At 42.4% G+C, this 70150-nt stretch overlaps 6 protein-coding genes across 7 annotated transcripts; 2 read left to right on the forward strand and 4 right to left on the reverse strand.

The window, feature by feature from the left end:
- The first annotated feature begins 5866 nt into the window (after positions 1-5866).
- Positions 5867-14227, forward strand: LOC4333571 (DNA-directed RNA polymerase II subunit RPB2). Its single transcript, XM_015776175.3, has 25 exons — positions 5867-6325; positions 7884-8105; positions 8177-8467; positions 8674-8871; positions 8999-9063; positions 9146-9232; positions 9346-9466; positions 9558-9602; positions 9679-9816; positions 9929-10001; positions 10081-10157; positions 10240-10347; positions 10466-10582; positions 10882-11037; positions 11138-11239; positions 11394-11519; positions 11595-11672; positions 11748-11843; positions 11950-12065; positions 12139-12208; positions 12288-12341; positions 12420-12563; positions 12655-12954; positions 13138-13560; positions 13674-14227. The coding sequence occupies exons 1-25, from the start codon at positions 5978-5980 to the stop codon at positions 13785-13787; spliced, it is 3669 nt and encodes a 1222-aa protein (XP_015631661.1). The 5' UTR covers positions 5867-5977; the 3' UTR covers positions 13788-14227.
- Positions 14228-14588: 361 nt separating this feature from the next.
- On the reverse strand, positions 14589-23861 carry LOC107277011 (serine/threonine-protein phosphatase BSL2 homolog). Its single transcript, XM_015776333.3, has 21 exons — positions 22928-23861; positions 21961-22021; positions 21719-21797; positions 21463-21542; positions 21289-21383; positions 21083-21182; positions 20673-20742; positions 19694-19795; positions 19528-19609; positions 18839-19018; positions 18257-18530; positions 17902-18142; positions 17560-17730; positions 17157-17395; positions 16585-16669; positions 16392-16490; positions 16108-16307; positions 15942-16017; positions 15716-15851; positions 15497-15636; positions 14589-15402 (listed from the first exon to the last, which is right to left on the reverse strand). Exons 1-21 carry the CDS (start codon positions 23340-23342, stop codon positions 15316-15318), a joined length of 3012 nt encoding a protein of 1003 aa, XP_015631819.1. The 5' UTR covers positions 23343-23861; the 3' UTR covers positions 14589-15315.
- Positions 23862-33689: 9828 nt separating this feature from the next.
- LOC4333573 (uncharacterized) lies at positions 33690-34571 on the forward strand. Its single transcript, XM_015772442.2, has one exon. It carries the CDS (start codon positions 33775-33777, stop codon positions 34363-34365), a length of 591 nt encoding a protein of 196 aa, XP_015627928.1. The 5' UTR covers positions 33690-33774; the 3' UTR covers positions 34366-34571.
- A 336-nt stretch (positions 34572-34907) lies between these two features.
- LOC4333574 (GTPase LSG1-2) lies at positions 34908-39136 on the reverse strand. Its single transcript, XM_015772441.3, has 8 exons — positions 38745-39136; positions 38545-38634; positions 38370-38456; positions 37924-38017; positions 37550-37606; positions 36839-36918; positions 35623-36740; positions 34908-35193 (listed from the first exon to the last, which is right to left on the reverse strand). Exons 1-8 carry the CDS (start codon positions 39029-39031, stop codon positions 35135-35137), a joined length of 1872 nt encoding a protein of 623 aa, XP_015627927.1. The 5' UTR covers positions 39032-39136; the 3' UTR covers positions 34908-35134.
- Positions 39137-41328: 2192 nt separating this feature from the next.
- Positions 41329-46667, reverse strand: LOC4333575 (nuclear transcription factor Y subunit A-10). Of its 2 annotated transcripts, none has more exons than XM_015772628.3 (6): positions 46549-46667; positions 45649-46091; positions 43809-43927; positions 43571-43639; positions 43029-43172; positions 41329-42317 (listed from the first exon to the last, which is right to left on the reverse strand). In XM_015772628.3, exons 2-6 carry the CDS (start codon positions 45935-45937, stop codon positions 41874-41876), a joined length of 1065 nt encoding a protein of 354 aa, XP_015628114.1. In that variant the 5' UTR covers positions 45938-46091; positions 46549-46667; the 3' UTR covers positions 41329-41873. The 2 variants fall into 2 exon arrangements, with proteins under 2 accessions (XP_015628114.1, XP_025880121.1); XM_026024336.2 differs by having other exon boundaries at positions 41329-42347.
- Positions 46668-65332: 18665 nt separating this feature from the next.
- LOC4333576 (uncharacterized) lies at positions 65333-69160 on the reverse strand. Its single transcript, XM_015776574.3, has 3 exons — positions 68753-69160; positions 66031-66138; positions 65333-65933 (listed from the first exon to the last, which is right to left on the reverse strand). The coding sequence occupies exons 1-3, from the start codon at positions 69071-69073 to the stop codon at positions 65625-65627; spliced, it is 738 nt and encodes a 245-aa protein (XP_015632060.1). The 5' UTR covers positions 69074-69160; the 3' UTR covers positions 65333-65624.
- Between the last annotated feature and the right edge of the window lie 990 nt (positions 69161-70150).

A 70150-nucleotide genomic window follows, 5' to 3' on the forward strand; every position in this document is an offset into this window, starting at 1 on the left:
CTTCACGACACTTGGAGCAATACTTACCATTACTCTTGACAAAACGAGTGGCACTGTGAGAAGGTTTCTTACCCTTCTTTGGAATGAATCCAAGTCCCTCCTTGTTAAGGATGCACCGTTGCTCACTCAAAATCTTGTCAAGAGTGTTCTTACCCTTGAAGCATCTCTCCAAACTCTTGTTGAGCTTAGCCACTTGCTCCTTAAGCTCATTGTTCTCAACAACAAGTGAGGCATCACAAATAGAAACACAAGAGCTAGAGCTAGAGCTAGGGCTAGGCATATCCATAAGATCATCACAAGAGGTAGAAATGTTAGATGATGCAACATGAGCAATATGGCAAGTAGCACTATCATCAAGCAAATCACAAGATATGCCAACATCAATGTGAGCTCCATGTTGAGTAGTGGAAAGGAGGTTGTCATGAGCTTACTTAAGCTTCTCATGAGGAATGGTGAGTCTCTCATGAGAGGTCTTTAGCTTCTCATACAAGACCTCCAAAGAAGCATGATCCTTCTTTAGGGCCTTGAACTTGACAATCTCCTTCTCACTATAAGCATGGAGCTCCTCAAACATACTCACAAGCTCATCATAGGAAACATCATCACAATCATCAATCACTCTCCTCATTTGAGTCTCATTCCCCAATGAAGGCCTCAATCTTCTTCCCTTCCTTCTTAAGCTTCTTCATGAGCTTGTAGCCTCCACTCTTCTTCTTGGATGACTTGTCTCCATCATCATCCTTGGAAGGGCACTTGGAAGCAAAGTGTCCCTTCTCACCACACTCAAAACACCTCAAGTTGGAGAGAGTCTTGTTGGGTCTTCTATTTCTTCTCCTATTGGAGTTGGAGCCCCTTCCTCTCTCCTTTCTCCTTCCCAAGAGATCATTGAACCTTCTAGCAAGAAGGACCATCTCTTCCTCCAAGTCCTTATTGACTTCATTCACCTTGCTCTTGCTCTTGTCTTCAACTTCGGCTTGGAGAGCAATACACTTCTTGGAAGGTGAGGCTTCCTCCATCTCCTTCTTCTTCAACTTGTACATGTCATTGGTGTTGATCTTCCCCAAGAGGCTTGCGGGTGTCATTCTTGACATGTCGGAGTTGATAAGCATAGTGACAAGGGTCTCATACTTCTCCGGTAGGGCTCTAAGCATCTTTTGGGCAACCTCAAGATCGGTGTAGTTTGCCCCAAGCCCCTTGAGATCATTCACAATGACATTGAGCCTCCCATACATGTCATTCACACTCTCATGAGGCAACATGGAGAATGTCTCATATTGGATCTTGAGGAAATGAAGCTTGGCATCCTTGTACTTACTTGTACCCTCATGGATCTCCGCCAACTTGTTCCAAATCTCATATGCGGTCTCAAGGTTGCTCACTCTATCGAACTCCTCTTGGCTCAAAGAGTTGAACAAGGCATTCATGGCTTGGGCATTGAGTTGGAGGTTGCGGTGATCAATCTCCGTCAAGGGTGTGCCGGTGATAGTAAAGCCTACATCCACAATACTCCAAATATGGAAGCTCATAGCTTTGAGGTGAGTAGACATTTTAATTTTCCAAGTGGAGTAGTTTGTGCCATTAAACATGGGAGCCTTCCCTACTTGGTTCACCTCGTTCGACATCTTCTCTCTAGGCGGTGAAGCCCAATCAAGAGAGACCAAGCTCTGATACCACTTGTAGATCGAGATGTCGACTAGAGGGGGTGAATAGGCGATTTAAAACTAAATAACACCTAATCAAATCTAACCTAAGTTGCTAGGCTTGGTAAGGGTGAACTCTAACTAATCAACTAAGTTATGTTTTGCAAACCTAGGGTGATAGTGGCTCAATTATATCTCTATGAAAGTAAATCACACTCCTATGTCAATGTTTTGCAATCCTAGAGTGATATGATCTCAAGTATGTCTCTAGAAATGTAAATTGCACAAATGTAAATGCGACAATCAAATGAGACAATGAGACAAGAGATTTTTCACCGAGGTTCGGAAACTCGCCGGTTTCCTACTCCCCGTTGAGGCGAGCCCAACTCCACCGCTCAACCACGAAGCCACCGCACGCCCCCTTCGTCAAGGGGTGGGCAAGGCGGGAGCCGGCCCACGGAGAGGACTACCCAAGCCTCGATCACTCGGGGTAGTTCTTCCTTCACTCCGAAGGTGGTGAACTCCAAACCACTCACAAACCGGCGCCGGGCCTCCTCCACAATCTTCTCAGAGAGGTCACCGGGCAACTCCTCCACAAGCCGTCTAGGAGGCGGCAACCTCCGAGAGTAACAAGCAATGACCCGATGTGGAGATGATCAAGTGCCACACTAGCTCTACAATGGAAGCAAATGCACTTGACTCTTGGCTAAACAACCCTCTAACACACTAGATGGATGAACACAAAGCTCAAGTGAGTGTGAGAGAGGTGCAAGGGGTGTATGCAATTGAATTGGGTGCCAAGAGAGCCCCCTTGCTGCTGGTGGGGGAGTATTTATACTCCCACCCACCAAAACTAGCTGTTGGGGGCGAAATCCCCCAACTCTGTGCTCTGCCGGTCTGACCGGAGGTATGTGGCCGGTCAGACCGTGCTACTCTGCAACGGCTAGAAAACTAGCCGTTGTAGCCCTATCAGAGGGCCCCATCGGCCTGGCCGGTCAGACCGACATGGGGTGGCCGGTCAGACCGGTCTCGGCTCGGTCAGACCGCCATCGGCTCGGTCTGACCGAATACAGCTCCGTCGGCTCTGTATCAGCCATCCCGAGCAGCACCATCCCGGCCTCCAGGGGACCGGTCTGACCGCGCATGTGCCGTCGGTCAGGGCACGCCGGTCAGACCGCCACTATGTGGCCGGTCTGACCGCTCCTGGTCAGGCCGAACCCAGTGAAGTGTGTGTGTGTGTGTGTGTGTGTGTGTGTGTGAAATGTGAGCACATGTCTAAATGCATAATGACCTAATGTGGCAATTAAAATCATCTCTTTGCTAGGTCATTACCCATCTTAATAGTACGGCGAAACTAAAAATAAACTAGCAAATTTGATCGCCCTACACCTCGATCAATTCTAAATTAAAGCGCTAGTTTTACCTTCTTCTTTCCCTTTGCTTTGCGCCGTCAATTTTAATCCATCGATAATCATCCATGCGCACATATGACGTGGACCTAACTTAAAATGTATAGCTCAAAGACAACGGTTAGTCCACAATTAGCGCTTGTCATTAATTACCAAAATTAACACCGGGGGCCTAGATGCTTCAGCCTCCAACGGCTAGTTTTTGAATGGCTCGGGTATATAAACTCCTCCACCCCTCCTTTGAGTGGCTGCTGTTCTTGGGCGACATTAGACACATCCAAAGCCAAATAGCCATCCCCATTTCCCATCCTTTGTGGTGCCTCTTTGTGAGGGGGATTTGAGAAGGGAAGAGAGTTAGATTGAGAGAGTGAGGAGTTGAGAGCTAGTGAGCTTCACTCCATCCTTTGTGGTGCATCTTTGTGAGAGGGATTTGAGAAGGGGAGAGAGTTGGATTGAGAGATTGAGAAGTTGAGAGCTTGTGAACTTCACTCCATACTTTGAGCACTCGAGTTCATAGAAAGCAAATCTTCTATTGTGTTTGTTACTCTTGGGGACTAAGGTCTCCTAGACGGCTAGACGTCGCCGGTGAGCACCCAAGCTTGTGGTGTGCCACGGAAAGTTTGTGAAGGCTTCGATTTCGCCTCTGCAAGGGAAGAGATCAAGAGTGAAACCGAGGAGTGCATTTGTGCAACCTCGTGAGGTAAGGGTTGAAATAGACCCGGCCCTTGTGGCCCCTCAATGGAGACGTAGGATCCGTGGATCCGAACTTTGGGAAACAAATCAACGTGTCTCCTCTCTTGGTTTGCTCGTTCTTACCATCTCTCATATTGTGCTTGAGCTTGTTTTGACCCGATCTACTTGCATGCTTAATTAATATTGTTGGTGACCTTATATCTTGTTTAGATACCTTGTTTGTAATCTTTTGTTTCATATACATTTTGTTTGTTCGAGTTACAAGTTCATAGCTAGTGTTTATTCCGTTATCCGCCGAACTTTTCAGTTAAGACCGGAACTTCCAATCCCATATCGGAAGTTCCGATTTGAATTGAAAGTTCTCATCACTCTAATATACTATAAAGTTGTGATAATTTTTAGGAACACCTATTCACCCCCCCCTCTAGGCGACATCAAGGTCCTTTTAGTTTCGATGCCTTCGCCAAATTACGGTACAAGATGAAAGCTTATAGAACTACCGAAATCTTCTGGAACTGCCAAAATTTAGTAAAAAAGTAGTAATGGTTAAAGTATGTTTAGTTTGTTGACTTACCAAATTTTTGGTAATGCTAAAATTTGGTAAGGTTGAAAGTGATACCAAACTGAACATGCCTATATTTTCACGTCAAATATTTCAAATGGGCAAAATTGGTTTTATAGCATCAAAAGTTGTCGTTTTTAGTTTTACAGCACCCAGAGTTCACAATTCATTTTAAAAGCACCCAACTCTACCTCGAATTTTGTTGAAAACAGTTCCGTCGCTTCTCTTCATCTTCCCGTTTTCTTTGACCGCAGTTGATTGAATTGGACACGTGAATTGACGCTCATGTCTTTTTATGGATTAATAGATCGATGTCCCTGTTCACCCCTCAACTGACGCTCCTGCCGTGGCTGCAATATGTCAAGAGCGACAACTCCTCGTCCATCAGGTCGGCTATTGGAGTTGGTTCATCCTTCATCGGTGGCTACGCAGCAGTCTCGGCTATGCAACAGCTCCCCAACAGCTTAGTGTATTGATGCAACTGATTGTGTTCTCTGTGAATTAATGAATTTATGTTTCAGTACATTGATACAGCTGAATTTCTACTGAAATGATGCAAGTTAATATCGTATTTTCTATGTGGGAGACATGAAAAGGATCACAATGGATGGAGTTTGATGAAGCCGAGCAGCCTTGGCGCCTCGATCACCAACGTACGATTCGCAGGTGTCAGTGTCGAGGCGTGCAGGCATCGCCTAGATGCAGGTTGCAGCCCAACGATTAGGCCATGCAAGGGAGGAGATGGGCGTGGTGAGTCCAGCCACCTTCAGTAGGAATAGCAGGAACTGCTGAGGTGACAGTACGACACTGTCCGACGACATAATTGATTTTCTTGTTGTTCAGCTTGATCAAATGAGACCATGAGAGCGATCAATCTATTAATCCACATAAGAGCAAGAGCATCAATTCAAGTGTCATATTCAGCCAATTGCGGTCAAAGAAAACATGAAGACAAGGTGGAGTGACGGAAGTGCTTTTAACGGGAACGGAGATAAATTAGGTGCTATTAAAGTGAAGCGTGAACTTGCAATACTATAATACAAAAAATGAGAACTTTCCTTTTATGCTATAAAACCAAATTTGTCTTTCAAATAAGTACTCCCTCCGTCCAAAAAAAAGGCAAATCCTGGGTTTCCGTGTCAACGTTTGACTGTCCGTCTTATATGATTTTTTTTATAATTAGTATTTCCATTGTTGTTAGATGATAAAACATGATTAATACTTTGTGCGTGATTTATCTTTTTAATTTTTTCATAATTTTTTCAAATAAGAAGGACGGTCAAACGTTGGACACGGAAACCAGGGTTTGTCTTTCTTTTTTTTTTCTTTTTTTTTTTTTTGAGACGGATGAAGTATACATCACAGTGCTATATGTTAGTCTTTCTGATAAAATTTACCAAAAAAAAAAACTGAGAACAGAGTCCAGTCCCATCTCCTCTCAAATCTCAATCCCCCCCCCCCCCCCCCCCCCCCCCACCCAAAATTCCCAAACCGACTTGGCTTTCGCTACGCCCAGCTTCGGCCGCGCTCCAATATATCGCGTTGCGGACCAAATCACCTCCAAAATTTTTTCACTCGTTTTCCCCTTCCTTCCGCCGCCCCTACTCGCTCGGTGTTGGGCGGCGGGCGTCCCACTCCCACCACCTCGAGGCGAGGGGGCTAGGGTTTCCGCCATGGAGGACGACGAGTACGAGGAGGGGATGGAGATGGAGATGGGCGGGCACCACCACCCGCACCACGGCGGCGGGTACGGCGCCGAAGAGTACGGGGCCGTCGGCGGGGAGGAGATGGAGGACGAGGAGGCGGATGGGGACGCCCCCGACGAGGAGGAGATCACCCAGGAGGACGCCTGGGCCGTCATCTCCGCCTACTTCGAGGAGAAGGGCCTCGTGCGCCAGCAGCTCGACTCCTTCGACGAGTTCATCCAGAACACCATGCAGGAGATCGTCGACGAGTCCGCCGACATCGAGATCCGCCCCGAGTCGCAGCACAACCCCGGCCGCCAGGCCGAGTTCGCCGAGGTTGCGCCCCCCTCACCACCCCTAGCGAATGCTGTTGCTGCTTAAAAAAACTTTTGCTGTTTGCTTGCTCCTCTGAATTGGGCGGGCGATTGCACGGCTTAAGGCATACTAGGGTTTGGCGACCTTGGTAATGGCGAGGGGGCAGGTCTCTTAACCTGTTCTTTCACTGGCTAGCTGCTTGATTAGATGGCAGTTAGGGTTTTGCAAGGGTTAAGAGGAGCTTTCTCAGATTGGAGACTGAATTTTAAAATGCAATAGCAACTTGAACGCTAGGGTTGATGGTTGAGCTGGATTTTCAGGGTGAAATAGTCTTGGCTAATATTATTCTAGTGTTGAGATAGGAGTTTTGTTCAAGTTTTTTTGTGCGGGTCGGAGTGGAGAACTCTTGGATTCACAAGGGTTGCCACTAGCAAAGCTTACAATGAGTTTTGAAGTGTGCATTGCTTTGCGTTGCTGCAGTTCCAAGTTATCACTAGTGAGTTAGCAGAAGCAGAGTGTCAATATGGCTTGTGTTGTTTGTTTGTGCTGATATTATGTTCAACTATTTGGAATTGATGTTGGATAGACAGAAGTTAATCGCAATCCTAACTGTGGTCTTTCAGCAAACAGTTTTGTTATATAACATAGTACTCACAGAAATTATATTCAAAAAATTTCTGGGAACAGTGGTGTAGAACTTCATGTCTAGTTTGACCTTCTGAGATGTATAGTCATGTATATGCAATTATACACTATTGTAAAATTCTCTTGGAGCAATGTAGTGAAACTGCATGCCTATTTGATATTTTGAGATGGATATCATACAAGAAATCTTACCAGTAAATGTAAGACACTTGACTATACTGGAGTGGGGAAAGAAACTGAATGTCTCCTTTTGTAATAAATATGGGTATTTTGTTATTCAGAGTGACTTGCAACACTCTGCCTGTATGACATAGGCTTATATCAGACTGTTTAGAACTATACACTGAATTATGCTAAAAAAACTGTCTTTGACTTCTGTTTTTGCTGAAGTGTCAAGGGTCATAAGAAAGATTAAAAGAACTGGTATGTCTTAGCTAGAATGCTATGATAGGTGGCATAATCTTATTGTTGCAGTCAAGACGGGACCTACTCAGTTCAATGATAAGCTCCGATTCCTCTTGCAACATATGAAATCCTTTTAGGCGATTGGAACCTCAATAAAAACTAGAATTACAAATAGTAATCTCTGCTGGGATTTTAGCAATGACTAGTGAAAATATCCACACAAGAGTTTTCAAGAAAAAAAATATCCACAAAAAAGGGAAAACTGTTTGACAAGTACTGAGGATGAATGTTATCTCTTGCTACCCTTCACATGCTGGGGAAAAAGTAACAATACTGAGTAGAGTTTATATATACAAAAGTAAAATAAAATAAACTGACCTACCTATGCAAGTTTCTGAATATTGTTTCTTATTTTCGGGCCTGGATATTGCGAGTGTCACAACACGGAATCTTGTCGTTTTTTTCAGTTGAAAACAATTATTATTTGCTTTTGTGCTGATACTTATCATGGTCTTGTATGCTTCTTTAGACACTCCACAAGATCAGCTTTGGACAAATCTATCTGAGTAAACCAATGATGACAGAAGCTGATGGAGAGACAGCTACTTTATTTCCAAAATCGGCAAGGCTCCGAAACCTAACATACTCGGCGCCACTATATGTTGATGTATCATACAGAGTTATGAAAAAAGGACATGACTGTGAAGAGGTTACAGAAACTATGGAGTACCCAAAAGTCTTTATTGGAAAGGTTGTAATTAACATATCTGGATACTTTGCCCTTTTATGTAGTTTTCTTTCTAACTGTTTCTTCTCCTGCAGGTTCCTATCATGTTGCGTTCTAGTTATTGCACACTGTTTCAACAGTCCGAAAAGGATCTTACAGAACTTGGAGAGTGCCCTTATGACCAAGGAGGGTATTTTATAATCAATGGTAGTGAAAAAGTCCTTATTGCCCAGGAGAAGATGAGCACCAACCATGTCTATGTGTTTAAGAAGAGGCAGCCTAATAAATACGCATACGTGGCTGAAGTCCGTTCTATGGCAGAGAACCAGAATAGACCTGCTAGTAGTATGTTTGTGCGGATGCTTTCTAGGGCAGGCGCGAAAGGGGTGAGTAATCATATACAAGCTTCGAAATTAACCGTTATAGGTGCACGTGTTTTTATGTCTGTATTCTTAATGAGCACTAGTGTAAAAATATTTTCATATGACTTCCAACTGGAACAAAAGTAATTCTATTTACTAGTGTATTCTTAATGAGCATTAGTGTTTTCCTTGTTACCCTAAATTTTTGTTAAATATTCCTTGTGATGCAGGGTTCATCTGGTCAATATATACGTGCTACTTTGCCTTATATCCGTGCAGACATTCCGATCATCATTGTGTTCCGAGCATTAGGATTTGTTGCTGATAAAGATATATTAGAGCACATATGCTATGATTTCTCTGATACACAAATGATGGAATTGCTACGCCCATCTTTAGAGGAAGCTTTCGTCATTCAGAATCAGCAGGTATTTTTAGCTGTTTGAATACATCATACAGCTTTCAACTGGAACTAAACTAATTATATGAACTAGTAAATTTATGATTCTTAATTTTGGTTTCATCTTTCTAAAGCTTTAATACACCTATTTTAAGGTTGCTCTGGATTACATTGGAAAGCGTGGAGCTACTGTTGGTGTAACTAAAGAAAAGAGAATTAAGTATGTGGTGGCAGAGAGTTACCTCTGTATATGCTAGAAAAGTTAAATTACTATGTTGGTACTTACTACGTGGCTACTGCAGGTATGCCAAAGAGATACTTCAAAAAGAAATGTTACCCCATGTTGGTGTGGGTGAATTCTGTGAAACCAAAAAGGCGTACTACTTTGGGTATGCGACTATGCGTTCTAAATTGCATGTGTTTAATTATCTTTAAGAAAGTAAAAGCTTGCTGTAGTTCGATTGAAAGCAGAATGGCTGATTCGTGTATACTTATTATGCAGGTACATTATTCATCGTCTGCTGATGTGCGCTCTTGGTCGAAGAGCTGAAGATGACAGAGATCATTATGGCAACAAAAGACTGGATCTTGCAGGTCCATTGCTTGGAGGACTGTTTAGAATGGTTCGTCTCCGATATGTCAGAACTAAAATAGTGATGAGTCTCTTTTCTGAAGTGGGACCAAATGTTCTAATTTTTTTCCTTGTAAATACAGCTTTTCAGAAAGTTGACAAGGGATGTGAGGTCATATGTGCAAAAGGTTCCCTTTCTAAACCACCCTCCTTTTCTTTTACTCAGCCATGGAGGCTATTAACTGATGTTTTTCTTGAATCCAGTGTGTGGATAATGGAAAGGAAGTCAATCTGCAATTTGCTATTAAAGCCAAAACCATTACTAGTGGGTTGAAGTATTCCCTTGCTACTGGAAACTGGGGACAGGCTAACCAAGCTGGTACCAGGGCTGGTGTTTCTCAGGTGGGTACTCTTTCTTGAACATTTGATGTTTTTATTTCACTGATTCCAACATGGTTTAGCGAACAAATGTATGAATCCATGCTCTTCATTCCTTGTTTTCTTTTGCGTATAGGTGCTTAATCGCCTTACCTATGCATCTACATTATCTCATCTGCGGAGGCTTAACTCTCCAATTGGGCGTGAAGGTCAATATCAAATTTTCTCAATTTCATACATTACTTATCCACTGAGACTTGATTCTGAGGATTGTGTTGATCTTAATAGGGAAATTGGCAAAACCTCGGCAATTGCATAATTCTCATTGGGGAATGATGTGCCCTGCTGAAACACCTGAGGGACAAGTAAGTAATTGACATTTATGTAGTTATGGTATGTTGGAGGAAGGCTCTGTGCTTACGTTTATTTATTATGCCTTGTATTCAGGCTTGTGGTTTGGTTAAAAATCTTGCATTGATGGTGTATATCACTGTTGGTTCTGCTGCAAATCCTATTTTGGAATTTTTGGAGGAGTGGGGCACAGAAAATTTTGAGGTTTGTTTTCATTCCTTTGGCAGAACATAATGGTTTTGCTCCGTTTCCCCTCCATGTCTTATATTTTGGGGTCTTTTGCAACAATTACTGATTTTGGTCTGTGTTTATCTTTTAACAGGAGATATCACCAGCCGTCATTCCACAAGCTGCTAAAATTTTTGTCAACGGTTGTTGGGTTGGAATTCACAGGAACCCTGACCTGTTGGTGAAGACTCTTAGGCGTTTGAGAAGACAGGTATGTGCCGTGCTTAACTTGAATAATTTGGAAGATGGGGCCGAATTCTGCAGGCAATAAATTGGTGAATAGATGAGTGTGTAGGAAATTAACTGCATTCTTTTGACATACTTTGCTTGACATCTTTTAGTATTGTGTAAATTGCTTTCTGCAGTTGGTTAAACATATATAAGCTCAGTGTATTAAGATTGGACAAGTCGAGGATGGAATTTACTTGTATCATGCTATTTTAGGAGGGTCTGTGTTTAACCTAGAACATGTCAGATCAGACTTACATGATGAGCTTTGTCAATTTTCAGATTGATGTCAACACTGAAGTTGGTGTGGTTCGTGATATTCGTCTTAAAGAACTCAGACTTTATACAGACTATGGGCGTTGCAGTCGTCCACTGTTTATTGTTGAAAACCAAAGGCTTCTTATTAAAAAGAGACATATCCGAGCGTTGCAGCAAAGGGTCTGGCATTTACTACTGTATCCTAGGTTTTTTTACTACAGTTTAGACATATATCTATGTTTCTTATGTGCTTGTATTATTCTATGGTGTATTTATCCAGGAGACACCTGAGGAAGGTTGGCATGACTTAGTTGCGAAAGGATTTATTGAGTACATAGATACTGAAGAGGAAGAAACTACTATGATCTCCATGACCATTAATGTAAGTAAGATCTGTCATGCAAAGTATGCCAAATTGACTATTTGTAGGGCACCTAAGGTTACCTTCCATGGGAACTCCTTTTGCCTTTGTGTGAAAAGGGCCAAAATGTTTATCATCATCATCATCTAGTATAATCTAAATAAATAAATTTCAGGACCTTATTGGTGCAAGACACAATCCAGAGGAGGCGTACTCTGAAACTTACACACATTGTGAGATTCATCCTTCATTGATACTTGGTGTCTGTGCCTCGATTATTCCTTTTCCAGATCATAACCAGGTAACACATCCCATTATGCGATGTTGTATGCTGCATCTTTTTAAGCATGTCTAATTCATTCCTTTGAATGTACAGTCACCTCGTAATACATATCAGTCTGCTATGGGAAAACAAGCAATGGGAATCTATGTTACCAACTATCAGTTAAGAATGGTGAGTGTGCCATCTGTCTGCTTTCTTGGTCTGTTCGTATAGATTTGATTCTTAAACATCCAACTTTGTATTCAGGACACATTGGCCTATGTGCTATACTACCCACAAAAGCCTCTTGTTACTACTCGTGCTATGGAACATTTGCACTTCAGACAGTTACCAGCTGGCATTGTAAGTGAACAATCTTAACCGCGGGACACCTTGTTTGCTTTCTCTTCATGTTCTGCATTTGTTTTGTGATGTAATTACTAATACCTTGCTTTGATGATTTGGGAAGAATGCAATTGTTGCTATTGCATGCTACTCTGGATATAATCAAGAAGATTCGGTTATTATGAACCAATCTTCAATAGATCGTGGATTCTTCCGATCTCTGTTTTTCCGCTCATACAGGTATGAAGACATTACACTGTATACTTTATAAGTTCCATCCAATGCTTGTAGCCTGACAGTCCTTCATATGCAGAGATGAGGAAAAGAAGATGGGGACTCTTGTCAAAGAGGAGTTTGGCCGTCCAAATAGGGAGAATACTATGGTAATGCTCCCCTAGATTCATTGAAGATTTTATCTTTGTCGGTCTTATGAACTAATGTTTTTTGAAATTTTCCTTGCAGGGAATGCGTCATGGGTCATATGATAAACTAGATGATGATGGACTTGCACCACCAGTAAGTAGAGAACATTATTGTAGGCTTTTCTTTATCATGGCGACATAATAGATGTGCTGATATATATTCATGTATCAGGGTACAAGGGTATCTGGTGAAGATGTCATTATTGGGAAGACATCTCCTATTCCACAAGATGATGCCCAAGGGCAAGCTACTAGATACACAAAGCGTGATCACAGTACTTCGCTGCGCCACAGTGAAAGTGGGATGGTGGATCAGGTCTGTTATTCCCTCCGCCGCCTCTTATGTTTCTGTGCTGTGTTATGACACTGAAATCAACAGACTTCTAAGTCTACTATCTTTTGTGCAGGTTCTCCTAACAACAAATGCTGATGGTTTAAGATTTGTTAAGGTTAGAATGCGATCAGTTCGTATACCACAGATTGGGGATAAGTTTAGTAGTAGGCATGGTCAGAAAGGAACTGTGGGAATGACTTATACACAAGAGGACATGCCATGGACTATTGAAGGCATCACACCTGATATTATTGTGAATCCACATGCTATTCCATCCCGTATGACTATTGGTCAACTGATTGAGTGTATTATGGGTAAAGTTGCTGCTCACATGGGAAAAGAAGGAGATGCAACTCCTTTCACTGATGTTACTGTGAGTAATCTTTTATAGACTTAGTCTTGATTATATTCTACTTGTTTTTAAGAAAATGTTCAACCCCTAGCTTACTGCAATCAGTTATAATCTAGTTATAGTCCCAAGATTATGTGATAATCAATCACTTTTTCTTTTATTGTTCAAACCTGCAATAATCTGAATTTGTTACATAAATTTCAGGTGGATAACATCAGCAAAGCACTTCATAAATGTGGTTATCAGATGCGTGGATTCGAGACCATGTACAACGGTCACACTGGAAGAAAATTAACTGCCATGATTTTCCTTGGTCCTACTTATTACCAGAGACTTAAGCACATGGTGGATGACAAGATTCACTCTAGAGGCCGTGGTCCTGTGCAGATACTTACCAGACAACCTGCAGAGGGGCGCTCACGCGATGGTGGTCTCCGGTTTGGAGAGATGGAGAGGGACTGTATGATTGCTCATGGCGCTGCATTTTTCCTTAAGGAAAGGTTATTTGACCAGAGTGATGCGTACAGAGTCCATGTATGCGAGAAGTGTGGGCTTATTGCTATTGCTAATCTCAAGAAGAATTCCTTTGAGTGCAGAGGGTGCAAGAACAAAACCGACATTGTCCAAGTAAGTATAATTCCTTCTTCTCTGTACTGTTAATTACTATGAATCTAAAGCCTATTTATAGAAGTAATAACTACTATGGCAATAACGGGAATTACACTGCTACCTACTGACAGGTGCATATACCCTACGCGTGTAAGCTTCTGTTCCAGGAGCTTATGGCGATGGCCATCGCTCCCAGGATGCTCACTCAGGATAACAAAACTGGGAAGGATCAGAAGAAACGTTGAGACCAAATATTACATGGGGCACTCGCTTGTCGTACTATGTCTTCGTTCATAGTCAATACTTAAATCTAACTTGGGCTTAGCGGTCTGACCCCCTGAGGCAGAAAGCAGTCAGTAGGCCACATCCTCGAGTTATATATATCCCTGGTGTGCTGTGCCCTTGGATTATGCCAAATTGACGCCATGGGCGAAGTGGTGCAAAGAAATTTTGTTTCTTGTATACTAGGGATACGGATTAAGGGACTGTACTGAACAATCTTTTACCGGGACTAAAATGTTGTTGTTTGTACTGTTTCTTTTTTATTTTTTTTTGGCTTTTGGGGATACTAGATCCCAACTCGAATATTGCCTGTATTGGCTCTACCAGCACGATATCAAAATTGTTTGATGAGAGATCTTGTAAGAAAATAGTAATAATTTAGTGTTAACTACTGCTAGCTTTCTGTCGGGTGCGTCATGAATTAGCCTCAATTACATTTTTTCTACTGAGGCCTGGATGTACTTCGATGTTCAGAGTCTAGTTTTAAATGGTACAATTAGTACACACTAACTGTTTCATGTTTCAAAGTATTTCTGTGGCTAATAACAACACCTTGCTTAAGAAATTTTAAGTCTGTTCGCATATTCATGTTTGTAAACAAAGGAACGGTCAGAGTAATTGTTTCAGATCGTGCGCTTTTTCACAAAGAAATGGAGCAATCATGTGTACGCCTTCAATGAAACGTGTCAAATAGCCCATAAGAATCAATAGTGTAGCTTCTACGATATCCAAACCAATATCATTAGCTTGCACACTAAAACATATAGCCCAAAATCCAATTGAATGAATCGAATTCAATTCGGAGCCAAACAAGATATAATTGAATTTTTGTACAACCACCATGAGTAACACCACATCTCTCTCCTTCTAGTAAACCAAATCAAACTCCATTCGCCACCCAAAACTTGGAACACAAAATTGTACATCAGCATCATCAGACTGAAATTACAAGGGGTATGCTGCGACGAAAGTAGCAGGAGGGAAGGCTATTATACACGACTGGACCACGAACACCAGCCATCGGTCTCTCTCCAGCAGTTCAGAAGCACCTTGCAAAATCAGAACTCAAGATCCCAAAAAGAAAGGAAAAAAAAAAAGAGAGGAAAGAATAGCTAGTACAATAACACTATTCCTTTTTGCCATTCCAATTGGATGCAAAAACCACATACAACTGCCTATCCACCAGCAGCCGAGTATATACAGGTGAAGTGAAGCCTCGTCGATCTCCAGATAATCTCTGTGAATTGAATTGTTTTACTGTCGTGTTCGGGAAACAGCTTGGACTGGACGGCGCTGTTCAGGATGATCATCTGTTCATCCATCTTATCTACTACCTTGCTCACTTTAAATGTTTACCTTTTGGCATGGCTGTGGGCCACTGTCTCGCAAACACAAATCACTTTACTCTGTGCAGAAAAAAATAAAAATAGCAAGATCGCGCCGATCGAGACTTCATATATAGATCAGATTAATCAATATCTGGCCACTCTACTATATCCAGGCAAGAGAACCTCGATCGTTAGCTGCTACTTGGGGGCGGCCCCTTGTTGGAGTCGGTGGTCTGTTTGCATTCAGCTCCTGAATTTCATTTCAAATGTTACCGTGTTACGAGGAAGGTGGTAGTACCAGTTAGTTTACAAACAGGAATATCTTTGCAACAAAATAGTATTACCTGCATCCATGTGTCCTCAATATGATGCTCCGGAGAGGTCTCAGGTGATGTGATTGCCGGGGGCAAAGGATGAATCAGTTTTGGAACGACCACAAGATCTCTGCCCAAAACTAAGATAGCACCGGCATTATTTGCAGTACCTGTGAGCATACCATGTCAAGCAATCGTAGAAATCCAGCAAAAAAGTTTGAAAAAAGAATATTTTAGAATAATTCATACCACAATAGTTTGTTGCAGAGAAAAGAGTGATCAGGTGACCTTGAGCAAAGCGCTCAAAGCCATCCATCACACACTCATGCGCTCGCACAATTAGTTGAAGATCATTATTGTTGCAAAACTCCATAACACGATCAGGCTGTATGAACAGCAAATGTTAGCTTCAGAGAACAAAGGGGGTCAACAAAGGGAAGACGAATTCAGAAGGTTAGGGTTAGGGAACACAAACCCCAAACGTAACAAGGCCAGGGCCTCGAGCATTTGGTCTCAATCCTTCAACACTGTCATTCTCGGTTGGATCAGACCTATAAGCATCATAAAGAGAACATCTGAACATGGCACATAAATAAATGCTCATGGAAGGTTAAATAGCAATTATTGTTGAAATGTTTTACCATAGAAGATCCATAAGGACAACAGAGCCTGCTTCCATGGTAATTGGTCTCTGAAGATTCTCAATTTGCTCAACATGGTTGATTGACCGACCAATTCCACCATGCATACATATAATTTTCTTTTCGATAAGTGCAGCCAAAGGAAGCCAGTTAAATAATCTATTCATTCGGTGCCATGTCCAAATACCATCTCTCTCACCCTGTTTTTTGAGCAAATAACATCCTCATAAGCAAAAGAGGAAAAGGTTTTGTTGTAACGTGAGATGCAGAATAAAATAGATTACCATTCGCTCTATGCACTCTATTCGGAAGCCAAACAAAGCATTAATATCTGCAGCTTCATGATTTCCACGAATCAAATGTACATTCTGAGGATACTCAACCTGAAATGTACAATTGTTTATATATTACGATTTTAATAAATCGTCACAACACAGTAAGTATATGTGGCATCAAGGTAAGTAGGCAGCTTAATACCTTCAATGCAAGAAGAAGAGTCATTGTTTCTAAGCTATGCTGGCCACGATCCACATAATCACCCAAGAAGAGATAATCAATGTAACTGCAGGTTCATACAAAATTATGGATCAGCACAAGACCAAGAAAGGTGGGGAAATACCTTCTGAACCAAAAAAGAAAAGAAAAGTACATACTCCCTCCATACTCGTAAAGGAAGTCGTTTTGGACAGCAACACGGTCTCCAAAACACAACTTTGACTTATTGCTTCTATAATAATATTTATTGAAAAGTGATATATGTATACTTTTATGAAAATATTTTTCAAGACAAATCTATTCATATAATTTTTACATTTTCAAACTCAACAACTTGAGAGTTATTCATGATTTATATTCCCAAGGTTTGACTTAAATATTGTCCTAAACGACTTCCTTTACGAGTACGGAGGGAGTATGTATAGATAGCCTAAGATAATTCATTAAACACATTAATAACAAGGCTTTTCAAGTTAATTTGGCAAGTAAAATATCACAATTGAAGCAAAATTTAAAAAGTGTGTGATTACTAGTTTCTCAAAGCAAGAACTCACGCAATGTCTCCTGCTGTTGAAGGAGCACCATACTCATCAAACAATCGCATGAGGTCACCAAATTGACCATGTAAATCACCAAATATCTTAACAGGAGCTTTAAGTTGCAGAACACTTGGTTCACTTGAAAATATTCTCTCAGCACTATCACATAGATCTGCAATCTCATTGCAGTCCAAGAAGAACTGTCTTCGCACAGGGGGCTTCCAACCACGAGGTTTCAATAGAGATGCAATCACCTGGATAAGTATCGCAGCAGATAGAACAAAGTAATTAAGTAGTTCAGAATACGCGTAGTAACTAGCTAAGTCTTTTCTCAATCATGGCTATATTGTGCATTCAGCTTCTGCATCACTAAATCCTAGTGCCAAAGCAGTTGAATGGACCAAATTCTCCATGATACCTTTTTAGGAACACTATTAATGGACATCTGTCGATCTAGCAACTTTCTTGCAGCAGTTGCATTCTCAGGGGTGCCATAGCTGACTCTTCTTCCCTCATTTTCAAATTGGTCAATTGACAGCTGCCTGACCATGCCACCTAAGGCACCTCCAGTTTCTGCAGCCACTACAACCTGAGGTAAAAGGAAAAATAGAGGATATCACCTCATGTGATGCAAAATGAAGAGATAATACAATTGTTTTTAGTCGCTAGAAAGACAAGTATCTACAGCAATATTATAACATAAAAAAAAACTGACAAATGAACTGCAGACAATGTAACAAACTGCATACAGACTACTCACAGCTCTATGATGCAACCGAACCCCAGGTGGAGGCGTCATGTTGTTAGAGAGAATACTGTCTGGTTTGATGAGGCTTGAATGCTTGCTGGTCGATGCGGAATCTGGAGATTGCTCCTTGTCAGGCAATTGCTCCATCTCACCGTTAACCTGCCTAGCCTTCACTGCAGCTAAAGTTGCACTAATAGCCTCTGCCTCTGCTGCTGATGCTTCAACTAAGTAATCGACACCTTTGCTTAATCTCCTGTAGAGAAATTAATATTGAAACCTTAGGAAAATAGCAATTACAAAACTAATAGTAACTTGCCATAGGAATATCACCAGGACATATTCATAGGGAAAAAAAATTGAAAATAACCTCTGTCCCTGAAGCACAGCATTCTCAGGGCTGATATCAGTGTACATGTCACCGTTGACAGGAGGGGCAACTGGAGTTCCAAGAACTACAGATCCATCCTGAGCTGATTCTGGAGCTGTTTGTCTCGCTCGCTCATCATTATAAGCATATCTTCCGGGTGTTCTTCCGCTTTGTACATTAGTGGCTGCTGCACTTGCCGCTGCATGATTAGCAGCGGTTGTCGTTTCAGCAGCAGCAAGATCTTCAGCTACAAGAAGATCATCTAGCAGTACCCCTACAATGGCAGTCGTTTGATGTTAGAAAGCAAATTGAAGGTGCATAAAATCCAACGGTGAGAACAAATGTCAAACTTGACAATTTCCAGTCCACTAAAAGTTTTCATCCAAACGAAAAGTATGCCAACTATAATATATATCATGTGGCATCCAAGTTGCATATCATGTGGCAGTGGGGCCAAGTTATCCCCATCAAATCAGAAATAACACCACAAATAACTTGAATCTGAACTGTACAATGATGACTTGATGGCCCAGCAAAGGCTCAAAGCCTATAGCATAATACTAAACAAACAGGTTTTCTTACCTCCTCGTAGACCTCCATAAATGAATATTTGATCACCAACAGCAGCAGCTGCATGCCTGCACCGCCGTGTAAGTTCAACAGCAGCATCACCCCCTGCTGCATCTGCACTATATCTTCCTATCCTGGGAGTTGTGACAACTGACTTTGTGTCGCACCAGACTCCAGCAGCTGTGTCTAGCACTGAACCAGATAGAATCGTGCAACTTATAAGAAATTTATAGGAGTGCATATTGTCATTCTAGAGGAAACCAACAATTACCTATACCTCAACACAAGAGAATCTCAATGCTACCAAAAAAAGGAAGAAAATCTGGCAATGTCATCACAGAGTGATGAGTAAAAAAAGGCTAAAGACAGGAAATGCTTTTGTAATACTCACATGCAGTCATATAGATTAACATAATTAGCAAGTGTAGTTATGGTGCATGAGTGGCCAATGCTGAAAGCAACTAAACTATTCAAGTATCTGAGTGCTTTTCTGCAATCTAGATCTTATTAAGATAACAAATATTGCACATACACCAACAAAAACTAAGTATTTTATATGCTGAGCATCCAGCAAACTAAAAGAGCTACATTATTTCATCTCAAGATTATTCTTCTGGTTAATGTCAGTGCAAGATATTTCTTAAGGTATTTCATGAATACCTTAAGAAATATGTCAGTTATTTCAAGATTAAAACTAGAACCTGCAACACTTGAGGAGTCTTCTACCATCCGACCACCTCCAAGAGCTCCTCCTGATACATGGAGACGTGCATTCACAAAAACCTAAACAACAGATGAATCAAGCATTGTATAAGAGCCAAAGTGGGTACACCTTTTAGATGAAAAAACAATGAAAGAACAGCTTACAGCTGCATGTTGATATCTGGGTGATGGAGAAACACCAGGGGCGATTGCCCACTCCCATCGCCCATCTCTGTGTTTTGCAAGACCATATGCACTTGCCAGCGGCTGATGGGTTTACAGAAGTAACATGTATACAAAGACATTAGAGAAATCCTATTATTGATATTGAACTTCTACAGGTAATTATTAGTAATTTAAATCAAATTGACATCTCAAATGAAAATAGCTTGATGTACAACTAGTATGGTGTGACTAAAATATACTCCGTTTCATACTATAAGTCATTTTGAGTTTTTTTTCCCTAATCAAACTTTTTTTAAGTTTGAACAAGTTTATAAAAAAAAGATTAGCAATATTTTTGACACAAAACAAATATATTATCAAAATATATTAAATGTTAGCTTGAATTAAACTAATTTTGTGTTGCAGATGTTGTTAAATTTTTCTATAAACTTATAATGTGAAACAGGGGGAGTATCATTTTACTTGCCGAATATAAGGATAACTAGACATCTTTGTTATAGAAAACAAATATTTGCTACTTGTAGTTCCAGTCACTCAATATTTGCTACTTGGCAACTGATGTCTGTGTAAGTTACATGACAAGATGCCCATATGCCATGCATAATTATGTTCATTTTCTCTTGATCTACATGAGATGAAACTGATAACAAAGTAATAGCTTTCTTATTTTTCAGATCATGGAAATCCACCAATTGCCACATCACTGCTGTTTCAATATTTTAGATACAAAATTTGAAGGTGTAATCTAGAGAGAATTGCAGTCCTCACATCACAGGCTATATAGAACCTTGTTACAACAGTATGACATCCAATCACTGAGATGGTAAAATTGACAGCCAAGTGTTATACATTCAAGTCTCTAATTCCATTAGTTTTAGTTCTTTACATATTTTGATCAGCGAAATATTTACTAGACTATTTATTATCTTTATTTATATAAGTTGATTATTTTACTTACCACACTGTTGGCATCCCTCCCACCACAAAGTAAAAGAAGACCATCAGAGCGTGCACTGGCAGTGGCATACCTGAACAACAACACCATGCAGTATACTTAGCAAAAGGATGCCAAACCTAGTTCTAGCTCTACTTCCAGTAAAAAAAATAAAGGAAAATAACCTGAGGGTCATGCCTGACAACTAATTGGGAAATATGGTGGGTTAACTGTGCTACCGTATGTTATTCTGAACCAAGAAAGTAAATAGCTGGTTGCATTGTGGATAATTTGATATTAAATTAATGAAGTAACATGCAACACATGGTAAGTAATGTAATATAATGGATACCTCCCCAGGAATTGCTATTAAACTTTACGTCACCATCCTCAATAATTAAATTACTGTAATGTGTTTCAGCTAGCAAACTTACATGCATGGTGGCGGTCCTTCACCTTCTGGTTCAAGTTTCCTCCATTCGTATGGCTTAGCTGCAGTATCTAGAGCCCATACATCTGCCAGCGGCCGTTTCCCTAGAGAATAAAAATTATCCCATTATAGAAACCATTTCAGCATAGATCCAAGTGCAAAGGTTCTCTAGTTTGAATTTGACAGGTGCATCTGGGAGCAATTGCTTACCATCATTTCCACCAATTGTCAACAAAAACCTCTGTCCAACCAAGGCCATGACATGCCCATATCGTGGACCTGGACCAGGTCCTTGAACCACCACTCTACATAGAAACATTAGCACCTCAGAAGATGTGCTGAAGAAATGCAACTCCACACTCACAGTACAGAATAATAGTTTACCTGTGCCATCGCGGTCGTTGTTGTGTAAGGTCTAGAACATGAAGATCCTCGGCAGATAAACCAGCAGGGCCAATGCCACCCTGCATTGCAACGAATGATGAAACAAAAACAAACCATATTTAGAAGTTACCTCCATAAAATTTATGTAAACAATCAAAGAGTACATAAAACAGGTTACTTGGGAAGTAATTGTTTCTGATACTAATTAAGCACTAGGTAATAAATCTCAGAAACCACAGGTAAAATATAGAAATACCTGGATGACAACCATGGTTCCAACTGCAGTTGCTACATGTGCGGCTCTTGGTGAAGGAGGCTCACCTTGTGGAGTAAGCCTGCCAAAGTGGTGGCGCAATTAAATAAGTTTGCTGAGTTGCTTTATGCTACCAACAAAATAATCGTGTTACTCTAAAACAAAAGTTGCTAAAGTCAACCAAAGTAGCAACGCAACGATTAAATGCTCAAAAGAAGGTGGAAACCATTTATGGAATATCCTACCTGCTCCACTTATTTGATAACACATCATAACAGTGGACATCTGCTGTGGCACCGGCAAGACCTATAAACCAAGGAGAGATCAATGAATAATCCACCTTTGTGACTAACTGGAGAGTAAAAATAGCATTGTATACCAGATAACATTTTTTTAACCGAAAACAATTTTGTACACAATGGAGCAACTAGTTTTGTATATATGCTTTAAATAGATTACATCAGCAATAATATAGCTCCCAAAAAAGAAAACCTTCAATTTCATATCAGAGTCGTGCCTTAGAAGTTCCGCTCACCTACTTTAACTTGCCAAAAGGAAAAACAAAAAAAAAAAAGGTTTCTCCTACTGTCATACAATGTGCAACACGATGACACAAAATCTAGAATGCAGTAAATGTTCCTTCCAACTTGCTAAGCATAACATTGAAGATAGTTAGAAACTTTAGATGAGAGGTCCATGAAAGCGCATGCCCAGTGAATCAGGGGATACGTTCAAAAATAAGAATTCAAAATTATGCAATACGACTGATATATGAAACAGTTCGAACATTTCAGCTCCCATGACCATGGCATCTGGAATCAGCCATCAGCACCCATCTTCACTAATTCAACCAATGATATTCGGTTCCAGAAACAGCTCAAGCGCAATTCCTAAGTCAAAATGGTGTCTGAAATGATGCTATGCCTATTTAAATCCTCTGATGGTAAAGGCTCAAGCCAGCTATGAGCTTCCAGCCATCGAGGTATAGACCGACCCGAATTACCCACAAAATAGCAAATGATTTCTCAGTAAAACTCCTGAAGCCTCCAAATTCATTTCAAAATGAAATTGCAAACTGGGAATAAAAATAGCTCCAGGTTGCCATCATGATCACCCAAGAGCGTCGCTTAATATCCACGAGACACGACCAATCGACATTTGAAAAAAGCAGAAATTATTAGGCATATATATGATACTAGATAGAAAGCGTACGGATCCCAGCACTGCCGGCCGAGGAGGGTGGCGTGGCGGAGTTGCCCTCGAGCGCCGTGGCGCCCCCGAAGAGGATGAGGCGTGGGCCGATGTACCCCGGCGTGCCTTCCTCCCCGACGGCCGGCACCGCCGTGAGCGTGTGCCCGCAGCGGCAGCCCGGCCCGTCCTCCTTCTTCTCGATCACAGCGCTGACCGCCGTGTACCCCGGCGCCGGCCTGGGCCCCGTGGCTCCCGCGGCCGCAGGAGCCGGAGCTACCGTGGGCGTCCCTGGCGTGGACGGGGCCGAGGCCGACGACGACGACGAGGTCTCGCTCGCTAAGCCTCCTTGCGCAGCAACCGAGGCGGAGGCGGCGGCGGTGGCGGCGGCGTCGGAGTCGGAGTCCGACTCCGTCGTCATGCGGGAGTCCACGTCCATCGCCGAGCCCCCCACCCCACCCCTCCTAGAGTTCGGGGGCCTCGAGATCCGGAGCTGCGCCGCGGGGGTGGCCCCCCCTACGCGGCGCGCCGCCCGCGGCCGCGAATTCTCCGCCGGAACCCTAGCCTCCTCCCCCTCCTCGTCGTCGTCGGCGTCCTCCTCGTCGGCGGCGGCGGCGGAGAGAATCCCGCGGGGGCGGATTCGTCGGGTGGTTTGGGGCTCGGGCTGGGCGCGATCGTGGCGGAGGGGAGGGGGGAGGGAGGAAGTGGTGGGTGGTGGTGGAGCGGCGGCAAAGCTTTTGGCCCCGGGAGATTTGGGAATTGCGTGGGGATTCGGGAGGCCGGCCGGGCCGTGCGCGCGGCGCGGGGGAAGGGAAGACAGAAGAGAGGAGAGAAGAAGAAGGGGGAGGAGGAGTTGGCAATTCCGGGAGGGGTCGGGGGGCCAACGCGCAAATCCGGCTATGGCGACCCCAACGTAGGGAGGAGGACGGCGAGGTGAGGTGGGGTGGAGGAGACAGACAGGAGGAGGAGGAGAGAAGTGTGTGAGAGGAAATGGTGATTCAATTAAGAACGGCTTTTTTTGGTTTTTACTCGCAGCGGTTTTACCGTCGTGGCCTCCCCGTTTCGAAATGCCACTCTCCTCTCCGATGCTGCCACCTGCTGTTCAAACGCCTATTATTATGGATCCGGATACGTGTTTAGTGTATGGGATCCGTGATCACGTATACCTGGATCATGTAAGTGGTGAGGCTCATATATTAGTATTAGAAAGTTCACGTCGGATGATCCATTTCTATATTTAGTGAGAAGTTCACGTTAGATGATCCCTTTCTGTGTTTAGTTGTTTACCGAGAGAAGGTACGGAAATGCTGATATGATCCACTCCAAAACGATGATATGGTATGATGTTTTCAGAAATTCGGTGGATATATGATCGAATTCGGATAGTGAGGTACAGATGTAGAATCTCTGATACTTTACGAATGCGGATTATCCACTAGACTATTTGGTGGATACTTGGATGCTTCGGTCCATAAACCACTTAGTTGCAAGCCCATAAATAGTCCAGCCCGACAATTGACTTAGAAACATATTGATAAGTTAGTAAGCATGTGTAGAGTGGATGGTCAGTCTTCTCAAAAATATATTGGATTTGCATAGAGAGAGGTTTTTGGGGTGTTTGCAATACGAGACAAGCAAAACACACGAATATAATACATGAAATAAAAAAAATAGAAGAGCGAGCGTAAAACTAAATAAAGAAAGAGAAGTACGATGTTACTGTATAGACGTGTGGTGCAACGTAACAATTTGTTTGCTTGTACATGCATGAAAAGAAAACAAGATTAAAAATCCACAATGACGTACATTTAAAAACATAGGGAGTAATAATAAGGAAAAAACTACAAATCCTAAAAAGAAACTACAAGCAAATCCTGAACCCACAAGTCATTAAGAAAATGAGGGGTAAATAAGGGATCATGTCAACTTTTATGGACAAATAAGGATTTTATATAAAAAAAATTGGTTTTCATCACATAAACAATTTTTTTGTGCTCTTTTTATATTCCATGTGTCCTAATGCCCAAAAGACAAGACTGTAAGTAAAACCACAAAGAAAAAAACACTTAGTTAATTCTAAAATTAAGGTCATGTTCTTTTATATATACTTTATAGCTTATGAATTATCACGAGGATGACTATGTACATCTGTGCTAGATGTAGAGGTCCAAATTTTTTTTATCCAGTATCTTAGGAAATGAATTATCACGAGCAAACTTCAAAGTATTCTAAGGCGGTGATTGATTCGGAGAGTCAGTCGAGCTTATCATCCACACATAAAACAAGATAAACTATTAGAGAAAGATAAATTTGACTCTAAATACTGGACAATTGAAACTTGTGATATTTTACTTTTAAGAAAGTTATTTTAAAAAAGCATTATTTTTAAAAAAAAACACACCATTTGGTGGTTTGAAAAATTACTCACAATAATCCAAGGAATTAGCTAGCCCGGACCTCTGAAAAGAATGTATGCTATGTTTAGTTCCTGAAAAAAGTTGGAAGTTTGGGAAAGTTGGAAGTTTGGAAAAAAAGTTGGAAGTTTATGGCTGTGTTTAGTTCACCCCCAACTACCCCAAACTTCCAACTTTCCATCACATCGGCCCTGTTTGGATAGAAGGGTTAGAGTTAGAGGTTAGAGTTAGTTTCTAGCTCTCAACTAACCCTGAACTAACTCTAGCCCTAGAGGTGTTTGGATGGAAGGGTTAGATTGACAATAAATATACTTTTCCAATCATTTGGCTCCTTTCCAACCGGATTTGGTGTGGAAGACTCATGTGTGGCTTCCTTCCTCTCACAAATGACACAAACAAATCATATTTCAAACCAAGCATCCGAAACACGAAAAATTTTATTTGTCCGTACAAATGAGATATCTCACTCAACATACGCGATAGGTAGTTTAGTCCATACAAATGAAGCTAGACAAGAAAAAATTACACTCCATAAAATAAAGCTTGAGCTAATTCATCACGGAAGGCATTCATGTGGGCATCTTCAACAAGAGGTTCATCTGCTGGCCATTCGGATGCAACAGAACTAGGCATTGGGTTATAATTTTCATCCTCATCACAGGCATCAAATTCCCTATCTCTCGAATGAAATTATGAAGAGCCATACAAGCAACAATAATTCTAGTTTGCTTTGCTTCAGGAAAACTTGGCATGTTCAACAAGATCCTAAATTTCATCTTCAACACTCCAAAAGATCGCTCTATGACATTCCTAACTTTGGCATGTGCATGGTTGAAGGTTTCTTTCATACCTTGTGGCGGCGGTCCATCGTTCCATTGCGCGACATGGTACCTTATACGTGTGTATGGTGAAAGGTAGCCCGGCCGGTTTGGGTACCCCGCATCAACCACATAATACTTCCCTACATATTGTGAAAGTGAGGCACGCAATGAGACTTAGATGAACAAGTGCAATTGGATAAGGATTGTTGCAAGATAGTTCAAGTAACAAACCTGGTGGTGGATGCGGAAATTTGTGATGATAAGTACTCACAGCATTTTTGAAAACTCTCATGTCATGTGCCGAACCAGGCCATCCCGACAACACAAAGGTAAATCTCATGTCGAAATCACAAACAGCAAGCACATTCTGACTGGTTTCATTGTGCCTGTTCAAGTACGGAACCCTCTTACTCTTAGGCACCACAACATTCACATGTGTCCCATCTATAGCTCCTATGCAGTCGTTGAAGTGTGGCCAAAATGCTGGATTTTCCAAGTTTGGGTGCACCTCTGAAAAGGTTGGGTCCTTGGGTACAATTATGTCATGAGCTAACCTAAGGAGGCATGTCAAAACTCTGTTAAATGTCCTGCTTACTGTATCCAAAGACCTCCTTAAACAGTTATCAGCCTGTCTAACTGACTGTGGTGAACCAACAATCCATTAAAAACATAGCAAGAGCCTCTATAGATGTCATTTTTGTAGTGGACTTCAACCCATAAGACTGGACCAAAGTATTATGTAGCCTGTTAAATAAAGCTCTCTCTACCCTAAACATGTTGTAGCATTGGGCATCTCGGGCTAGTGTATCCATGACCCAATCCATACCAGAATCTCCATTGACCCTCTTAGGTAGTTTCACAAAGTAGTTATCAGAGTACATACCCAAGATAGGAACCAATTGCACGATCAAATTCTCTGCATGCACTAGATTGTTGCGGCACATCGATACAATCTCATCCTCACTTGTGCTGCCTCCATCATCTTCTGCTTCCTCAACCATAGGGCCATGATCTTCTTCCTGCTTCAACACATGTAACAAATTGTCAACATTCGAAAATAATATATAGATAATAGGTTCAACACACATAGATAATAGTTTCAATACACAAATAATAGTCTCAACACACAGATAATAGTCTCAACACACAGATAAATAGTTCAACAACTGACACAGAGATGATAGGTTCAACACACAAATAAATAGTTCAACAGACATATGAGAGCAAGACATCAACTACTCCAAATTGTTGTCCCTGCACCATTTCTTGAAGTAACCCAACCTAAGGTCAGGAGTTAATTGGCCACAGAAGAACTCCCTTTGATACTCTGTTTCGAACATCTTGGACATAGCAGAGACAGATTCAATGGTTTGCTCTACACCACACTCAAATGCCAGCTCCTGACACCTCTTGACTGAAAATGCAGCCTTGTCACTTGCCCGTTTCTGCATTTGCTTAGTGTTGACTATGACAGCCTCTTTGAAGGTACTGGCTATGTCCTTCACAATCTTAAGCATTGGGCTCTTGCTCTTCTTCACTGGACTGGACAAAGTGCTTGAAGTGCTACTTAATGGCATCTTGCCCTTTTGGCTCCTCTGGCTGCTTGTACTAATAGGTGTTGGTTGAAACTCCTCCTCATCCTCTTGCCCCTAGTCCTGACCATAATCATCTCCAGGCACAAAGGCTGTGCTTCCATCCACAGTGTACCCTCTGAATAGTTGATCAAGCAACTCCTCGTTTTCCGGAGGATCCCATTGCAGCCTCTTTAGGTATGGTTTCTTCTGCAGCGATAAATAAAATGGATGAGCATATATGTACTATACTAGTGCACAGAAAACTAAATTACATGCTCATATAACCTGAATTACAGAGTACTGTACTATCATAAAGGAAGAGTATAGTTTATACAGCGTACTGTCAAATTTTTGCCTACTTAATAGCTGAAAGTTAGTAACTACAACAGTAAGTCAGTCCTATGAGAGATCAGTTCATTGGACAATTTGAAACTAGGAAACTGAAAAATAGAATACACAGATTGGCTGCTTATACCTCTGTATGTATTTTCCAGAACGAAGACTCAACATCAATGGTTCCATCTGGTAACCTCCCCAACCCTATGTGCGCTTGCAAGTATCGCCAGAAAGAGTGGGTGGTTTTCAGTACGAGTATTTGGTTCTTCACCTGGCAATGGGTATACACCAACCCCCTTCTATCAAGTAAGCCGTCGACGATGGCTTGGTACCCTTCACCACTCATTTGTGCACCATTATACGTGCCTACTCTACGCCGCTCAATGCACAAATCTAACAAGCAAGCATTATTAACTTCATTCCATTGGGCTCGACTAGCTTGGCTCACCGGGGGTCCGCCGAAGCTCGCAAACTCCTCCACATCATCCTCCAATTCTTCATCTTCATTGTTGAAGGGAGCGCCGGAGCCGGATGCTTGCCCACGGACGGCACTCCTTGCTGCCCTCGGTGCCCGGGGACGCGGTAGGCGCTGGCCGCTGCCGCCGGCACGTACCGCCGTGTTGCTGCGCTGGCTCTGGCGGCCAGGTGCCGCGGCGACCGAACATGAGCGCTGTCGAACGCGCCCGCCTCTCCCCGAAGACAGCCCGCCTGGGAAGGCGCCACCATTTCCTCCTCCGTGACCAGTGCCTGCCGTGGAGGAGCCGCCCAAGTTCAGTCGCCTTGACAGATTTAGAGTTGCCCTTCCCTCTCTGGCTCCGACACGCGGTGGCGATAGGGAGGGAGGCTGGAGCCCCTGCCACGGCTAGTGAGGAGCTCGTCGTTGTCGCCCTGGAGGAAGGCTCCGTACATCCCAAGCCCCGGGAACCCCTCCGCTGCCGGCGCTTGTGAGTTGAGGTCGAAGCCAGCGCCGGCAGAGGGAGCGGTGGCGGGGCCGCTCGCCGACAGCTGCGTAGCCCACACGTTGAGGTCGTCGAAGCCGTCACCGTCCATGCGTGGCCGGCGGCGCAGATCGGTGGAGGCGGCGACGCGGATGGTCGGAGGAGGCGCGGCTTGGGGGTGGCGGCGGCGCTGAGGTTGCTCAGTGGCGCAGATCGGTGGAGGCGGCGGCGCGGTTGGACGGAGGAGGTGCGGCTCGGGGGTGGCGGCGGCGCTGAAGTTGCCCGACGGCGCAGATCGGTGGAGGCGGCGGCGCGGTTGGACGGAGGAGGCGCGGCTCGGGGCTGGCGGCGGCGCTGAGGTTGGCTGGCTGCGCGGAACGGTGGAGGCGGCGGCGTGGTTGGACGGAGGCGGTGCGGCTCGGGGCTGGCGGTGGCGCTGAGGTTGGCCGGCGGAGCGGAACGGTGGAGGCGGCGGCGCGGTTGGACGGAGGCCGCGGTGCAGGTAGTTGGGGAGGCCGCGCCGCGCGGATCGGCAGCGGAGGCGCGGATCAGTGGTGGTGGCGGCGTGGATCGGGGAGGAGGCGACGACCAGCGGAGGAAAAAATTGCTCTACAGTACGGCGACCGTGCGGGATTGGGAGGAGATGGGGATCCGATGCGGGGAGAGAGAGAGAGAGAAAAGTGGCTTCTACAGTGGGCCCCACTCAAACTAGCTCCAATAAGCATCTCTTGGAGGGGCTAGTTTTTTTGTGGGTTAGATGCGACTAGCCCCAATCTAACCCCTCATGTTTGGATCCTTTAGGGCTATTTGAGCCCCAACTAGCTCAAACTAACTCTAACCCTTGGATCCAAACAGGGCCATCACATCACATCCAAAACTTTCCTACACACATAAACTTCTAACTTTTTTTCTAAACTTCCAACCTTTCCCAAACTTCCAACTTTTTTCAGGAACTAAACATACAGTATGTGTGTAGAAAAATTTTAGATGTGATGGAAAGTTGGAAGTTTGGGGTAGTTGGGGGTGAACTAAGGGTGTATTTAGTTTCTGAAAAAAGTTGGAAGTTTGAAGAAAGTTGAGAGTTTGGAAAAAAGTTGAAAGTTTATGTGTAGAAAAGTTTTTGATGTGATGTGATTTGATGGAAAGTTGGGAATAGGGGGAACTAAACACGGTCTAAACACGGCCGTAGCCTAAAAATGATTTGAAATCTATCATCTATGTGTGGAATAATCCGTCATAAATTCAGATTTCATCTCAGCTATGTTAGAAAGCTTTGAATTAGCCGTGACAGCTCAAACAAGATCACTTTGGATAAACAACAGCAAAGACGAGTAGAGTGGACCAGCACCCAGCACCTCGCCGTACGAGCGAATGAGCGATCGATAGATACTCTCACTCACCTTTTAGGGGTTCCTTTCCAGTAGAAGTGGTTATCCCAGGCTCTCGTGCACCATCGTCTTTGGACAGATAACAAACAGCTCTCTCTACATAATACTGCTACTAGTAGTAACAGGAGCGACGTGAACGTGAAATCGAGAGACGTAGAGGACGCACACGCAAAAACGCCACGCCTGGAAAGCCCAAAAGAAAGAAGAAAAAACAAAGGAAAGGGGAAGGCAGAGTTATGTTTCCCATGTGCGTCACAGCCTCGGTGGCCTCGCCCGTCTCCGTCCCCTGAACCAACGGAGCCGGCGGCGGCTCATGCTGCTGATGTTGGCAGCCACAGATAAAGCAAAGCTGCCGCGTGAGATGGATCCAATTCCAATCCAACCATCCTCTTTGCTGCAGTGTGCTGGACCAGGCCGCGCCCGTCGTGTCCCAAACAGAAAGATCCCCGACCTGGTCAGTGTCGGACGTTGACAAGGTCAAACCACATCGCATATTGGAGTTGAAATACTATTTCCGTGCTCTTTCTTCTCGTATCGGCGTTGACAAATTTGGTCCCGGTTAGATCCTCTGGTAAAATTTTACACCCTATCACATCGAATGTTTAGTCATATGTATGGAGTATTAAATATAAATAGAAAATATGTAGATTACGTGTAAATTGCGAGATAAATCTTTTAAGACTAATTGCGCCATGATTTGATAATATGATGTTACAGTAAACATTTGCTAATGACAGATTAATTATGCTTAATAAATTCGTCTTACGGTTTTCATGTATCCGATGTGATATCAAACTTTACACCTTAGATCTAAACATAGCCAAAAGAATGGAATCAGGAATGGCAAGCACAGGACTGACGTGGGGGTTTCTCCCTCCCCTCGTGCATCTCGGAGTGAACCGGGGTACATCTTCGATCACTGGCTGACGCGCTGAGCAATCACTAGTACTCCTACAGTCCTACTACTACTACAGAGCAGAGCGAGAGACGGGAGGCAAGGAGGCCTCACGCTACCCTGCAGAATGTTGTGAGAACGACGTGGCTTAAACCGTGCATCACTTTCCATTCCCTACCCCGAGAACCAACATGCGTTTTAATTGCCGATCTTATCTTTTCACTTCGCTTATACGTAAACCTATCAGTCAAAATTTAAATTTTTAACTTTAAATTTAAAGTTGATTTTAGGTTTTTTTTATTTTAGTTTATTTTTTAGTCTTTCTTTCTTTTAGACTGTTAAGACATGTATATAAAAGTTTTTTTCGTAAATTATTTTTCATTTGTAAAAATGATGTTTGTCTTATTTCCACAAATAAGACAAAAGGCCGGCACTTACAGTTTTTTCAGATATACATCGCGTTATTTCAACTCCACTGGGCCCAAGCCGCACACCGCCAGCTTTCATTTGGCAAATTGTGAGGGTCTACTTAGCAATCTTAACTTTAGAAATGAAGTGTAGAATACAGTTTGCGAGCGACTGGACCCCACTCGTTTTAGTTTATTTTTTAAAGCACTTTAACTCACTCCACTCTTTTCTAATAGGAGTAAGAGTTGTGATTATTTGGTTAGACTTCAGCCAAAAAAAAAATTGTTAGAGCTAGAGCCTGAAACTGGAGCCTTACCGAACAATCCATTACTATTCACTACCACCTTTATCCCAAGCAAATGCATTGTAACGGAGATACTAATACTACTACGTCTGCATATGCGGTATGCCCAACAGCAACCTCAAAACTAATAGTAACTTGTTTGTTTTTGTTTTAGGTGAAATATTAAATGTGTAATTATAGGTGAGGGTGTATGTATTGTGAGCGTGTACAAGTTTGTACTGTTTTCTTAAAAAGAATAATTAGCGTAATAGTACTTGTAGTTCATTACGGTGGTTATGAAAATAATACATCGCATCATCGTATATATGCTCTCTTTTCAATAATCTATAAATGTCATTATTTTTCTACCGGGGACTCCTTTTAGTGCATACTCATTTCTTAATTAGTATTCCTGGAATAAACTCATGAAACACGTGTACTTTAACCCTTTTTAGAGCGAGGCTAATAATACAACCGACTTGTTAGCTATAAGGTTATTTATAGTTTTCTTTCAGCCTGTCTATAAAATAGTTAGCTCTTTATAATTAATATAGAACACACTTGTATCTCTCACAGGGTTTATTGGTTCTTGTGTCTAAGCTGGCTGTAAGTTTACAGTCCGCTTCTCCTCTCTCTTTTCTTCTCCACCTCAGCATTTAGTCGGCTTATAGTCTACTATTATACTTGCTTTTATACCATGCATGAAATTAACCCGTTACCTAGCTGTAAAATAAAATAAACAATGAAATTAACGACTGTTCTTATGGTTTGTTGTTGGCAGGCGGCTGCAAGTGTTCTTCATACTCTGAAAGCCGTGGGCTGAGGAAGTGGTGGTAGCTGACCTGCATGAAGCAAAAAAGTGGTGTCTGACCAGGAAATCACGAATTTGTCAACATGGCCAATCAAGCAATATTCAGCCATGCTGAATACATTAAGAGACCACTTGGAAATCTCTAAAATACGGCTTGACCTGTTAATTCGATCTGTGCTTTGCTCCAGGCCGCAAAATATGAGTTGTTGTAACGAACTGGAATCAGCTAGAATGACAATATAGCACTCAACACACGCAACAAAATTTCACAGGCTGTCTGTTCGTAGGGATGTACTCGTTCATGGGAAAAAAAACCATACCGAAGCCTATAGCAGGCTATATTGCGTCAGGACTAGGGTTTACAATATCAACAATAAATAGAAAAATACGTATGTTTTTTAAAATACTAAACGATGCGTTTTCTAAAAAAAGACTATAGGAAAGTTGCTTTTAAAAAATATATTATTCTATTTCTCAAATTTAAAATGATTAATACTAGGGCAGCGCTCAATAATTCAACACCTACTAGAGTTTAAATACTGGTGCCCACGAATATTACATACATATAGATAAATTTTTAATATGACTTCAGTGGGATCAGGGATGTACCGCTGGTTTTTATTTCTTAGAGCATGTGCTATAGGATGAATTCGCGGAAATGTGAGTGTGATATTGTATGTGCAGTGGTGCATGTTCGTCTATCGTGTAACTTTTTTGTTTTTCAATTTCGTAGCCGTTATCGGTGCCTAAACGGAACCTCGAGATCCGGATTCGAGTCGAGTCCCCCGTCCGGCCGCGAAACCGAGCCTTCTGACCACCGCCGAAACCAAATCGGGCCCGGACGCGCCGCGTCGTGTTGGGCCTAGACACTTCCTGCCAAGTCTACTAATAGTCCTCGTAGGACCAACCACTAACACCGTCCTGATTCGTCAAAGGGTTTAAGCATCTCGTCTCGTCGCCGAAACTCCGATCTCTCCGCACCCCCCAAAAACCCTAACCCGCCATGGCAACCGCCGCCGCCTCCTCCTCAGCTCCTCCTCCTCCTCCCCAACCCGCGGAACCCGCCGCCGATCCACCGGCCAAGGAAGAGCCCCAGAACACCACGGCGGATGCGGCGGCGCCCGTCAGCGACGCGGGGGCGGCGGTGGCGGCGGAGGAGGGGGAGACGGTGATCCTGGACGCCGCCGCCGGGGAGGGGGATGCGGAGGGGGAGGAGGAAGGGGAGTGCGGGTTCTGCCTCTTCATGAAGGGCGGCGGGTGCAGGGAGGAGTTTGTCGGGTGGGAGAAGTGCGTGGAGGACGCGGAGAAGGCCGGCGACGACGTCGTCGAGCGCTGCTACGAGGTCACCGCCGCGCTCCACAAGTGCATGGAGGCCCACGCCGAGTACTACCACCCCATCCTCAGCGCCGAGCGCGCCATGGCCGCCGACCTCGAGGCCGCCAAGGCAGACCAGGCCGCCGAGGCCTCCTCCGACGCCGCCGCCTCCTCCTCGCAGCAGCAGCAGCCGCCGCCAACGGAGGAAGAAGCTGCCGGCGAGAAGAAGCAGGCGGAGGAGGAAGCGGTGGTCCCGGAGAAGCAAGATGTCGCGGCCTGATTGGTCAAAACGGTGGGGATCTTGAGAAGAAATTTTTTTTGAGGGATCGATCTGAGGCGTTTCAGATTGTGAATTCTTTTCTCTTTTTTTTTCAAGGATTAATTAGTTAAACTTTGATCCATGAGACGGATGGAGAGGGGGATGGATCTCTCCAAGAAAATGTCAAATTCATTTTTGGGTGGAAACTATACACGAGTTCTGAATTATACGGAGATCTCATGCTCTAATAATGTGATGTTTTGATTAGATTAACTGACATGGATTATTAATAGCTTTTTCTTGATTAGATTAACTGACATGGATTATTAATAGCTTTTTCAATAGATCATCCTATATATTTGCTCTCCATCCATGTGTCAATATGCTTGAGCTCCTGTGCTGATGTTGCGTACATTGCAATGCAGTTTCTGTTTAATTGACAAGCGATTGCGCTCCATCTGATTGTTACTTTGCTAACTTGTGTCTTGTGATAACTGATAGTGATATTTGATTCGCTACTACTCTCTAGCAAATTATCCGCGTTTTATATGAATTTCAGCAGGGCAGTGAATTGGATATATGGATTGCGTAAGTTTCAAGTGCATAACATTCTTGTTGCAATGCTAATTGCTAAACGTTGCTCCTTCAAAACTTTCAGATCAGTGGCATCGGAGTTCTTTTTATGGACCCAAACCCATACTTCAAACCTTCTATTAAGTAAAATTTGGTGCGGTTAATGTGATTTGCCATATTTTTTCTCCTTAATGGATTTGCTTTCATGCTTCAAACCTCAGTACTGCAGGCAATCCCCGCTGTTCGTTTTAGCCACTGCCTTCATGTGTCTGCAAACTGGAAAAATGATCTGCGTTAATTCAACAGACCACGTTGTGTATCGAACACTTTTAACAAAGGAAATAATATTGTCGTATAAATATCTTCCTCTATATTGTTGTACGAAATTATCTTCCTCTCATTCTTTTTTTTTTTGAGAGAAATCCTCTCATTGCAACTGATCGTAACAAACCTCTCAGTTCATAACCTAATAGAACATTCATAAGGTTTCATCCTTTCAGTCAAATGCTATGAAAGCTAGCATCGAAAAATAGCCACATTGCGTACCATTCCAAATTTCCAATACAGAATTACAGATGGCCATAACAAACAGCAGAAGATGAAACAAAATGGATAAAATGTAGTTTGACTTTCAACGACATCTTCAATTACCGTAAGCTAAAAAAGAGAATGAAGTCGCACAGAGTGCCGCAAAAAAACATTAACCTGTAACGGTAGCAAAATTGACGGCAGGTTTCTGGAACACCCGAACAACAGCAGATCCATCAGCGCCATCATTTCCAACCCTCCATGAACGATCCTTCTTCCTCTGGGGTTTCTTGTGATGCTTATAGGATGCCTCTTTCTTCTTCTTTGTAGAGTTCTTGGACACTTCACTGGCCAGGTCGAAAGATTCAAGGTCACTTAGTACATGACTAATGTTTGGATCAGCTTGACTGATTTCCTCATCTTGTTCATCAGAAGCACAATGATCTGCTGTGGCACCTACTGCAGTATCTGAGCCTTCAAGGTCAGTGGTTTCCTCTGGGTCAGTTTCAGAATCTGTATCACCAGGGGGAAGCTCAAAGTGTGGGATCTTTCCATCTAAGTAATCCTTCAGAATCTGTCTAGCAGCCCTAGTCTCATCAGGCAGCCCAGCATGACTGACATGCCCTCGAGATGTGCAGTACGCCCGCAGCAACTCAGCGGCAGTTGGTGGTCGGGACAGTTGTTCATATGCCTTGGGCTTTGGCAGGGTGATTTTATAAATCTGTTCTAGAACATTTCTTGGCACACGATTTGCCACCACTTGAATAGCGCCCCTATGCTTTGTCATCCTATCAATTGGCAAGACACCACAGGCTACCATCTCATGCCTTGAGCTTGAAAAGGAAGGGAAGACCAGACCTGGACAATCACAGAGAATGAGTTCTTCTGAGATTACCAATGTCTGAAAATGCTTGGTCTTGCCAGGTGTAGAGGTTACACCAGTTCTCTTCTGGCCTACCAAAGCATTGATGGTTGAACTCTTCCCAACATTTGGATAGCCTACAAATCCAACAACCACATGCTTGGGTCGTGTTGAGACAGAATCTGAACGACTAGATTCATGACCCTCTTCAGCTCTTAATGCTCCCTTTTGGTTCACAATATACTCAGCTTCACCCTGCAATCTCACCAAGAGTTCATCCCGGCCATATATCTTGGTGTCAAGATCTGCTGTATTCCAGTTTTCCATGGAATAGCTGCTCAACTTCTTTCCCTCTAAATCAGCAGTAGCAGCTTTGGCAGACCAGAACAGATAAAGGATATCGTGTTGCTTAAAGTATTCTGCCCATCTCTGTCTGCAATTTTTTTTTCAATGAGAAATTACTGTATGGATCATCGCAGACACTAAAGGCATTTAGAATATTGAAAAATGCGCTTGTGTGGTGTTACTAACCTGACATTCAGTGGTAAAAGATCAGCCTTGTTTACAAGAAGCAGTGTTCTCTTGTGCTCATCAATTTCCTGTGCGTATACCTTACAACATACATAAAGACATGTCAGAAGACAACACAAAACTGCAAAGATCCACACAATAGTGAAAGCTTACACAGTTATATCTCTTCTATGCTATTATTACAAATCATATTTATCACAAAGAGGGAACACCAGAAACTAATGAATTACACTAACCCTAGCACCACATGCTATCAGCACAGAAACACACGCAAGGAAGTATTTAAGCATTATGCTGTTGGCAGACAATAAAACAAAGAAATCAAACAGGACAACATCTGCGATATGAAGGTAAACTGAATTTACAGTTGTATCATCGCGCCCGTCAGGTTGTGCCTTTGTGATTTGCCAGTGCCTGAGCAACTTAAAATCTTAAACACTAACGTGTCTAGGAATGAATGCAACGAGATGTGGGACTACTGAATATGCTGTATATCCAATATCGTGGTTTTAATATTCAAGTGCCTGAAATTTTCATGGTAAATGGGCATTCAGCTAATGCTTCCAGATAACCATAGAATGTAATAAGGTTATAATCAGTAGTTGCAACTTGCAAGAGGCTGGATATGTAAATTACCAATCATCTAAAAGTTTATCTTAAACCCAAAAAGAGTAGTCAAAAGAAAAATACTGGAATCTTGGGAATAAGTACCTCAAGATCAGGGCAGCGGTAGAACAAGGGATCTCGAGCATCAACTACCATGACCAGCTTCAAGAAAGAAGGAAAACAGAAGTCAAGCACTTCCACATAATTTCCAGAACTGTCAGCTCATTCAAAGATAAGCAACATACAGTTGGACAGAAAATTAAAAGCTACTAGGATAATGAATAAAACAGACTATAATATAACTACAGGATACATTTGTTATGCTGTTAGCTGCTAAGCAACTCAGAAATTTCAAATAGGCCACAATTGAATAGGGAACAAGTTTTAATGTTGAAAAAAGATATATGATGAAATGTGGTAAAGTAGTAACGTGTCCATATTTGAACTGTAACATAGTCTTCTCATGCATACGCACTCACCAGATCACTGCGTTCAAGTACTCTCCAGAGCTGTCTCCAGATATCAATGTTCTTCTCAAAAGGGGTAAGGACAAGTTTTTCGTTCTCTTCCAATCTGCAGGAGAAAAAAAGAATCTTTTGGTATATAAAAATAAACAGAACGATAGGCAACATCATGCTTGACTTTGATGCACCAGAAGCTCACTGCGCACACATTCAAGATACGAGTTTCAACTTTTCTTAGTCCAAGAAGGAAAAAGGATATATTGTACACAATTAGATACAGGCCAACATTTCACTTGTTGCCAGTGTAATATCTAAATTAAAGAAGTAGAAAGGAATCCATCCCAAATTTTCATAACCAAGCATAAGTAGCTGTCCAAATATTATTTTTTTTGGCACATAAACACAACAAACATTGGAAGACATACAAGAATCAGCATAATAACCAATGAAACCTGACCAACCTTGCGAGGTTCCTCCGCCACTCCAGGAAGGCCCGCTTCTCGTTGGCGTCGAGCTCCTCCACCGTCATCTGGGGAGTCCATGGCGGTCTGAAATCGAGAACATCACATCCACCTATACATCACTGACCCAAAATTTAGAAGACGAGAAGAAAGAGAAGCGCTGTTGAGCACCCACCGGCGGGGCACCTTGAGGCTGCCCGCGTGAAGGGCCTCCTGCTCCTCCCGCAGCCACCGCCTCTCCTCCTCCGTCTCCACCGTCCCATCCCTGCATCGCAAAGGAGCGCCCGCGCCCGCGCCCGAATGAGCAACCCGCTTCAGAGACATTTCGTCGAACACTTAGGATACCCAACAAAAAAAGTTCGTTTAAGATGTTACAGATCGATAAGCCCGGAGCCGAGCGAGGCGGAGAGGGCGACGTCGCCGGCACCGTCGCCGCCACCACCACCGAGGAGGAGGTATTCCTCTGCGGCGCGCTGGAGCACGGCGTCGATGTCGCTGACCTCGATGACGGACTCGAGCGGCTGGCGCGCGCGGCGGGCGAGGGCGAGCGCGTGGCCCCTCTCCTTGGCCGCCGCCGCGGCCTTGTTCCGCTGCCGGGTCAGCGCGCGGCCGAGCCCCTCGCCGCGGTCCTTCCTCCCGCCGCCGCCGCCGCCGCCTCCCATCTCCACCTGCACGGCGTGGCGGCGAAGTAGGGAAGGAGAAGAAGAGAGAGACACAGAACTCTCGGCGGCGCGAATCGAAGGAAGGGTGGCGAACGAAGCGGAGGCGAGGCGACGAGACGAGGCGGTGGTTTTTGTGGGCCGAGTTGGCCTACGGCCCAGCCCAACTTCTATGGACACGAGTTTTGAATTTTTAAATTTATTTTTTTAATATTTACAAAAATATTATATCGGCGAAAAGATTTATAAAAATAGACCCTGCCGCCCTCCATTTGGGCGGCAAGCCGACGTGGCACACAGACGCATGACGGTCGTTTTGGGGGGCTGCGAATTTTGTGGCCCCCTTGCCGCCCACTGTCTGGGCGGCAAGGGGTCTACGTGCAAAATTCGCAAAAGCGGCAAGGGGCTAAGATGTAAAAAGAACTAGCAAATTGTTTTTTTTGGTAGGGCAAAAATTGCATTTAAGGGCGGCAAGGGGCTAAGCGCAAAATGCGCACACGGCGCTGTCACGATGTTGTGTGCCACGTCAGCTTGCCGCCCAAATGGAGGGCGGCAGGGTCTATTTTTGTACTCTTTCTGCTGATATAATATATCTGTAAATGTTAAAAAAGATAAATTTAAAAATGAAAAAAATTCCACAAGTTTTCATCTGCAAACTTTACCATTTTCATTTTTCCCATAAGAAATTTGTATATACTTAAAAATATTGTATTATCAACGTGTGTAGCATCCCAAACATAAACATCAAGTCTTTTTTTTCATCCTAGTTTAACCATTTAGAAATTATATTTAAAAATTTGAAACATAAATTTATTTTATTTTGCGGAGCAACTACTATAAAAAGTTTCTGTACGAAACAATTAGTAGTTTGAAATGTGTGCAAATGAAAATTGAGGAAGTAGCCAAGCTGATCCTCACTTTTAGAATACTGTGTATTATCAAAGTGTGTAGCATCCTAAATATAAACATGAAACTTGTCATCGTAGTTTAACCATATAAAAATTATTTACGGTCAAAATTAAACAAATGAATCGTACAAGTACTTTCAAACATAGGTTTATCATTGCATAAAACAATTTTGAATTCTCAAGATGTTCCATGTGTTTTGCGATGTAAAATTCTTTATACAAGTTAATGTCATGGCATGTATTGCCTTTTTTTTCTAGTTTTTGTTGTCTTGAAAAGTATCGAACATCTATATGTAACTAGGTGAAACCCCGCGCATTGTTGCGGGAATTTAGTATGATAATAATAAAAAAAATAACGTGTAAGATAGCTAGATAATATCAGATTAAGTAAATTAATATGGTTTATGATAATTTAAATTTAAATAGTATGTAGAATGGTGATTCAAACGTAAAAAGTAAGGTAGTATGACTTTTTGGAAGAAGAAAAGTAGGGAGATAATTTGGACCGTAGATTAATCATCTAAAGGCTAAAAATAATTGATGTGATATGACTTAATTAGAGGAAAAAAGGAAAAAGATAATTTGGACCATAGATTAATCATTTAAGCACTAACTAAGTAAGGATAAACTATATAAGTATATAGGATATCATAAAACATAATAAATATACATTTAAACATTATGTGAATTATGTTGGATGATAATTTAACATGTTTGTATTTGAAAAGCTCTTAAATTATAAAAACTATAAAGATATAGCATGTTTGCATGATGTTTAAATGTGATGATTGTTAGTGGATGATGATGTGGTATCTTTGTATGTTAAGCTTAAGGATTTAGTGGGGGTAACTTTATAGTAAGATAGGATGCACATTTGGGAGGCAGCAAGCCAGCAAAAGAGTATGTGATTTTTTTCTTAGTAAATTTCATAAAACTATATTCAACTTTCACACCATAGGAACTTTGGTACGTGGGCCGTAACCTCAAGCATTATGATCCGAGCGTTTCACAAAAGCATGTTATTAATCATCTTGACTTTAATCTGCCATACTTTTAACTTATACAATCGCACGTTTATGAACATTTTATCCACCATATAAATGTTAAATGTGCTTTGTTTATTTTGATATAGGTACATGTCAAAATGGTTAATTGTGTGATTTTGGGAAACTTTAGAAGTATAATACTTAGCTTTATGTGTTACATGCTAAAATAATTGTGGTTTGTGTAACTTAGACCTAATATGTGGGTTTAATAAAAAATACTCATTTTTTTTATAGGATCTAGCATTTTAACTGAAGTTTCAGCTAAAATTTTAGACCTACTCCCAAGAATAGCTCAAATGTTAATTTGAGCCTTTCACTTCCTAAAACTTTCATAGCGAATACCATGTCACCAAATCATATACACTCTACTAGCTCACTATTACCATAGCATAAACAAGGTCATAAATCATTCATCAACATTGATATCGACAGTCACAGTATCTCACTGGTCTCACACACCCAAACCAGACAAAACTCCAGCTTAATCACTCCAACAACAAGCAAGCAAGCAAGCACATAGTTTCACTCACAGCTGTTGCAAAGCTTCAAACGACTCCAGTTTATTCAGACAAAGAGCAACCTGACACCAGAGTCCATACTACTAATTCATAGCCAGTAATTACCAAGTACTACTAGTTGCTTAATCAGAACACTAACCATAATTTACAGGCATATGGGTAAGCCTCTCCTCCATCACATCATCATCCCTGATCGAGACCCCAGCACTAGAGAAGTTTCAGGGACAGTTTTGGTAGGTGACGAGGAGAGTTGCTTGCAAGAACCCCAATGCAAGTAAAGAGCCAAGAATGATTTGCCTACAGGCAGCCAAAGCTGATGGTGATCGATCAGCAGCAGCTCTGGGCACGCCTGGAGATCCCCGCCTCAAGGCTGTCACGCCTTGAGGAGCTCGCAGCAGCCGTCGCCGGCCGCCGTCGCCCACCTGAAGGGGGCGGCGACGGCGGCGGCGGAGTGTGAGGCGTGGTCGCCGCCGCCGCCGCCGCTGTCCATGATGATCGGGAGCGGGGTGAAGAACGGCGTGCGGAGGTGGTGGTCGATGCTGTTGTAGTGGTCCGCCGCGTCGGCGTCGTCGTGGCGGTGGTGGTCGTACATGACGCCTCCCGGCGACGACACGTCGGAGCCGGAGAGGCTGGACGCGCGGCCGCCGGAGCCTGGACGATGGGCTACGTCGGCGGGGCTGACGAGGGACGCGAGGGGCGTCTTGCTGCTGCCGCCGCATCCGGCGGCGGTGGCTTCTTTCTTGGTGTTGAGGAAGCGGCCGCCGGAGCCTCTGGCCCGGCGCATGGCGTGGCGGTGGCGCGACTCGTGGAGGTAGGGCTGCACCATCAACGAGCAGCAGTATATGCGCTGAGATTTGAGAACAAACTCAACAAAAGGAACATTTACATCATACTCAAATTATATTACTCACTTCGTTCTCGAATACTCCCTCCGGTTACATCATTCTTACGTTTTAGTAAATGACATGTTCTCCAAAGTATATTTTTAACTATGTTTTTATATTATAATATATACAATAAACAAATATATTTTTACTTTTATTATAATACTTTGTAAGATAAATTTATATATATTGTTCTAGTGCCTTTAAACTAAATATTGATAGTAAAAGTTATGAAATTTTGATCTTATTCTTATCTAAAATGTTAAGAATTATGAAACTGGATAAAGTAACTTACCATAAATTTCTTTTACAGCATAATATTGTGATGAATGAAGGTTGTATGACTATATTTTTAACATTACACTCTACATATTTTCAAGAAGAAAAATACAAGCGGTCAAAGCTTCCAGTGTCAATTATTCGAGGGAGTAAATTAAAAGAAAAAAACTTTTGTCTTCACCACCAAATTTCGTTACCATATACTCGTAAAAAGCTGTAATTTTTTTTAGATGGCAAACATACAAAAATCTGTAACTAAAAGTGTATTTGCTAAAACATTTTTCACAAGCCATTTGATCAAGCTATTTTATTCATAAAATTACATTGGCAAATGGGGACTACTAGAAGGAGGCTGGGGTTCTGACCTTCCTGCCTTTGACCAGCCTGTTCTCCCTCTGGGCCTTGGCGCGGGCACGGCGACGGCGGAGGATGCCTTCGTACTGCTTCGCGTTGACATAGATCGGCGCATCGGCTGGCGCGTTCAGCGGCAGTAGCATTCGCCCGCCACTCTGCAAACACCCCCAAATGCAGGATGTCAGAGAAACATCATGTATCACAAAATTTTTCTCAGTATACTTCGTACAATTGTGATTCAGTGGATCAGTCTAATATCGCATTTGAAATGCTATTCCCTCTGTTTTATATTACAATGCATGTTGACCTTTTCTTTTCTAAATCAAACTGCTTTTAAGTCTGACCTCATCTACAATTACAATACCAAGTTAGTTTTTATTAAATCTAACATTGAATATATATTGATACTATGTTTGTCTCGTGTTAAAAATATTGGTATGTTTTTCTTTTATAAATTTGGTTAAACTTAAAAGAATTTTGACTTTAAAACAAAAAAATCTTATTATATGAAACATAGAAAATATTATTTAGTATAGGACAAAGCAACCCATACCATTGATTTCATCGCGTAGGTGGTCATAAGACCATAGCATTGGTCAATACAAGGATAATTGGGAGAGACCTGAAACACATGTTAGTATGTTACCAATTAGCAAGCAAACACACTGATGGTACTATTCAGAAATAAATTTTTAGTAGTACAATCTGAATAATTTCCAACTGAACAGTGAACATGATAGCAGTTTATCTTTCTTTTCCACCTATCTGAAAAGTTTAGAAGAAAGGTTTACCATGGATTGACCAAGACCAAGCTCGAAATGGCCGTTGTATTCTGGCAACGGCGATTGCATTGCAATAGTGGCAGAGTGCTCTCTGTTCTTCTCTCCTGTATCTCCCGGCTCCAAATTACCTGAACCCCATAGTTTCTTAGTATAACAACACCAAGTTGTCCTACCATAGTTCATAAACAAAAACTTCTCTATGAATCCTTATATGCATAACTAGAGTGGAAACATTGGCCAGCTTGGATGAGAAAGATTTGGTAGCTGATTCTTCTTACCATGATTAATTTTCAGTGCTCCATGACAACATCTAACAGGTTTTAGAATGTCACCATTTCTGTCTTTTATTTTTCAAGTTCAATATATATTCTCTCAACCTTCAAAAGGGGCATTCATGCATTGTATTTTTTCCTTTTAGAAGCTTGCCACATTCTAAAAGATGCAGATCAACAACACGCAACAAATCTAGGCAATGTTCTGAATTATCCAACTGAAAGTAATTAAGTGTATATAGTCTCACTTTAGAGCATCAGAGCATTTTATAGGACACCAAACGGCTGATGCTTCCTTATCTCAACTAAATTATTCTAGGACAGGTGATGTAAGCTTTAAATTATAGAAATGCATAATGTTTGGAGAGACGTGAGTGCCACTCATGGAATCTGAAGAGAAGGCTATAATGTCTTGGCCTACTCTATTTTATAAGGTCATATGAGCTAAAAAGCTATTCAAGGTTCAAAACTGGAGAATCGTTGGCTTCTAAACCCGCAAGTATGTGCCGTATGTCCCCTGTCATATATTATTTGCTATATTTTTGTCAAGGACATGTTATTTCCTCATGTGGTATTCTTGGGTAGTGTTTGGTGGAAGATGTCCCCACAATAAGACCTTGTTCTTGTGTTTTTTTTCCAATGGGCGAAACGACGAGGCGAAACAATTGCTCCCCTCAAAAACATAAAAAAATACCGAACAATGCAATGTCTTGTTCTTTTTTTAGATGACAAAAAATTGCAACAGTCATAGAACTAATCAAACAAGATTGCAAAATATTAGATTGACCAATTGTTACAGTGCCATGGCCTTCAAATACATTACATACCTCAATCCTGATTCCCCCATTTTCTTGACTTATTCAAGGGTTGGGAGCTTAGTTGATTCAATTATTTGTTCCTTTTTGATCCTATAGGTTTATAAGCGATTTTTTTTTTTAAAAAAAACAAAGAATGCCCACCACCACCGGCAAGCCTTGCAACAGGAAACATCAAATCAAATGTCAGTGAATGCGCCTACATGTGAAGCATGACAAACAGTGTTGTCCATGTAACTAAAGGGACCACCAAACAGTGTTTGGACCCAAAAACATCTGGGAATCAAAGTTATTACCCTCTTTAGTTCATGCAACATTCATATGCAAATCCATCTAGTTCATGCAAGATTTTCTCACAAATCAATTGCAGAAGAAACCTCAATTCTTTCAAAAATATGTGTAGCAATCAAGCAATAGCAAACTGCTCACTAACCATCACTCCATCAGAGAACTTGCTATTACTCCTTTCTATAAAAAGCTGGAGATTTCTCTTGGTAAAAAAAGGGTAACAATCAATCAGACTGTGAAATGATGCCTTGAAAATTCTTTGAGATTTCAGATTTGCAAGCTAGAGAAAATAGGAGATAATCCAATAATTCCCTTGTGTTTACAGATCCAACCCAGCTATACATGCATGCCAAAATTCTTCATTTCAATTAATCACCTTTTTGATTTACTTATGCAAAGAAGAAAACAAAATTCACATAAACTTATTATTATTATCTGACAAAGATGAAAAAAAAAAGAAGCAAAGAACCTCACCTGAAAACACCGAGAATTTCAGCACCTCAGGAGCCCCTCCTCCTCCTCCTCTCTTGGGCATCGCCGGCACCGCCGTCTTCTCCGGCTCCGGCGCCGCCGGATCCAGCGCGGCGCGGCCTCCGGGCACGACCTGGAACTGGCCGCCGTCGCGCAGCGCCGCCTCCTCCGGCGACGCCTCCCCGTACAGCAGCTGCGACCCCGCCCACCACGGCTGCTGCTGCTGCTGCGGTCCAGCTCCAGCGGCGGCGACATGGCCGAACCCCTCGTGGCTCTGCTTGAAGCTCAGCATCGCCGCCGCCACCGTCGTCGTCGTCTCCCTCGCCGAGGAGAGAGAGAGAGAAAAAGAAAAGCAGGGAGGCTCAAGGACGCAGGCGACAGCGACCCCTCCAATGGCGTCAAGAAGGATCTCAGCTTGAGGAGGAAGATGCTAACCGTCCAACCACCTTAAGACCAAACGATTAAACAAAAGCGGATTAATTTAGAGCCTTGTGATGATGCGCAAGCAGACGGTTAAAAAAATTCGCAGGGATAAAGAAAATTCCCAGGAGCCGAATCAGAAGGGGAGGGAAGAACAAGAACTGAACAGATGGAAGAACATGTATACTCCACTTGGCAGGGTAAACCGATGAAATAATCTCAAAGAAAAAAAAGAGCAACAGATGCTCGCAGAAAGCCAAGAAGAGAGAGAGAGAGAAACACATTTTTAAGCAAAATAAATGCTTGATTAATTGTTCTGAACCAAAAATCAAAGGAACCAAGAAGAAGAAGAAGAGGAAGAAGAAAGGACACACCAAGATCAGCATGAAAAGAAGGGAAGGACGGCGAGATGTATCCATATCCATGTTACATGTATGCTATGTCCTAGAGTAGTATTACTACGGAAGAGGATTTAGTACAAACCAAAGCAAGAACAGGGCAGACAGCTGAGCCGAGCACAGTGGATGATGCACGAGGATGAGGGGAAGCCAACCCCCAGCTAGCCAGCCAGCCAGCCAGCAAGCAAGCAAAGCAAAGCTCTCACTCACATTTCAGCAGCAGGAGGCCATCTAATAATGGCCACGAGAGGACAACAACAGTATCGAACAGCAACGGCAAGAGAGAGAGAGGAGAGAGAAAATCCACTGTAGATAGAGATATATATAGAGAGAGAAATAGAGAGAGATGCAGTGCTGTATATAGATGCAGAGCTCAGCTGCTCACCCCTCTCTCTCTCTAGTTTCTCTCTCTCTCTCTAGATGGCCACCAACCCTTCCTCAACGGCGATGGCCATCCATTTACTTTGCTTCTTTTGTGCAAAGTGGTGGCTGCTGCCACTGCTGCTTTTGGATCACACCCTCTCCTCCTCCTCTCTTCCTACTTCTTGGGGTGTGTGGGCTAACTTGGGTAAGATTCCCAGACGAATCGAGCCGTGTAATTACCAAATTAGTCATGCTGCCGCCGCTGGTAGCTACTATCTTCTTTTATCTTTTTTTACCTATATATAGCTCCTGCCATTGGTGTAGCAGTACACCTCTACTGATCTCATTCTCGTCTCATTTCCTCTCGTGGAAAAGGTGTAAGGGCGAATCAGATGATCAGCTATCCCTCTCTCTGCATTGTCACTGCACGGTAGGATTCACCTTTTCGATCGAAATTTGTCAAAATTCGATATAAATCGTTGTATCGGCGAGGGTCGTTATCCTGCCGTCCATCGGAAAGGTAAACCGGTAAACCCTGTTGCACGGTCATCGGCTGCGACCTTTTTCTCCTTTTCTGTTTTCTTAGTGTTTTGTTAATTTCTTCTTCCTCGGAAAATCCCTAATGGGTTGATCTCGAGCATGGAATTTGTTTTGATAATTTGTGCTTGTCACTATTAATTAAGCAAAAATAAGAACCTCTTGTTCTATCGTACATCGACATAGGCGAGAATTATACCTCCTTTACAACGGAGGAATCTTGCGGGAACTGAAATAACTCCAATTAAATTCCCATGTTTTAAAGGATCAATTAATACATGGGAAAAATGTGTTTACGGGGATAGTGAGATTAAGAGCACCCGCAATGGTAAAGTAAGGTGCTATCTATAAAAGATGTACATCTCAACAATAGACTAGATTAATAGTAAACCACTTCAATGGTATGTCTACATGGGTATCTATAGCTCTCTAATCAATTGCCTCGTTTTTCTCTATAGACTATCTCCAGGTTAGTAGATAGCTTTGCTCTCTCTCTTCATTTAATTTCTTCCAAGTAGAAAAATATGCTTATATGGATCTCTTGTAGAGAACCTATAAATAACTATTGTGGGTGCCCTTAATAGTAGCACAATTAATGGTGAAGAGAATTGTCAACGTTTAGCTCCCTACGAGATGTCTTTGTCATATTTCTTTTGGATGACTCGTCGTCTTACTTTTATATAATTTGCGGATATACGTCTTCTAACTAATTTGATGCTACAATGAGAAATTGTCTTATTGTCCGGTACTCTAGGTACAGTTAGGCATTGAGCATATGAACCTACTTGGGAAAGTAACCCTCTAGAATTGCACGGCATCAAATATATTCTTATTCCAAGATGACAATGAAAAATGCCTTGTGCACTATAGCCGTCTTGTGCATTGGAACAACATAAACATTCGTAGCATTCAGTACTCCCTCCTTCCAAAAACGTGGAAAGTTTTAGAGTTTAAATTTTGTCTCATATATGGCAACCCAAGATATATAAGGAAACATATCTAATACACACAGGCTTCATATGCATGCTGCGTGCATACCAATAAACAAATGCCATAAAAATCTAAAAGAAAAATATATACCTTCAATAGTATTACACCTACGTCTAAAATCTTAACCTCAAATTCTTTATATTTTAGACATAACAAAAAAAAATCTAACAATTTTAAGAATATAAATCTGTTAGAAATTTGTCCTTTTTTCACTTCACGAAGGTTAAATTTGAAAATAAGATTTACGTAGATGTATAACTATTGAAAGTGTATGTACGATTTTTTTTAGAATTTTTTAGTGATATTTATTAGTTGGTGTGCATAGTGTGTACATATGAAGCCTTGTGTGTTTAGGATACGTATTCGATATATAAAAGGTAACTTTTGACGCTAAACTAACCCTACCTTGGCTTTACTATAATTGGACCTACACATTACCCATTCCATTCTAAGAAGGAGAACATATATTTTTACCCCTATTCTTTATACATTGCCATACTCTAAAAATTATTACATTTTAAAACAAAGTGAATCTGTGATTTTTTTTTGTTAGGGATGATGTGCGATCATGAGATCTTTTTTAATTTTGCGTGTATGTGGTTTCTTTCCTTTTTTTTCCTTGTGAAGGAGTATTTATAGTTTGAGTAAATTTTACAAAACTACAGATATTTTGATCTATCTATCGATAAATTACAGATTTAAGACATTGTATCACAAATTTTAGATTTAGCACTAAAGTTATCACAAAACTATAGTTTTAGAGTCAAATATCACAAAACTACACATTTAGTAAAAAAGAAATCGAAAACTACATGTATGGTTAGCACCAATTTAATCACAAAACTATAATATTTATAACTCTAGTGTTAGGGATTTAAACTCTATAATCTATTTTTTGATAACTTCAATACTAAATCTGTAGTCTTATAATACTTAGTTTTAAATTTATAGTTTTATGATAACTTTGTTGTTAAATCTATAGATTTAAACTCTACACAGAACTGCAAATCAATACCTTGTTCTTTGGAAAATTTGGCCATAGCCTTTGTGTTCACTGAAGAAGATGGGCATCACACTAATTTTACAGGGATGAGCTGGTGGGGACTGGGGAGGACTATTACTACACCTTTTTCCACCATAATGGCTTTGTTTCTAAAAGCAATAACTTTTTTTTTCTACACTCCAAGAAGCTGTGGGACAGAAGATCCAACTTCAAGCCATCCGAGCATCCACCAGAGAAACAAAAGACTGTATCTCCTGGAGACTTTTCCAATGGCTCGTTGGTCCTACTACTGAGTTTTGATTCCAACAGCTAATCTTCCGGAGAATCTGTCCATATGCACCCATAATTAAAACCTAACTGCCTGGTCCAAAAATTTAGATTTTGGTAGCGCATGTCCATTCTTTCTTAAGACTATGACAACTAGGACATCGACATACTCTCATTTAGAATGATAATAGATTATTACAACAGATTATCGATTTGATTATAAAAGTAAATTAAATATTTTAAGAAACAAATTTAACAAATAGCTTAAATAAGTGATTTAAATAAATTATAAAATATGTTTTTAAAAATATTTTATAAAATATTTTTTTTAAGAAAACATGTTTTTCAAAGTGTGGAGCAAATAATATGTTTTAATAATGAAGAAAACATACATCATTTCAGCACACAACATTAAGAATGGGAATATTCACCCCATGCACATGCATTTATCTGCCAGTCTATGAACTTGGCAAGTTGGGTTTGATTATTTTTTCGAAATTTAGTGCAATCGCATACACGTACGCATGTACTCCCTATTCGCATTAGCACCTCTGAGAGACAGGGTTATCGACGAATCTTAAAATTGATGAAGTAACCACAAACGCCTCGCTCTCGATGAATGCGTCGCCTTTAAAATTTTTTAAGGGTTCATCTTAGCTTCATTGGTGAGTAGTTGTATGGGAGGGGTGGATGTTACACCACACCTCCTAGATTTGGGTCCTTTTCAACTTAATTTATTTTTCTTAATTTCTAAAGAAAAAATAGTTAGTTCTTGCTTCTTCCTAAGTGTTTATCAACTTTAGATATTTTTTTCTTGATATGTACATGTAATTGTTTTGGAGTTTCAAGGCGCAGGGGGCAATGCTATTTGTTAACATTTGCACCCCCCATTCCAAAACTATAAACATTTCTAAATTGTTTAGTGGAAATTAGGATTAAGAAGAAAAGAATTTGGTGTCCCTCGATAAATGAGGGAAGGTTAGAGATGTGTGAATGCTTGAGGTAGGATGGGAAGAAATTAAAGGGAAAGTGGTTGATTGGATAAGTAGTAGAGGGTGTTTGGTTGCCGACCACAGTTTACCATGTGTAAGGTTAGACGAGTTTAATTAACTTGGTAGCTGGGTGCCATAGTTGTGGCAATATTTTCTTTCAACAAATTAGATTTCACGTATCAATGAGTAAAAAAAAAAGTATGGAAAGATTCCCTTATGCTTGCTAGGTGTGATAATGAAATTGACCGCCTCAGCTTACACAGTGTGATGACTTTTGTTGGTACATGGACACCAAGTGTGGTTGGCAACTAAACATACTCATAGTTTGTGAAACAAATATTTGGATCCAGAAATATTTATATTTTAGAACGGAGGTAATAGATAATATTTATACTATAGCTAGTCTTATTTCTTTGCTATTCCTTAAATGCCATGAATATTTTTGATTTATTGGGTCCAGGTCTACCATGTCAGCCACTTGCTGAGGGAATTAATGGAAAGCTTATTTAGCACCATACCAGAAATTCTTTATGTTTTATTTTACCTTTGACTTGTATTTGTAACAGCTAGATGTTGTCTGTGTTACTCCTAAATAAAGTCAAAATATTCTTTAGTTTGATACCTGGCTTTTTGAACCGTCTTTAAAGCCACTGCATATGATAGGGTTTTATTTTCTAACAATAAACCTCTCAAGAATCTCAAGTCATTAAATAATCCCATATCACCGCTAAAAAGTCTAACCCTTCTCAAATTGATCCAACCACCCTGCTCCCCTATATATGTCCCATCATCCATACTAGTATATATTAATATTGACCTATCACATGATCTTTAGTATTCTAAATACGATGACCACCTAGAATATTGTGTATATAGGCAATTACTAACCGTAATTTCAATGGAGTACTACTATAACTGCCATATTGAAATGATAGAAGAAAAATAGTCTCGAAATTTCAATATAGCAATATTATGATTGTTCACACCTAAATTTGGCATCTAGAATTAAAATAGGGAAAATGCCAAGGTTTGGACATTCTGCCGGTTTTCCTCTAAGAGGGCTGGTCTGACCGTCGTGTGTTGGCCGGCCAGACCGCCGCCAGTGGGCCGGTCAGACCAGCGGTATGTGGCCCGTCTAACCGGCAGAGTCCGAGTCAGACTCCATTTTCGTCGTTTCTCGGGTTTCCTTGCTCGGAAAGGCATGTTTCGTATTTTCATCTGTTTCTAGCCCGAGTTGGACTGGAGGAGGACCTGTAAAGGGTAAGACCAACCCCTATATAAGGGGCAAGGCCGGTTCATTGTAAAGACACAACCAACTATCAACCAATCGAATCGTTCTTTTACTTTTGCTTTAGTTCTAGTTTAGTTTGTCCATCTTTGTTGATTTGCGCTGTAAATCATCCGCCGCCGCTGCGAGAGTGCGACACCTCTTTGTAGGTTTGTCCTGAAAACCTTCCGTTTTGCCCAAGAGACGGGTAGTTATCTATCAGTCTATCTAGATCGGCTCCGCTAGCCAGTTTAATTTATCAAAACCCATCTTAGTTTAGCTTTTGCTAGATTGAGGTGGTTGGCGACTCTAAGATCACTGTAAAGCGTTAGGTGGTGCGATTGTGCTTGTTGACTTTGTCAAAAAAATGCCAACAATGATTTTGTTTTTTTTTTGCGGGGAACAATGATTTTGTTATGTTTTGTTATATTGCAAATTGCAATACAAAATAAGTGATCCGTGTGTATTCATATTGCTGTTTCATCACCTGCAGAATACTTTCTTTTAAGAGAGAAACATTGCCTACTTGTACCAATCGAGAAGGACCTTATACGACATGTTCAAAAGCTTGGTACAGTGGTATATATAGACTCTTTATTTCATATAGAGACTATGGCCCTGTTTAGATTCTAACTTTTTTCTTCAAACTTTCAACTTTTCCATCACATCGAACTGTCCTATACACACGAACTTACAACTTTTCCGTCACATCATTCCAATTTCTTCAAACTTTCAATTTTCGCGTGGAACTAAACACAACCTATCCTCTAATAACAATTGAAACGGCAAAAGGACTTTAACAATTAATGCACTAAAATAGTTTTTTATTATTTTATTTCCTTTGTTCCATCCTCATACAATAAAGTTTCCTGTTACATATTAAGCTGTTGTCATACATAACAACAAAGTTTTCTCTCTTTCTCCTCCTCCTCTCTTTTATGTCAGCAAACTTGTTTTTGTTAACAACTCTAAACGCATGTACTTAACAACTAGAGTTCTGTAACACCCCGATTTTCATTCAGGATTAAAAATCATTTAATAGTGCATTTTCTAGAAATTAAATAAAAATTAAAGCAATTTAATCAAGTGAAATAATAGGAGAATTAAAATTTTCCCTTAAAAATCATTGGCCGAGAATATTTTGCAATATTCTTTGTGCCCTAAATATTCTCTGAAATTTTCCCGTGAATTTTCAGAGCTCAAGAAATAATTATAATAATACAAAGTTCATCCAATCAATTTAAATAAAGAAAAAACAAATTAAAATTCCATCCTCTCCTTTTGGGCCGTTTTCGGCCCAATCCACCCCTTCCTCCATCCCCCCCCCATCCGGCCAGGCCGGCCTCCTTTTCCTCCTCGGCCCGCTCGGCCCTCTCTCTCAAAGTCTGCATTTCCCCCCCCCCAACCGGTCTCCTCTCTTCCTCTGGCTGACAGGTGGGACCTGCGGCCCCACCTGTCATCTCCTTCCTACAGCCACTCCGCCGGTAACCGCCATTGCCGCCCACGCCGCCCACGTCGCCGCCTCTCCTGCACGGCCCCTTTTCCCGTGCGTGCGTGGGCGCGGTCTCCGCCCACGTCCGCGCCGTTCTTCCCCCACTCCCCGTGAAAACCGCCGCCACCCCGAGCCCACTCACCCACGTCGCCGGCGCCCCTTTCCCCCTTCAAATCCGCCGCCAACCGGCCTCCCCGTCGACTCTCGAGTTTATAAAAAGCATCCCCGGCCTCCCCTCTTCCATTTCCCCATTTTTCCCGAGCTCCCCGCGCTCTCTCCCGCTCTCCCCACGCGAGCCCAAGTGCCGCCACTCACCGGCGACCCTCCAACCGGCTGCTGCCGCCGCTGCCGCTGTCCCCGCGCCGTGCCGTTTGCGCCGCCGGCCTCGCCGCGCGTTGCCGAACCCCGTCCACTGCTCCGCTTCCGCAATAAATCACCCGGGCGCCGGTTTCACCGTGCACCCGAGTCACAGCCGCCTCTCGTCGCCTCCAGTCGCTTGCCACCGCCACCCCCGTCGCTGCCGCGCTGCGCCACCACCGCCGAAAGGTTCGCTGTGCCTAGCCGCACACCGGCATCCGCTTTGTTTCCCTAAATCGCCACCGCAACCACCCCTCCACCATCGACCCGAGCCACCACCTCCGTGTGCCGACTGCAGCCACGTCGTCCCGCTGCTTTGGTCATCGCCAACCCACGCCGTCGCCTCCCTCGGCTCTGCAAGGACAAGGAGTTCCTCGGCCACCGCTCCCCGTCGCCCTAATCCTGCTGGAACTCCACCTCCATCGCACACCGGTGAGCACCCGCTGTTTTTCTTTCTTTCGGCCGGTGATTCACGCCGCCGGGAGTCTTCTCGTGCCCTCCTAATCCTGCCATCCCCTTCCCCAGGTCCTGCTGGCCCTCGGCCGTACCTCCGCCGCGGTCGGGAGTCGTCGGAGCGCCGTCCCCGACCCCAACCCGAGAAGCGCCGCCGCCAATCCTCGTCGTCGGCCGCCTTCCCGCCTTCGCCTCGCCGTCCCCGCCCTCTCAGTGAGCCCCTCTCCCATCCCTGCCGCCTCCCGTGTGTGCCACCGCATCCAGCGCTGCTGCCGCCCGCAGCCGGCGACCATCGGGTCGAGCGCCGCCGCTTTCCGGTCGGCCGCCGCCGCCCTGCTCGCCCGCGGCCGCCCGACCCCTTTGCCGCGCCGCGCCTGCCCGTGGCCGCCCGATCGGCCGCCCTAGCCGATCTAGGCCGTCCACGTGGCCTCCCTGTGCCGCCCCGCGTGGGTGCCCTCGTGGTGCCACGTGTCTGCCACGTGGTGCGCCCGCGGACCAGCGCGTGCGTGGACTTGGTCCACGGTGCACCCGCCTCCCGTGAATCACCGACGGGTGGGGCCCGCTTGTCGGCGCCACCCCTTCCTCTCGGCTGATGCCATAAAGGATTTAATTGTGCAATAAATCGATAATAATTCTAGAAATTCATTAAAATGGCTCAAAACTTCTAAAATCCATATCTAATTCATTCGAACTCCAAATTGAGCCATTCAACTTGCAAAATTCATCTAAAATTGAGCTCTACATGTTTGTTTACTTTTTATGTACTGTTTCCTTGGTTTTTATTAGAGTTTTTCCTCATTTTGCGTGCCAGCGTGTAGAATCCGTCGTTTCGGAAGATCGCGGTCGCAAGGATAAGAGTTCGGAAGATTGTTTGAAGAAGCAAGGCAAGTCACACATTCCCCTTGGGCATGTTGATCCAAATTTATAAATGTTTTATTGTTTGCAAATAAATATGCATCGTTTTGCTAATTACATGGGAATAGGATTTACCTATCTGCTTGCTTGTGCCATGTTATTTGATATATGTCCTTTGTCAACCTTGGGTGAAAATTGACTAGCTTGTGTTACTTTGATGACCTAGCTAGAACTATATGCTTAGCCATGCTTAATTACCACTAGCTCAGTAGATGGGATAATTGCAGTATTAGACATGTTAGTATCATGATGAGCTGCGTGCTCGAGACATCCGGCCATGTTTCATGGTCGTAATTATCCAACTAAAATACGACTGAATGGTGGGCTGTGGGTGCATGGTTTTGCTGGTCGCACCCATGGCAAGTAAGGACCGGTTTGCGGGATGCACTGGAAGACATACAGCGCTTGCCACAAGCAGAAATGGGTAACTGCCTGACTTGAAGTATAGCTTTTCTCTGGCTGATGCATCCAGGCAAGAGTGGGCGTGATGGAGCGGGGCGGGCCCTGCGACGGCCTCTGTCGCTTCCGGATTCACCTAGGCACGAGAGGGAACTGCTCGCTGCCTGCTGGGGGCGGTGGTGAAACCTGAGGTGTGGTGTGCTTGGTCAGAGCGGGTTATATGAAGGGTCTTGTCACAATCACTCGACATGGTGACGTGTCCGGCCGGGCACGGTGACATGCCGGTGGATTGTGTCTTGTGGGTACAGTTGTGTACCTCTTGCCAGAGTAAAACTATTCGAATAGCCGTGCCCGTGGTTATGGGCGATTGACCAGAATCACCGTGATTAGTCTCACACTTAATAAATCGACCCAATGCACTATAGTTCAGGTGGGTTGGTTGGGCCTATTCAACGTGGTGTAGCGTTGATCAGTGGAGATTTAATATTACTTTAATTACTCAACAGTTTTACCGTTTTGCTCAATAAAATGTTTTACAATCGCCTTTATGCAAATAGCCACAAGCCATCCTTGTATCCCCTTGCACGTCTGCATCATTGGTATGGCTTGCTGAGTACGGTGGTTGTACTCAGCCTTGCTATTATTCCCCCTTTTTAGAAGTGTAGTGCTTCTGAGCTGAAGACAAAGTTAGAAGACCAAGGCTTAGACCCCAGTTGAGTTTTGCCTGTGGAGTGGAGCTGAAGCCTCGCTAGGATCGCCTTTTTCCGCTGCTGCTGCTTTTGTTTCGGTGTGAGGACTAAGTGACTCTTCTGTAAGTATTTTACGCTTTATTTACGTTTGGAACTGTATATTATATTACTTGTCGTTTTGTGTACCCTAGCTAGTCCTGGACAGGGATTTAATACACAAAATAGTCTGGAAAGTTGGGCTAAATTTCTGGGCGTGACAAGTTCACACATGAATCCACATAAAAAAATAGAAATGAGATATTTGTATATATTTAATTAAATAAGATTAACAGAGATTCAGAGAAAACCAGAAAAGAAAATAACATATATCTAACATGTTTGGTAGGTGAGAAATGCATGCCAAGAAGTCGAGTGAACTTCTGCAAAGAATTTTGCCTATTTTCAGAGAACAAGAGCCCATGCAAAAGCCTCTATGTACGAGCAAGTTTAATAGTACAGCCAACTGATAGCTCTAAAAATTGACACATCATCTATAGCCAATCAAATAGTCACTCTATCAACTAGTCTTTCAATAGCTAGATACCCTGCACTTTATTGCGGGATATATGGATGAATGCATATTATACATTATAAAAATGATAGATGCATATGTTTAAATAATGTGAAAATAATGTGGAGACAATGATTTGACATTGCTTGCATATTGAGTTCTAAAAATACAATAACATTGTAAATGATGTTTGTATGATATTTAAAATACTCTAGATTTTTTAGATAATGGAATTAAATCCGGCCTTTGCTTCAATGAAGCTACAACCAATTATTACAATACTCTCTCAAAAAGAGCAAATACTCAAGCAACAAAAATAACTTAAACAATAAAGCCAACACATAAGGAGAAAACAATTATTGAAAAAAAAATACTCTATTATTATTTAAAATAGTCTAGATAATAATTGCTAGTGGATGATGATGTTGTATTCTTGTATGTGATGTAAAATACTCTATATAATAATTGCTAGTGCTTTGGGATTTATTAGGAGTATAGATTTATGGCTCGCTACTGGTCAAGCATGCCCGTGAATAAAATATCCCTCTTGTGAGTAAGCATGGCAATAATAAAATATAGTGCTGATGGTCAACCTTACGATCTATTCTTACTAACTACAACATGTTCAGCCATATAAATGAGAAATGAAATGTCAAACATAGTAGGAAATTTAAATGCCAAGGGGGTTTCTAGCTACTTAATTTCAATTGAGTTGTCCACATGTATTCTACATCTCATTGATTTGCGTGATCACTGTGATAGAAAAAGGCTAAAAGGCACGCTCTAAAATCATCACTGACATGTGACATCAAGTAGCACAAACTACACAGTTCAAACACCTAATACTATATATTATCAAACCATTAGTATCCATAAAAGCAAGTTTAATAGTATAGCCCACTACTAACTCCAATTTATACAATAGTTGCTTACTATACTATTAATATATGGTCCCACCTGTCATACATACACTGCGTCTTGTAGTCCGTACTGCAGCTGACTACAAATCTGTAGCTCACTGCTCTTCTCTCATCTTTCATCTCACGAAAATATATTTATAGCTGGCTAATAGCCTGCTATTATAGCTGCTCTAATGCCCATGATAAAAAAAAAAGGAAAAAAAACTTGTGCACTGAGCAACTACCTAGTAGAAAAAGGATAAAAAGAAGGCATGCCACCTGAAAACATGGGGCCATCTTGCATGTAAGCCCAATACACAAATTAACTAGATGAACTCGCCAACAGAAAAGATGATGGTGATATTTTAGGGAGTGGATGATATAGTGGAACGCCAACCAGCCAGCAACCTTTAATTGCAGCAGAATCCTGTTCTCTTCTGAGCTTTTTAAAGCAAGAACTGCATGGCCAGCATATTAGATGAGCACCATTAATGGTGTTTGTTTTTGCACAATGTAATGCAAAGCTTCAGTGCATCTTTTGGTTATATAACTCTTGGTTAGGTCTACTATCTAATTGCTGTCATCACTGGAATCTATATAATATTTGTTCTTTCTATATAAGCAGTTTCAACGGGACAAAACGGTTGGACTGTACTTTTAGGACACCGTTGACTTTTTAACCCATGTTTAATCGTTCGTCTTATTAAAAAAAATTGTGAAATATATAAAATTATATGTGTACATGAAAGTATATTTAACAATGAATTAAATGATATGAAAAGAATAAATAATTACTTAAATTTTTTGAATAAGACGAATGGTCAAACACGTACTAAAAAGTCAACGGTGTCAAACATTTTGAAACGGAGGGAGTACTATACATATAAATAGTAAGAGTACTAGTAATGCATAACAAGAGAGATCGAAATTTTATTATATTTAGATGACATCTCACCCGTTACTAATATTCATGTGTGCACGTACTGTCGTCTGTGATACATATAAGGATCAAAGTCAATCATAAATCTTATTCAACGGTAACCAAAATTTAAATTTTGAGATCTAATTTTATTTACAGATGATTTTTTAGATTTTTTTTTCATCATACTCTACTGTTCAGTCTTATCTTTTAAACTGCTAATAACATAAATATTTTCCCCATAAATTAGTATTTTTGCTCGTTTATTTCTTCGTAGCTCAAACAATCAAAGTTACAAGAAAATGATTCGCTTTGTTGATTTCAACCCTGCAGTATGATAGGATTTAGAATGATACTCAGCCGCAGTATTTCCAATAAATGAAAAATTCTAGAACAGATTCTATAGCCGAGAGGATTGCATTTGTGGTATTTGCAATTAACGGGCAAATTGAGTACTTTTAAATTGGAATACAAATACTGGAATCATGCACTGCTAAAAGAACGGATTTCGTATGCCGGTCGCTCAGCCTCAATTTTGCAGGCGGATAAAAATGCAAAGAGAGAATCCATTATATACCACTGACTTTGTCACACGTCTACGATTTGCCACTGACTTTATCATGTTCTACAATATGCCATTGACTTTTGCTTAACTTCTACAATTTACCATCGCCGTCCGGTTAGTCTCCGTTAGTACTGGACAAATTTGTCGAAATGACCAAAATACCCCTGGGAGAAAAGGTTTCAAAATTTGGATAAAAAATATGAAATATCATATTTCAAGTTTTTGATCAAATTTTGGATGTTTACAATCTTATGTTTATAATATAATATTTTGATAATTTTATCCAAATTTTGGAAGTTTTTGTCATAGGGGTATTTTGGTCATTTCGACAAATTTGTACAGTACTAACGGTGGCTAACCGGACGGCGATGGTAAATCGTAGAAGTTAAGCAAAAGTCGATGGCATATTGTAGAACGTGACAAAGTCAGTGGTAAATCGTAGATGTGCGACAAAGTCAGTGGCATATAATGGATTATCTCAAATGGAAAATATTTGCTTTTAAGTTTACTAGGATGGGGAGGAGGGTGGGTGTTGAAGAGCTACCTTCCTTATAAAATAGACATAATAATCTATTAAATAATATTCTGGGTAGATCACTACTACAGATATGGTTTTTCCATACGGCTGAGAACCATCTTTCCATGCGGTTGTGCCAACCGCATGGACGAAATCGTCTGTAAAAATCACCCTTTTTGCATGCGGCCGGCGCAACCGCATGCGAAAATCCTATTTTCGCATGCGGTTGCTTATACCGGCCGCATGCGAAAATAAATTGAGCAAACAAAAAAAATAAAATCGAAAAAACCCCAAACCAAACCCTAGCCCGCCACCGGAGCGCCGCATCCACGCCGCACGCCGTCGCCGGCGGCGGATCCATCGCTCCCGCCACCCCCCGCCGTCGCCGGCGCTGGATCCGTCGGCGGCGGCACCGGATCCGTCACCCCCACCGCTCGGCGTCGTCGTCGGCGGCGGATCCGTCGCCCCCGTCGCCCAGCGTCGTCGCCGGCGGCGGATCCATCGCCCCCGCCACCCATCGTCGTCACCGGTGCCGGATCCGTCGGCGGCGGCATCGGATCCGTCGCCCCCGCCGCGGCCGTCGTCATTGTCGGCCGCCGAGCCGAGGTTGCCAAGCCGCCGCCGCGACCCCGCTACGAGCCCGCCGCCGCCGTAGCCGCTCCCGCCGCCCGCCGTCGCTGCTCCCACCGCGGCCGTCGTCGGCGGCGGCGGATCCGTCGTCCCCGCCGCCCAGCGTCGTCGCCGGCGGCGGATCCATCGCCCCCGCCACCCATCATCGTCACCGGTGCCGGATCCGTCGGCGGCGGCATCGGATCCGTCGCCCCCGCCGCGGCCGTCGTCGTTGTCGGCCGCCGAGCCGCCGCCGCCGCCGTAGCCGCTCCCGCCGCCCGCCGTCGCCGCTCCCACTGCGGCCGTCGTCGTTGTCGGCCGCCGAGCCGAGGAAGCCGAGCCGCCGCCGCCCGCCGCCCGCTGCTCGACGCCGCCTACCGCCCGCTGCTCGGCGCCCCCTCGTTGGCCACGCGCAAATGAGAGAAAGAGAGAGAGGAAGAGAAAGAGAGTGAGAGAGGAAGAGAAAGAAAAAGAGAGGGGTGAGGATATCAGAGAGAGGAAAGAGAGAGAGAGAGGAGAGGAGAGGAGGGGAGATGAAAATTTTTGAAGTGGTGAGGAGGGAAAAAACTGAAAAAACTGTTGATATTTTTGCATGTGGACCACTTAAGGAGCCGCAAGCAAAAATCTATTTTTGCATGCGGCTCCTTAAGTGGTCCGCAGGTAAAAATAATCATTAAAAAATTAATTAAAAATGTGAGAACTTCGAATCAAATTTTATGGTCTTAAATAAACTCATATGAAAAAGTTGCCAAAAATAAAGTTGTAGAAGTCGTTGAGATCTACCAATTTTCTTTTGGTCATTTCTCCATCCGAGTTTGATTGAACTATATAAAATTTGAATTTTAAAATATAAGAAATTCAAATAGTTTTTTAGGTAGTAAATGATTTCAAATGGAAAAGTTATCAAAATCAAAGTTGTATAACTTATCAAGATCTACAACTTTTGTATTGGTCATTTTTCTATATGACTTTGTTTGAACAGTCTGAATTTGAATTTCAAATTATAACAACTTCAAACAACATTTTCAGATACTAAATGATTTCAACTGAAAAAATCGTCAATAAAAAATTGGTGTAACTCATTAATATCTATAACTTTTTATTTTGGTCATTTATTCATCCGACAAAGTGATTTGTAAGATTATTCACAGAATGTACATATCTATTATATAGTTTTATAAACTATAAGAGAGAGATGTAAATTTTGTGAAAATGTTAGTATCACTTTATCAAATAAAGAAATGACCAAAATAGAAATTATAGATCTTGATGAGTTATACAACTTTGTTGTTGTTGACTTTTTCAGCTGAAATCGTTTATTGCTTCATAATATTATTGAAGATTTGAAATTTAAATTTTAAATTGATAAAACAAAGTCACAAGAAAAAATGGCCTAAATAATAACAGTAAGAACACAATAACATGATAGAGCATGATTTTAGAAACATTTAGGAAAAAGAATCATCCAATTTGGAGTTCGTATGAGTGAGATACACTAGTTTCAATTTTATTTTCGCATGCGGGCGCTTAAGTGAGCCGCATGGAAAAATCGATTTTTCCATGCGGGCGCTTAAGTGAGCCGCATGCAAAAATGACATCATTTTTGCATGCGGACCTCTTAAGAGACCCGTATGGGAAAATCGATTTTTCCATACGGGCTTCTTAAGGAGCCGTTTGCGAAAATGCCACGTGATTTTTGCAGGCGCCACTAGTTATGGTCCGTTTGTAAAAATTATGGGGTCTCGTACAGAAAAATCACTTTTGTAGTAGTGGATAGTCCATTCCTTTCTTCCAACGTTGAACTCTCCGTATAAATGGAATATCATGGGCAACAGCAGGTAGTACGTAGACGGTTGCCTTTTAAGTGACCGCTCGTAATAACACTTAGTACATACGCGGTTGCCTGAGACATCACCTAGAAAATATATATATTCACACGGGTGGCACTGTGTAGAGATCATTCATGTATAATCTATTTTTTCTAGATGGCGCACTCGTAATTATCCACTTGTATTGTTGTTCTTTTCGTCTTTCTCACGGCATTACTTCAAGTGTCCAATTACAAATCCACTATTATCGGTTTTCGCATGGATTCCGGTCATTTCCTCTTCCATAATTTCTCAATTGCTCCGTCAAAGGGAGTTTGCCAATCTGATCCCATGATCTCTCCATTTCCTGATAAACTTCTCCTTTTTTGGCCCCTATGATTAAGATGGTTAGCAGGTTAATTCCCTCCAATAAGCTCAAATGGAGTACTAGTCAAACCCCATTCTTCTGAAGCCATGCAAGAAATGAATCTTGTACCACCACACTGAAACTACTGGTCACTTCCAGCAGCAAATCATGCAGCCACTACCACCACAAAAACAAATGAAACATCACATGCAAGCACCTTGTTGGAACTCCAGCTCAGCTGTGGGGCATGATGCTGCACTGAAAAATCCTTTCTGATGTTGCACTGAAATCTTACTATGTCTTTTTCTTTTTTTTTTTTACAGTGGTGCTGCCCAGGTGAGTGGCCACTGGCCACCATTCTTTCCCTCCATCCAGCCACCTTTGCACCGTGACGTCACCATCTTATCTTCTCCCTGTTCTTAACACCCACATGCTCACCTCATCTCCTTTCCAACATCTTGTGTTTGATACTACTACTAAAATGCTTGCTCATGTAGTTAGCCTATAACACTTGGATTTTTCAGATGTAGTAGGATTCAGACAGCATTAACCAGTGGAGTACTACTCCCTCCGGTTCGTTATTAGTTGGTGTTAGAGACTAGACTGTTTGGATGGAGAAAAAAAAAGATGTTTTAGCTTTGGTGTGTTACGTTTGGACTAATTTACCCCTTCGTGTATGCAAAACACATTAAGCTAGCCACACGGATATAATTATTATGGGTATAATAGGAAATAGTCACTCTAATTAATTACTCATTAGTATCCAAACTCTTGTCTAAAGCGTTAAATTAATAAGGAACCTGAGGGAGGAGTAAACATTCCATTCATTTTTAAATAATTGATGACCACAACTATCTTATTTTAACCATAAATTATATGTAAATAATTATATTATAATGAATGAAAGTTATAGGTTACATTTACGATGCTTCGCATTCCAATAAGATGACATATTTTCAACTATTTATAAATCTTCTGTAATAAAGGCAAGCGGTCAAAGCTTAAACTAAATACGTAGCATCAATGTCAATTACTCCCTCCATTCCAAAACAAATTTATTTTTCACACATCCCACACATACCAATAAAAAAAATTTAAAAAACAGAATACCCTCACCTTTTTCAAATCTCAATGCAATCATTACTTATTTTATCTATTCCCAATATATTTATTTCATACTTTTATAAACTCCGATGCAATGATTAGCCAAAAATAAATTTATTTAGAACAAACGGAAGAAATAAAAAGTGAACTTTTATTGTCTTATTGTTACTAGAACAGAGGGGTTAACTTCAGGTGTTCCCCCCCTCCTGCAAAAGTTTGAGTGCTCTTTCTGCAGCAGTGTTAGGAGTACCAGTTAACCAGTAAACTTAACTCAGGTGCTCACTCCCTTGCAAAAATGTGAGTGCCTTTCTATCATGCTGCTGCTTCTGTCCCTTCACTCCGATGTCCTCTCAAAGTGCTAATTTCCATGTGTCTTTTGCTCCTTTTGGATGACAGAAAGTTTGGTGCCCCCTTTATATTTTAACTTCAGTTTTGGTGAGCCGTGAATGCATCCTTGTCATGCAATGTTTGTCCATGATGGAGTAGGATACTCCTAGCTTCATTGGCGAAGAGACCAAGAAACCAGGATACTAGCGAATACGATTCCTTCAATGCAAGCCAAGCCAAGAAAATTCTGGCCTTTTTTTCTCTGAATTTTTGCCTGCTTGAGTGACGCCTCTCTGGCATTCTGCCATACTCCATGTATATGCAGTGGTAGCAGTTCTGCATCTCCTGCAGAGAACTTCTGTGCCTGTCTCGTTTCTGCAGGGGTTTGCTGCTAAACTAAACTGTGGTTAACAGCAAATGTTGTTACCTCTGTCTCAAAATAAGTACAGCCATGGGATATTCGTGCTCAACGTTTGACCGTTCGTCTTATTTATAAAAATTATGAAAAATTTAAAAATATTTAGTCACACATAAAATACTATTCATGTTTTATCATCTAATAACAATAAAAATACTAATCATAAAAATTTTTCAAATAAGACGAACGGTCAAACGTTTAACGTGAATAGTACAAAACTGCACTTATTTTAGGACGAGGGAGTATTATCAAAAAAAAAAAAAAACAACAGATGTTGCCTGTCGGCCTGTTGCTAGGTCAGGTATCAGGTGAACCCCCAATTGTCAGAGGTGGAAAGGACAGAACACAGCTTCTGATTAAAAAAAAACATCCTGGCAAATGTGTTCCAAGAAATTGATACAGGAAATCAAACTGGAGAAAGGAACACTATACTGCCTCCGTCCCAAAATAAGTGCAGCCGTAGATATCCGTGTTCAACGTTTGACCGTCCGTCTTATTTGAAAAATTTGTGAAAAATTTAAAAATATTTAGTCACACATAAAGTATTATTCATGTTTTATCATCTAATAGCAATAAAAATACTGATCATAAAAAATTTTCAAATAAGACGAACGGTCAAACGTTAAACGTAAATAGTGCAAAACTGTAATTACGTAATAAGTTTAATCAACGGGTAAATGGACAAGACGCATTGGATTTTACGGCAACAATATTCAGAATATCAGACCATCAGCAGCTAAGAATCTCTGTCGCACCAAGGATTGCTGTCTGCTATATCTTCGGCTAGCATGTCTGTTGCCACGTTGGAGACAACAGCTCTGTTCCTCATTGGAATATTCACCGGTCACGGTTCATTTGAAACGCGAAAATCTAAACAATTTTTATAGGAAACAGTATAATTCCTAAAATCCTCCTTTGCATTAGACATTAGACCTATTTCAGTGATGTCAAATCCATTAAAAAGAATTTTCCATGATGCAATTGCAAACACAAGACTCCAAGATAGTTTAACCATCCGATGATCATAGACAGCAATTTCTGAAACATGTGGCGACTGGTACATAGATGAAAGCTGTTAATATCATGATTCACTCCAGAAGTTTTTTTACAAACGCGCAAACCGGACAAGGACCTTTCTTGCGTACATGACATTAACATATAGCAACCCATCAGATAATTGAAGTTAAGTGGGAACTGGAATGGAAAGAATACTAGTGGAAAATGACGCAGAAGAGCATCTCCACACAAGCTAAAATCAGATCGGGCAAACCTAACGAGCAATAGGTACAGCATCAGGCAGGGAGCTCCAGAGAAATAGTGGCAGAAGAGTATGAACAACGGGTGCACCAAAAGCCTAGAAGAACTTGTTGAACTGGCCGCTCAGGGTGTCCTTCAGGTTCGAGTACAGCCCGTAGAGGGAGTATTGCCGCAGGTTAGACACCTCATACCACGAGTTCAGAACTGATTCGTGTTTATCGGTGCCTGAGAAAGCCAGCTGGATGCCGATACTGCAGTCAACAGGTCCCTGGCTCTTGCAGCTCTGTGTTCTGAAGGCACAGGTTTGCTTGCCGATGCAAACAAGGCTTGAAGATTTCGCGCAAGCACCACAGCCATCCTTCTTCCAATGCAAGTTTTGAAGCCTGCCTTTATTGAACTCAAGAACCTAGACAAGTATCATCAGATGGAGACAACATTAAGAATATTCTTTGTGTCACAAGTTGATAGGTGATGGGCATAGTGGTACATCTTTGGTTCCATACCAGGGTGAAGCTGGAGACTGTATATGAGGAATTGGACACAAAGGTTGGAACAGACCGGGCTGCATACTTCCTACCGGCAAATGCTACCATGTACCCACCAGCTGTGGCCTAGGAAATATACACAGAAGAATTTTGGTTATATACTGATCCATCATTTGATGCATTATATATAAAAGGACTGAACAAAAAAGTATTAGATCCATCAATGATCTTATTAGATGCATAATATGCAGAAAACAAAAAAGGCTGAACACTAAACCTAATCAGTGTCCAGTAAGAGCCAGTGAGCTGTGACATGATAAAATTGACGATGCTGAGTGATCACACAACTTAGCTAATGAAAAACAAAGCTGAAGGAACTGGTTCCTCACAATATTACTATCTTATCAAATGTTGGAACAATTTGTAAAGAAGAAGCATTTTCTGTTCTCTCTAGAGCATTCTAAGCAATAGTAGCAAATATCAACATTTGTATGATGAACACATTATAAGCTACTAAATTGACATATATGAGGGTGAAGACCAAGATCAACAAAGTAAATAAGATCAAGAGCTACAGGTAACATTTTGAGGTTAACAGTAGGCCATGTTATCAACAATCAGAGTGTAGAGTTCACCTGTTTTTAAAGAAAAAATATAATGAAAAAATGACGCAATCAAGAAAAGCTAATGCTGAACATTATTGGTGGCTACAGTCAAACTACTAGGCAGCGTGCATCATGGAGCCCAAGTCAGCAAAATAAATCCTTGTGATAAACTCAAGATAGAAACGTGCATAATCAATTGAGATACAATGATATTTAAACAATTTAGCCAATGCATAACCTTTAACAATCTACTTTATTTGACCAACCTTTTGAAAAAATAAATAAATAATAGCCGGTACGAATTGCTTTGGAGTTTAAGGGCCTGTTTGGCACAGCTCCAGCTCCTGGAGCTAGAGCTCAGCCAAACAGTTTCAGCTCCACCAAAACTGGGAGTGGAGTTGGGTGGAGCTCTCTCACAAAATGTACTAGAGTTGTGGAGCTGGGTTTAGGCAGCTCCACAACTCCACTCCAGACTCAACTCCTGGAGTTATATATAGGAGTTGGAGCTGTACCAAACAGGCCCTAAAGCTTATCTGGTCTCACAATTGGAGAAGCCTTTATTTGACATAAACTACAGACATAAGCAGATCAAAAGTGGAAATGACATTTCTTAATGCGGGACATGCTGGGATTAAATTCTCAAGCCTAGGTTCTTGCTCTAGCATTGCATGCTTGGGTACAAAATGCAAATGGTTTTCTAAACAGATCTGGATTCACCATTGGCGTATCATAGCATGATAACAGTAGTCCATAGGATGAAAACTGAATGGATTTCATGAGAAAAATAAGAGTTTTTAGTTGTCATAGGATTTTTTTCTCAAAGCAGCATGTCAGAAAAAAACTTTCAAAAAAAAGAAGATAAAACAATAGTACAAAGTACTTCACATACATGATGCTATGTCAGTATGTCCTTGATGACTTTGGGTAGTGGCCACTATTAAGTTAGAAGTAGGTATACCTTGGAAATTGATGCAATATGCATAGCAGTCAAATTTCAAGGTTTAGCAGTCCTTGAAACGCTATAAACTATAAATGCATTTATATTAAACCAAAGAAAAATATTCCTTTATGTGACTACAAATTAGCAAGATTGGGACACAACAAGTCTAGAACAGATATTGTTAGTGTTGCATTTAATGGAATTGTAGACTATAGTCACTAACTTACAGGTGATAAGAAAACTAGAAGGCTTCCTTCACCACAATATAATATGACAAAATCACCAAAGTATTCATATGTTGCATACTTGCATAACCTGTGAGCATTATTCAAGGTCCATCAAAGAGACCAAATGTATCAAGGCATTTAACCACAAACCATGATTACACCTATCTAAACAGAAGTCAATTAACTCAGTGAAAATGGAATTCATTTGGAAGAAGAAAATAACATCATCTAACACTTGCTATTATCATCAATTTAATTTAACACATTCACTGTCTCTATCTGCACTATTGCCTACAATCACAAACACAAAGTACATCAGTATCCTTCACGCTACATTTTGGGTAGAAATGCAAAATAGTGTACTCAAGCAAGAGATGGGTGGAATACTATAACATTTGAGGTTAATCCTACCAGTACCCACAGAAAAGAGCTTCTATGTCACTATGTAGACTATTCGCACGTAAAAACCCAGGCCCGATGCCCTCCACAGGAATGTCAGGGTGAAGAAAAGGACCCACATGACAATAGGTCACACTAAAATGAGAGTTCTTGCAAGAGATCACTTAAAGCAACAACCCAGCACTAAGGCAACAGGATCAGCAATCCCAGCTAGTCTCCAGCTCATCTACTACATTGCCATGAACTCGTACGGAGCGAAATTCCTTCATCATAGTTGCGTGTCACAAGCATACTGATCGAGCAACGAGTTTACTCCAAGCTCTACCCAGATCAAGAAGTGCTACATTAGCCTCCAGAATCCTACCAGTCCAAGCTTCCTGCAGCTCAGATCAAACCAAGAAACACAGAAGCTGACCAGCAGATCACGCCTAACCGACCGCCACCTAGTGCGGCATTTCCACGAGCAGGTACGGCGCAAGCTCCACCGGATCCACCCACCCAACCAAAGTAAACCAACCCCCATGAGACGCGTGCAGGGAAGAAGGGGAAGGTGGGGGGGATGGGCTTACGGGGTTGAAGCCGGTGGTGGTGTTGATGGTGAGGAGGGAGATCTCGTCGACCTTGGGGCGGAAGACGGCGAGCTGGCCGGAGGAGGCGAGGCTGAGGCGGCGGTCGCAGGGGGAGAGCTGCACGGATCCGCCGGAGTAGAAGGCGCCGAGGGTGGCGAAGGCGATCCCGAAGCTGAACCCGTCCCCGCGCTGGATCCGCGTGTCGCTGCAGGGGTCGTACACCCCGTTCTCGTCCCTCGCCGCCGCCACCGACGCGAGCGCCGCGAGCGCGACGGCGGCCAGCAGCAGCGAATGCGGCGGCGCGGAGGCGGAGGCGGCCATGGCGGCGCGATCCGTGGCGAGGCGAGGCAAGAGGAGGTTGGCTGTAGTAGGAGAAGTGGTTGAGTTGAGGGAGGCGAGCTCGTGGGTGACAGCGATGGAGGTGGAGGCGAGAGGTGAAGGGGAAAGGAGGTGGGTTGGTGGGCCGGTTAGTTTAGCGGGCTGAAATTATTGAGGGCTGGTCCTGTTGGGCTGTGGGTAAGATGGGCCGTCGTGGTCGTTAGTGGGTTGGGCTGAGCTTCTTGACGCTGTTGGGCGTTAAACTAAGTGGGTTGACTTTTCTGTGACATGAACCTGGGTCGGTCTGACTGAACCTTTGGGGCCGCTCGTTCTGTGGGCTAAATTTCTCGACAACATTGGAAGTAGGAAAAAGTATACCGAAGGTCCCTCAACTTGTCATCGAGTTACAAAATCGTCCCCAACCACAAAACCAGATATATGATATCCCTCAACTTACACAAACCATTCACTTTAGGTCCTTCGGTGATTTTGACCCCGATTTTGCACTACATGATGGCTGAGTCAGCGTGGGACACACGTGGACCCCACATGTCAAGATGCCACGTCAGCACCCTCCCTATTCCCCCTCCTCCTCTATCTCATTCTTCTCTTCTCTAGGCAAGCCGACCGGCGCTGCTGGGGAGGAGGCCGCCGGGGTGAGGCGGGAGAGGAAGCAGCAATGACGGCTGCAACACGGGAGAAGGCGAGGACGGTGGCTGGCCGGCGCTGCTAGGGAGGAGGCCGTCGGGGTGAGGCGGGAGAAGAGGCGGCGACGTCGGCTGCGACACAGGAGAAGGCGAGGACGGTGGCTGGTCGCGAATGGCGTGGACGGCACTGTGTCGCCGCCGCCGGTGATGCAGCCCCACACGGGCAGGCGCCGCAGCATTGGGCGACGAGGAGAACGGCGGAGCAGGCGAGCGACGACGGAGTAGGGTGATGACGCGCAGGCGGGCGAAGCAAAGCGACAGATACCCACCCACTTATTCAGTTTTACTTAAAAAAACCACCTCATTGCACACGTGCTTAACCGAATCAATTCGTTATCACTGAGCTAGAGTCACCACATGCTAAGTTAGCCAA

Source organism: Oryza sativa, chromosome 3 (genome assembly GCF_034140825.1).
Source record: "Oryza sativa Japonica Group chromosome 3, ASM3414082v1".
NCBI lineage: Eukaryota > Viridiplantae > Streptophyta > Magnoliopsida > Poales > Poaceae > Oryza > Oryza sativa.

Bases quoted from the DNA above. Each gene is read 5' to 3' on its own strand.
- LOC4333571 (XM_015776175.3), top strand. From the start codon at position 5,978: ATGGAGGACGACGAGTACGAGGAGGGGATGGAGATGGAGATGGGCGGG. The intron at 8,872-8,998 runs GTATTTTTAGCT...ACCTATTTTAAG, and splicing joins TCGTCATTCAGAATCAGCAG to GTTGCTCTGGATTACATTGG. The intron at 13,561-13,673 runs GTAAGTATAATT...ACCTACTGACAG, and splicing joins ACAAAACCGACATTGTCCAA to GTGCATATACCCTACGCGTG.
- LOC107277011 (XM_015776333.3), bottom strand. From the start codon at position 23,342: ATGGACGTGGACTCCCGCATGACGACGGAGTCGGACTCCGACTCCGAC. The intron at 21,798-21,960 runs GTAGGATATTCC...CCACTTTGGCAG, and splicing joins TTATCAAATAAGTGGAGCAG to GCTTACTCCACAAGGTGAGC. The intron at 16,491-16,584 runs GTATTAAGCTGC...TGTACATTTCAG, and splicing joins CTCTTCTTCTTGCATTGAAG to GTTGAGTATCCTCAGAATGT.
- LOC4333573 (XM_015772442.2), top strand. From the start codon at position 33,775: ATGGCAACCGCCGCCGCCTCCTCCTCAGCTCCTCCTCCTCCTCCCCAA.
- LOC4333574 (XM_015772441.3), bottom strand. From the start codon at position 39,031: ATGGGAGGCGGCGGCGGCGGCGGCGGGAGGAAGGACCGCGGCGAGGGG. The intron at 37,607-37,923 runs GTGAGTGCGTAT...TCTTTCTTGAAG, and splicing joins TACTTGAACGCAGTGATCTG to CTGGTCATGGTAGTTGATGC. The intron at 35,194-35,622 runs GTTAATGTTTTT...TCATTTTTCCAG, and splicing joins CAATTTTGCTACCGTTACAG to TTTGCAGACACATGAAGGCA.
- LOC4333575 (XM_026024336.2), bottom strand. From the start codon at position 45,937: ATGCTGAGCTTCAAGCAGAGCCACGAGGGGTTCGGCCATGTCGCCGCC. The intron at 43,640-43,808 runs GTAAACCTTTCT...CATGTGTTTCAG, and splicing joins TTGGTCTTGGTCAATCCATG to GTCTCTCCCAATTATCCTTG. The intron at 42,348-43,028 runs GTCAGAACCCCA...CTCAAATCTCAG, and splicing joins GGCTGGTCAAAGGCAGGAAG to CGCATATACTGCTGCTCGTT.
- LOC4333576 (XM_015776574.3), bottom strand. From the start codon at position 69,073: ATGGCCGCCTCCGCCTCCGCGCCGCCGCATTCGCTGCTGCTGGCCGCC. The intron at 66,139-68,752 runs GTAAGCCCATCC...TATATTTCCTAG, and splicing joins CCACCACCGGCTTCAACCCC to GCCACAGCTGGTGGGTACAT. The intron at 65,934-66,030 runs GTATGGAACCAA...ATACTTGTCTAG, and splicing joins CAGTCTCCAGCTTCACCCTG to GTTCTTGAGTTCAATAAAGG.